Raw genomic sequence first — 72089 nt, forward strand, 5'->3', positions numbered from 1 at the left:
AGATTCTGGATGTTATTGACAATGGTAACACTTTTGCACAACGCATCGTGTTCAGTGATGAAGGGACTTTCCGTGTTAGTGGTCAGGTAAACAAACATTTTTTTTCGAATTTGGGGCCCACAGAACAAACATGCAGTCATTGAACATGTACGAGATTCGCCCAAAGTCAATGTGTTTTGTGCGATATCCCAATCATCTGTTTACGGCCCATTCTTCTTTAATGGAAACACGGTTAACAGTCAGCAGTATCTCGCTATGTTACTAAACTGATTGTTTCCGAGGCTGCACGAAGACAACTTCATTTTTTAACATAACGGGGCACTCCCTCACTGAAGTCGCCAAGTGCGTGAATATCTGAATGAAGCTCTACCGAACCGTTGGATTGGTCGTCAAGGAGCTGGCGACTTAGCATGTCTCAGCTGGCCTCCACGGTCACCGGATTTGCCACCCTGTGACTTCTTTCTGTGGGGTTTCATTAAAGACAACGTTTATGTACCACCACTCCCACAAAATCTGGAAGAGTTGAAGAACCGGATCCGTACTGCCATAACATCAGTGACTCAGGACATGCTTGCGCGAATATGGGAGGAATTTGAGTATCGATGTGATATTGATCTTGTCGCTGATGGAGGACATATTGAACATCTGTAATTTGAACTTTGAACTAAAATTTGAACTTGAGAGGTTCGTAAATATGTGTGTAAAATTTCATATTCGTATATCTTAAAGTTTAATAAATATATGTGTTGGAACTCTGGATTAATAAACAGGTACGAAACGGCCACTGGAGGCCTAAGTTTGGAGTAACTTATTTCTAAATCTTAAAGATATTTAAATGCCTTTTTAAGCCTTCTAGTTATTGCTTATAGCATAGTATATTGTCCTGTGAACGTAATCTAAAATATATGACATACGAAAAAAAAAAATATGAGCCGTCAAAACTTTGGCCGGAGACGTAAAAAATAAAAATATAGAACAGGACCTGTTATTCAAACAAACATACGAGAAGGTAATAAGACTAACACTAAATAACTATAAACTATTACAAATAGAACATGTGTTGGAACTCTGGATTGATAAATAGATCCTATTTACAGCTTCAGCACTATTGGCATACGCAACGGCCACTAGGTGCCTAAGTTGAATAAAATAGCTTAATAAGCACAATGCACTATGAAACAAAAGCGTAAGCCACAAAAGACAAAGATAGCAGAGCATTTAAATGAATTCTAAAAAAAAAAAAAAAAAAAAAAAGTTCACTTAAGGCATTCCACCCATTTATTCCAACATCATGCGCCCAATTACCCCCTGGGGGTAATTGGGAGATACAAATTTAACAAAATTTTAACTGCCTCACAGTGAGGATTCAAGATTGCTGCTCTTCACGGCACCATCCTTATGATGTTGTTAAGCAGTAGTAAAAAATCAGGATCAAAACATTAACAGATGTGCGATTTATTGTGACTCAAACCAAAACACAGACAATCAGTTTTTTTTTTGTTTTTTTTTTTTGGTTGTTATTACAACCTCTCAAAATTCATCAAAGCTTTCTCTCTGATCAACATCTACCCACCCAACATTTGGGTGTAATTAAATTCCATAAAAATATACTGAAATGCAAAATATACATTAAAAAAAAAAAATCCGTCCAATTACCCCCTCCACCCAATTCCCTTTTCTACTCTATAATAAGTACTAATAATTTATATGTAGGCCTGTAAAAACTAACTTCGTCATTCTACACGTTGCCTAAGATGGTAGCTAATTTTGAATGTGTCCATGCTGATTTTTTTTTTTTTTTTTTTTTTTTGAAACTGCTGAATTCATCAAGAAATGGAAAATTAGCATTACATAGCCCAGCAGTGAACCTTCATTTTAATGGCAAAAACACAACAACTTATTTTCACTCAAGTGTTAATTTCTTAACTTACATTGTAGCTAAATACTGCCCGGATCCAGTTCATTCTTCCATTTTTACTTTTATTTTTACTTTTTTTTTTTTTTTAAGTTGTAAACCGAAAACTACTTTCTTTCATTTTTTCGATGAAAAACAAGAGCACACAACTAAAGAATATTTCTGGGTTAATACTTATGAAATAACTATGTAAATGAATTTTACTAGATTTGTGAATTACTTACGTGAACTTCAAAGAACAGAACAGGGTGCTGCTAAAGTTATCTGTTTTCGTCAGTTATCTACAGTAGTTTCCAAAAGTAAACTGAGATTTAAATTTCGAAAGATCTTTGCCGCACTTTATTGCATATCTTATATGTACAATGGCGAGCTGAACATTGTCTTTTTGTCGTCAATTCTACAACTCGTCTCAAGTAGAAGTAATACAGTCTTTAGAACATAGTGAAAATGTCGGATTTTCGAGGGAAGAATTGCCACAACTATATGTGAGATCAAAAGAAAACCCCTTTCTCATGAAGAAAAGATAATGTTAATATTTGGGCTAACACTGCTGAAAAATAGTGACTCCGTTTTTCTTTCATGATTGTGCCATACGAGATTCTGCATATTTCGGTAACCATGAGGCGTACCGAGTTTCGATTTTTGGTGAACAGATATCTGTAACGTTCTTTACGACATTTTAGAGACGTATTTCAAAATATTTAAAAAGTGCAGAAATTAGGTATCGTACCCCCGACACCACCCACCTAACTTTTGCGTGGTGATGAATTTTGAATTGTTGTTAAGATCAGGGGTGTAACTACTATGGCGCGAATCCCCCGGTGCAAGCGGGCCCGACACTCCAAAGAGGCCCTTCACCCTAGATTCCTAATAGGTCGAATCAACATACTTTTCACTTTTGTATTAGTTGGCTATGTTTTCTTCACCCTCCCGTTTTTTTCGGCTATCTTTGGGAACGTGTAGTTCAAGCACTGCAAACAAAAAGGAGGGAAATTCGGTTCGCTTGGCTTTTATAGGCTCTTATATTTTTCTTCGGTGGGAAATATTGAATCAAACTTTAGAATTAACATCTATACTAAACTATTTGATATACTAAATTCACAGTTTCACTGTTGTTTTACATCTTTGCGTGGTACATTATCCAAATTTTCCTTTTAGTTTTCTGCCAATATAATTCATCTCGCTTATGATGAAATTCTAAGAAGGGCACAGATACTTCAAACAACTTACAGTTGTGATATTAGTTCTTCGTTTCCGATGGAAGTAATTTGCTTTGTGAAACAGCTGAAATCTGAAATAAGTGTTCAGAATTCTGTTTGACCTATAAGGGTTTTAATTGTGAAATATAGGTCATTGGCATCTAGCTTTTCAGAACTTATTGCCCCGTATTCAGTGGTCGAAATAAGACGGTATGCTGTGGTATGCCATACCGCCTCTGGTTTTTCAGTGATGAAGGCATACCGCCTCTGATTTTTCACTGATCAAGACATACGTCACTGAAGAGTAGATGATAATTATCTTTAATAACTCCATTTTTATACACAGTAATTAACGAATAGCTTGCTCGTAAAAATATTTTATTTTTTTACCCAGAAATAATTTCTAAGTTGACAACCCAGACATTTTTGTTATCATTTTCCTACCTTTTGTTTTTAGAATAAGGCGTCTTCAATGAAATTCATCTAGTTTATATTTTGATGTGCTATATGGAATTTTCCTTCTTATATATGTGTGTCGTCTTGCCTTAATGCATATAAATGTCGTGTTTTGAGCATGAGCGGATTTAGGGGTTGTTTGCTGGGGGGGGGGGAGGGCGGATCTTCCGGGCGTTTGGATTACCCCTCAATCGAGTGGTGATCTGGGAGTTTTCCCACAGGAAATTGTTAATATTAAACTCGGTTTTTGAGCATTATCGTGTATAATTCTCTATAATACAACATAAGGAGATTTTTAATTCTTTTTTCACAAAGTTGTTGGTGAGAGATCAAAGTCTTTCCATGTTCCCTCCCGTAACTACAGAGATCTCCAATAATTTTCACTCATTATGTAATAAATAAATACATTAAAAAAAACTAGGCAATATACCGTCACTATATGTCAACATTTAGATAACCAGTTGTAGAGTCAAAATCGTAATAAAACATACTGCCTCTGCTTTTTTTCCACTTAGAACACTACACGCATTTGTCGCCAACATTTCCGGTCGCTAGGTCGCCATTGGCGACCAGTGTTCAGTAGAAATGGTTTCTGCCTAAACTCACAGGGCTGCGTACTTTCTGTTTTGCACGTAAATAATTAAAAATAAAGCTGGATTTTAAGTACTTGCAACCAGATTTATACAGTGAAGAAATGGACCTTGTCGTAGCAGAGTGGGCAGAATATAAACTTCTCTTTTCTTCATTGACGTCGAATCAGACACTGAAAAAGATTTACAGTGTAAACTTTATTTCGAGATTCCCAAATTTGCTTCCAGTTGTCATATTTTGTGCAGTTTTATCTGTGAGTATTGTTTCATGTGAAAGAAGCTTTAGCAGTCTCAACAGAGTTAAGAGTTCCTACAGGAATTAACTGAAGACTGACACACTGGATGATTTGCTGACAATTTGCATCAATGGTCTTTCACTGAAGGACTTTGATCCAAAAACTGCAATAGACAACTATTACTTCAGTGCATAGAGAGAACGTTACACAAACGTGAAGTCTCAAGGTAATATTTTTTAACATGCATATGAATTGTCCAATTCAAAATTGATTATCCTGAATCTAATTGTCTAGTTTCGAAATTTTATGCCTCTTTGTCAAACCAAAGGCCGCGGGGTGGGGTCTGGGAAGTGACCTCTCATAATTTATACGTGAGAGATACTGACGATCATTTTGGGTTTGGCGAGTGCGTCTGACTGAAATTTTGCTCCTTGGTTACTGTATTGATGTTTTCAAAGTTATATAATGACAAACCATCTATAATACACTTTTGTAACTTATAGGCTACTTCAATTATCAGAATTCAGAAAATAAATCGTAGTGGAAGGGGTTAATATAAAACTATGTGAGAAGCATAATGGGCCAAAATAACTTAAGTAATCCAGCACTGCTCTCAATAAATGCGGACGAAACTGAAAAAATGGACGTGCGGGAGTTAGTAAAGGATTTTGCTGACAGGAAAACAAGAAGGGAACCATTCAATTAATTCCTGCTACTCTTCATGACAACTGACATCATTGAGTGCAAAGCGGAAAGTCCATCTTTCATTGTGAAACTTATTGAATAAATTATATGTATAGCAAAATGGTTTTTCATTTAAGAATATTTATGCCTAGTAGTTGCACGCATTTAACTCATTATTCACAAAAACAGGGAAGTATGGTTATTTATTATGTTATCTATCATTCCACAAAAAATGTTATTAAGGCGGGGGCCCTAGGTATTTTCTTGCGGGGAGAGGAATAAAACGTAGTTACGCCAGTGGTTAAGACTCAATACTTTTTTTTTTTTAAATTAATCTTTCTTCTACCCGAAACCCAAAAGTCCATACCCAACCGGAGGTAGTACTGCATATGCAAATTAGATTGAGTTATATATATTTTCAGCAAATTAATTGTATTTCAGGACGTATTATGAGTTTCATCTTATTGTGTATCCGTATGGATAAGGAAACATAAAATGAGAAATGTAAGAGTATATTCTAAGACGAGAAGTAGAGATAGAAAACAAATGCGCAAAAATAAAATACAAAATAATCCTCTAAAAAAATCAGGCATACAAAAAAGGTATGTCAGGAGTGGGATTCGAACCCACGCCCTCATTCGAGGACCAGAATTCCTCAGATACTTTTACAGTATAAGCTTGCGCTTGAGTCTGGCGCCTTAGACCACTCGGCCATCCTGACAACTTGGGCGAAGGTTGTGTTAGAGCAGTACACATGTCAGACAGTGTTATTGCTTTTTTTCCTATCATGCGCTGGTATTTTAAAACAATACAGTTAATATTAATTTAGTTCACGTATCTAAAACTATCGCATTATTCAATTATATCTGATAGTTTATATACTCTTGACTAACAAGTAATTTCATTTGTTAAATATAGTCTATGAAGCGCACAAGTTCAATTAGTATTTGCGAACATGTATATGTTACACTACAACTATATCGAAATTATTGCCTTAGAATTGATGTAATCATATTATTTTATCATTATTATTATTATATCGTGCTCTGAACGATTTTTTAAAGGGCAAACTGGCTTAGCTTTAAACGATAAACGTTACATAAACGTCGGAACGCAGAAACCAACGCAAACGACTGGAATCGTGGAAGAAAACTTGAACGTCATATGTTAACTACCAATCAGCTTCGAATTCTTGATGTATTTCGTACTTCGTTTGTTTACGAAAATTTCGTTCAGATGAGGCTTCGGTACAAGGGTGAGAGTTGTGGATATAATGTGTACACTTGGAGAGCGGACTTGTTTTGTGTTGCGGTTTCTATTTGAACTTTCAATGTTTTGTGGTGTAACGATAATTCATTCAGTCTCTGCTCGTAAATGATCTGTTTGTTTTTTCATAAAGTTCATATTGTGCAACGAACTAAATTCTCACTACTGTGCCTGTACACAACATTGACAAGTGCAAATTAATATATCCGATGAAATCAAGTTTTCGGTATTTACATAATTAAGTATTACAGTAAGTACGGTGGTATATGTATCTAATATGTAGAGAGTAAGAGTAGGAAATATCTCATAAAATACATCAGATGAAGTTGGAAAGAGGTAGTTGCTGATGGCATATACCAATTAATAAAAGGACATCTTTCATTTCTCTCATATGTTTTGATGTCTAATATTTATGGATTGTTAGCTGTGCTTCTGCTTTAGCAAGAAACGCCTTTATGATTAGTTCTTTACAAGCTATTAATATATTTAAACAGATCATGCTCATTGAACCCTTGTATATTAATTGACGCGGAATATGCACCTCTCGTTTCTATTTGCAAATTAAACGGAGTTTGTTTTTAGAACTGTATTTTTCACTCGTAATAGCCTGCTTCTTAAAATCAAATATGAAAATCCCTATTTGTGTAAAATATGAATTATACGCCTTAAAGGACTTGTTGAAGGTAAAGTGTGTGTTCATGGCTGTATTGTGAATGAAACCCTATTAATAAGAGTTCGTAACTGACTGGAATTGTTATAAAAGATCTTACCTGATGCGTTTCTGTTTTGCGTAATGTGGTAATTGCTTCATGATGCGAACTTTTTTTTTTTTTTTTTTTTTTTAATCGATGCTAATTCGTGCTTGTAGATATTACGTCCTTCTGCTACATATTTACTTGCTTCCATTCATTTTAGATTTTTAGTTCCCAACCTGTTTGAAACTTCTGTAGAACTCAAAGTGTTTGCTGCTCTATAGACACTATGTATTGGGATAGATAGAAATTAAAAATATTATTTAGTTTCTGCCTACAGGTTTCACTTGTTAAAACGACCTTTGTATCACAGAATAAGTCCAGAATTTTCAGGCTTAAAAACGTTAAAATTTTCTCATTTAACATGGATTTTTTTTCATTTGACTGTCACTACCTTAGAAAGTGTGTCTCAAGAATCCCTCAATGCACGTTCACTTTAAGAGGACTTCATCGTTTTGCGTGTAAATATTGCGTCCGGAAACATGCAATAAAAACTATAGAGTAAAACAACAAATCAGTCTGTGTTAGGTGGCCACTAAAAAGCACGAATCCTGTCTAACAGAGTCAGTGCAGGAGCGCAAAAGGGGGACATAAGCCGTAGGGAGTAGACGTGTCAGTGATGGTGGGTATACGCGTAAACGAGCGTATCGCTTAGAACAGTTCACCGCGATTGTTTGCCTTTATGGTTTGTAAAATTTCGACACTGCCTTCAGTAAACTGTGGGATTTGTTTCTAGTAGATAACTTGAATAAGTACTTTGATACGTAAACTTTTATATGCTAACTTTTTGTCACACCACCAACACGATTTTCACATTTAAAGATGTAACTGTTCCTTCATTTCTTTCTTTCCAATGCCTTTTTACATTGCTACACTTTCTGCTCAATTTCAATAATCCGTAACGCTCCTCAAAACGTAGTTAGTCTTTTTTTTTCCACTCATATACGTACCTTGTTACACCCTAATGTCTGAATGTCTGACGTCAGCATGCCTCTATTCAAAATAGTACCAATAACACGCAGCTTTTCACACTGTACAATACCACATTAATTGTTTAGTTAGCCTAAATTGCATGAACAATAACCAGTTCACCATTTTTTTTCTGTAAATTTTACGCATTTTTCATGTTTCTGGACGTACTCTCCGGCACTCAGCCCGTTAAAGTTAACACATGGAGTCATATTAGTCACTAAATAAGACAGTAACATAAACGAATAAAGTTTGAAAGCTGGTTTGGAACCAGTAAATGATTGCACTGTTGGGACACATAAATTAAGGTTTAAGTCACACAGATGAGAAAAAGAGAAAGTGGAGATATTGTGAAATAGTTAGTATTGAGATAAACACCGTTAACTCGCAGGGAATTACAAGAGAACAAATAGTTTTTTTTTTTTTTTTTTTCCATTTCATATTGAATCTGGCAATTTGAAATAAATGAAATTAAATTTGTAATTTTAGGTACCACTATTTATCTCCTGTAAGCTAAAGGAGATGGATGATTAATAATAGTGGGTATTTTGGAAATAAGTTGTGGACTGACACTGTGTGAGGAAACGGGAGCACCCTGTAAAAAACGCATTTACAATATCCACCACAAGCTCTCATGACTTTTGATTGATCAGGAACTCCTCGCATCAGAGGTTATTCTAATAATTTGGTCACCCTCTGTATAGGGTTTGCCAACTGGCCGGTTTATCACCAGCCTGGCCGGAAATGTTATTTTGATTAAAGCCGATGACCAGTTTTTTCAAATTTGTATCTGGTTCGAAGCAATTTCATCTAGTTCGAAATACAGATTTAAAAAGTAACTTTCATTGTGTAAATCCAAAACTGTCACCTTTCATCATCATCAACGATTAATATATTTTGCTCATGTGTTTAGATAACTTTAAAGAGATGACAGGGACTGTATCAGAGAAAATTTGAAATTTACTTGTAAGGAATTTTATACATTAATTGAGAGTAAAAAAAAAGGACTTCTTAAAACAATTTCCTGTGAATGAAGTATAAGTTTAAAGAATAAATTTCAGTTTTCAAATCCAAAATTGTCACGTAAAGACTAATATACTTTTGTTCATCTGTTTCGATAATTTTAAACAAATGGCAGTTACTGCTAAACATGATAAAATAGTTAGTATTGCTTTCAGTTTCTTATTTTTACCACGATGTATCTTTTAAGCTTATTAGTGAATGTACTGAGGATTGAGTTATAGAGGTGCTAATGCAGTTTTGTTCACAATAGTACATTTCCTCCCATGAATGGGTCGAACAGAGATTCTTCACACTTAGACCTATATCATAGGAAATTTTGATGGGGTGCCGGTTTTTTTGTTTTCCAGAGTTGGCAACCCTACCTCTGTAGCTTATACATAAGCGATGTCTTACCTCGCTAAATAAGGTTAGGAAGTTGGGTTTCGTTAGTCTTGGTAGCTCTTGTCACTTATTTCTACGCTCTGAGTAAAGATTAGTTGAAAATGAGAAGAAAACATACCTTACCTTTTCATTATTGAGAACTCTCCAAAATTCCAGTATGTACTTTTTTTTCTTCTTTTTAATATTTTGACTAAATCAGTCGTTTGAATTTGATTATCATATAAGTTAAAGAACGTATCTTCATTAGAAAAGAAACTAGCAAAATTAAATTTTTCAAATAAATTGTTAAACCCAACCAGACCTAAATGGGAACACAATTCTAACATCAATGCATTATATAAATAACATCAGAACTAGTACCTTGCGTTCTACCTTTATACAATGAAGTAAAATGAAATCTTAACATTTCACGATTAAGCCCTGTAATCTAATCGAAATGAGAATCCGAAATTAATGAAGAAATGGGAATAAGAGAAGAAAAGAGAAAACCTGTGGGGCGCTGAAACGGCATTTTGAATGGCACTTAAAAAAACACAGTTCTAGAATCGAAATGGAACCCTCTCACCAGGGAGAAGGGCTTTACTACTTAGCCATCGCGTTCCTTTCCATTGAACAATAATGAAGAACAGAACAATGGGTGTGAACCTCTTGTGGCATACCTTGGAAAGTTCTGTTTAATGTCTGAATTACTGACTTCTTGTACCCTTATGGCTAAATTCATTACGGATTTAGCATCCCCTAAGAAAATTTTAATTTTATTTGCGTTTTTTAACTAGACTCGCATTGGAAGTAAGCCTAATGTTAAAAAAAAAAAAAGTTAAAAGATAATGAGACTACTTTTGTTTCAGCTGTAAGCATAGGCAACCAAATGCGTTGCACATTTAGATAATATCTAGCACATGTTAAAGGCCAATCCAATAACCTCATTGGATTTCATGTGATAGCAGTATAATAATTCGAATCAGATTGTTCCTTTAGATAATTATGTCGCACTTACCAGATTCTACATTACTTGGATTTTGGAAGTGTTATATAAAAATCTGTAATTTATTTTTGTCTTTTTTAAAACGGTGAACTACAGTATTGAAAAGCACCACGATTTTTTAAAAATTTAAATCACATGTGCAGTTCGCAGCATAGAAAATATTACAAAAGTCCAAAAACTCGTGCGCCGTGTGCTTATGCATTCAGATAAACATGTCTCGATCGACTGCCTGCTCCTGGTATTCAGCCTAACCCCTCTCCATCCGCTCCTTGTCTAAAGCAGCCTGTATGACGTAATATGCTCTTTCCATTCAGACAGAAAAAAAAAAAAAAAAAAACAGGAACCATGTTTACAAGCTTTATAGCTCCAAGACCATCTTTTTCATTCATTTCTTCCGAAATGTCTGAATAAAAATAAATAAATAAATAAATAAATAAAAAATCAAAAATGTTCCTATAGCTTCATAAACGCCTTTATTTGCATTCTTTTCCGTCTTCAAAGAGTGCATATCACATCACGCTAGGAAGATGCTCTTTGTGAAATCTATGGAAATTGTCAATCACGGCTGTAGGTTTTGTGCTTCCAACAGTCTGTTATGTGGGTGCGGAGCTCTAGAAACTACTGACAGAGATGAGTGTTATTCAATGATTAATTTCATATTGTTTCCCAGTAATTGCAAGCAAATGTTCAAGGGACGTCATTTGGGCAGGACAGGAGGGTGTATTTCCTCCCCTCTCTTGAGTGTGATAAACAGCATTGTATCTATTGTGTGTATGTTGAATGTCCGCCATTGGTAGCCCTAATCTTGCCGTTTAGCAAACATTTTATGGACACGTTTGAAATCGCTATTTTCAATTCCAGATAGTTAAATAAAAATAGATTCATCCTTTTTTTCCTATATATAAACAGAAATATCAATTTAGTAATGTAAAATAAATTATTAAGAAAGAAAGATAAGAGAAAAGTGTTAAATTTTTTTTTGACTTAACCGTATTGGGAAGAATAATGAATTTACTACCAAAACTTTACAGAAATCCTCTAGCAGAGACTCAATATATCTATAGCAGATTTGTGCATTTTCGTACAATTAAGACAGATATTTGGAAAAAGTTTCATTGCTAAAACATACGAGTTAATATCTTTGGAGTATCCTCATAACTGAAGTAGAATTTGTCACTACGGCTTTTCGCTAAGCTGACTCCAACTTTTCTGAATTCTAGTGAATAACTTAAGAGTCTTCATCCCGTCGAAATTAAAATACCGCTAATTTTACAGTAATTATGTGATATCTTCAAATAGATAAAAGATAATTGAAATATGGAACAAGAGCGCCCTAGACAATATTATTTTGCATGAGGTACCATTACCACAAGTCACCTAGTAGCTTTCCGTTTTCAGCTGTTTAGAAACGCGAAAATAAATGCCGAATATCAAAATGGCTCGAAATCGAAAGCAGATAAGTGAGTCGTGATAACGGTTTCTCATGTAAAATAATATTGTTTAGGGCGCTCTTCCACATTTCGATTATCTTTTATCTATTTGAAGATATCACATAATTACTGTAAAATTAGCGGTATTTTAATTTCGCAGGGATGAAGACTCTTAAAGAAAGTGTAAAACATGAAAAAAAATTTTTAAAAATGGATGCAAAGTTCTGTGACATAATTGTTTTCAAGACCTTTCGTGCAGTGTATAAATTTGTTTTCCTAGAAACTTTGATATACTGCACACCAAAATTTCTGATCTGTAGAAAAAGTTTTAAGAAAACATTTGTTTAATAGCATTTCTAGAAAACACCTGGCTTATTTTAAACATTTTTTAATGTTCTTCATTGTCTACAATTTGTTTACTATAATTCAAAAAGGAGTTGGTGTGTGTTTAGCGAAGAGCATTAACTTCGGAAAGAAAATTGTGTATTAAGGATTTATCTAAATAAGTGTATTTTTTAACCCTCGTCTAATAAAAACCGGAATTAAATAAATCTGAGAAATGAACAGATATAATCTAATTCTTAATTTGATACTAAAATTCCTTTTGTTTGTCTTCGCTTTTAATATAATCATAAACTAAATTCCAAGAGTCTTATTAATAGGTTTAAGAGAAATAACTTTACGTACGTTTCTCCACTCCGAAAGGAAAATTAATTCCAACCGTTTTCGGTGACATTCTCTTTCTTCAGCAGGGTTGGCTGGTTTAAACCAAGGTGGTTTAAACCATGGTTTAAACCAAGGTTTAAACCAGCTGGTTTTTTCAAAAAAACCAACTGGTTTAAACCAAAAAACAAAAAAATGTTCGTAAAAATGTAAGTGTTTGTAAAATCTTGATGAACACACATTTGTAGGTTATCACGTTTCACTCCCGTATATTATTCGTATTATATTCAGACCTAAATTCCCCATTCATTACTCAAAAAGATTATACTACAAAAGCAACTTTTTTTTACAAGTTTATAAATGTTTATTTTGTGATTTTTTTGTAGTTGTTATTATTGTTATGTAATTGCAATCGAAGAAAAATTCTAAATATTATTTCGTTTCAATGTTTACTATTGATAAAATACATCAAAAATGCCATACTTTTTGTGGGGGGGGGGGAGTCATACAGACCCCACGAGAGGCATTTAGTGAAATAAGTATCATAGGTATCTATGTATAAATGAGTTTGAGCCAAAGTGGACTCAAATAATTCGTATCTTTATTCACTTTTCTTATTGATATGCAGATTAAGTCGGTGCATTTCTTTAATTTGGACCAATAAAAGTCGTTGTTAACTAACTTAAACTAAATTAGTTCTTCAGTACTCCGTAGTACTTTGATATTGTTCATATGTAATTCTGTGTAATGGTTTCACTTGTGCAACTGTTTATCTTTTTGTTCTTCTGAAATGACTTCACAGTTATATTAACAAGTAGGCCTACGTAAAGATCAGTACAACGTATTTTTTTTTTTTTTATCAGGATTCCTTCGTGAGTGAGTCGGCAGACGTATCGCATTTGTGGCCAAGTAGTCCTGGTTCTGAGTTCATATGGAGGACAATTTCTCTCGGATGTAACTCGAGAAGCGGTTTTTATTCCGCTTTAAGCTTATGGGACCCCTTCCAGCATAACCCGGTTGTTGAATAACAACATCAAGGCGAAACAAACTTATTTCTGTCCATATATGATATGAATATATGGAGCAAATCATTTAAACCATAAAAACCTGGTTTAAACCAAAAAAACCTGGTTTAAACCAAAAAAACCTGGTTTAAACCAAAAAAACCGGTTTTTTTGGTTTTTTTAATAAAAACCATCGTTTTTGCCAACCCTGTTCTTCAGTCAACAATTTGAAAGTTGGAAAATAGTGAAGAGAAAAAGGGATTATTATTTTTTAAAAAATCCTTATTATTAAGAGTTATCTTTACACTTGTTTTTGCATTTTAATCTTCCTCCCGATGAACAGAAACAATATTGCCATAAATTTTTAGTTGAAATAAATGAGAGTAAAATGTGATGGTTTAGGTAGTCCTGATTTGAAAATTGAACTTGTTGGTAAATATATGCAATTTTAATGGTGGCTCTTCTTTCAGAATATGGAAAACTGCGAAGTCCCTCTATTCTGTTCATGATTTTACGTTTGAAATACCGGCATTTTACCTGCTGCATGTTTTATTTTCCAGTGTCTTGATAATCAGAATTAAGCTCTAGTTATTAGTTACTAATACTGGCTACATTATGGATTGAAATTTGTCCCTTCCTAATATCTAATTGAAATAAGAATTGACTGACTCCAGTGGATTCCAATATTGGGTCTCCAATGGGTTCTTTTGCTCTTATGCAAATGTTCCTTCTGATCATTCTTATGTAAACATTTTATTAGAAACATAGAATTTACAAATTTTTGAAGTCAGGGTCATAGATAGGAAATTGGGTATTCGAATCATTTCATATAAGAATGAAATATCCATCTCTTAAAATAATTTTTTTTCTTTTATTTATTTATTTTTTGTATTATCTCCAGACGTCATCTAATTTAGGATGTGGTATCCGTGAGAAAATTTCGCCATTCACATTCATGAGTACAAGAAGAAAATATTAAAATATTTTGGATTTTCTGTTAGATATAAGTAGAGTTAATTACGTAATAAAAAAATAAAAAATAATAAAAAAAAAAAACGTAACCCCCTTGATGGATCAAAGTCCGAAGCTTCTTCATGATTTCAGGTCTTGAATAGAAATTTTCAGGTACGTGAAAAATGTGTTATTAATGAATTGGTGTAAAAGTAACAAGGTGAAAGTTGTCAGGCTCTATTCGCAGGTGCAAAGTTTAAAAGAATGGTTAAAAATTTTGATAAAATCATACAATATTTACCTTAATCTGTTATACTCTCCACTATTTCGTCCTATTCTTTTGCAGAGTTGCCATATCGTAGGTGTTTAATAGATCTGTCAGTATGTACCAATTGTTGCCCATATTTATTTTAGGGGTTTTGTCTTAGTAATACAGTGAAACCTCTATTAACGGACACCTCTATAAAGCGGACACCTCCCATAACGGACATATTTTGTAATCCCCAAACACTGTAATAGGAAAATGCACATTGGAAAACCTCTCTAAAGCGGACACTCTCTAGTACGGACACGGACAGTCTTTTGTCTTTTATAGGTATTATTTACCTCCGTATTACGGACACTTTCTCTAGAAACAAGTTGAAAAGTACAGTAAAAAATAATACATTTTTTGTGATTCATACGTGTGTCAGCAAGGAAGCACATGAGGGTGTGACAACATTTTGCCCCCTCAACTGTCTGCTCAAGAGGAAAGGTGTCCGTTTAACAACATCCTCATGTTCTTTGCTTGCATTCTACTCTCACCCAACCTGTTTTAGATACAAAAGTGATTGACAGTTGCCCGCCGTTTGGGATAAGTCATTTTACTATCCGCCGGAATCTCTAAGCAAAAGACAAGTTTGGTATTTTTTGCCCACGGGTACGCATATTGTCTCAAAAGTCATTACTGGACTGCAATTAACTCACAAATTAAAGCAATACACCGAAAACGTAGTAAGTGGCGATAAATGTAAAGTGCAGAGAACTATAACATCTTATTTCCATGTTGTGCCTCGAACATACAGTTAGCGGGATAGTAGTAGTAGTAACAAGATAATGCAAGTACAGTAACATTTTGGTAATATTTGTAAATACACGATTCATGCAAAATATTTTTCTAATTGCACAATACCTTCTACTAATTTACGTAAGAAGATATTGAAACCTCTCTAAGGCGGACACCTCTCTATAGCGGACAATTTTTGATTCCCCACGGCTGTCCGCTTTAGAGAGGTTTCACTGTAATAATAATAAATGCCTTTATAGCTTTTCTTTCTGTGTTGTTATCCTATTCCTGTAAAACTTAAATTCCTTCTATGATATATTGGATATATATATATATATATATATATATATATATATATATATACATATAAATTTGATATAGCTCTGATTTAGAAAATTAGTTACTACTCGCTCTAATTTTAGCTTAATTTACTCGCTCTAACAGTAGCTTAATTTTGAACACAGTTCCTGTATGGACTAATTAAATCCATATGTATATGAGTATATGATTTTTAAGGATGAGTAATATATGGTCTGTTAAAAAAAGAATGGGTATACACTTACATAAGCAGGGCTCATTCAGTATAAAATAAAGTAGAAAGAGGTGGCTTTTCAAGATAGTTTAATATAAGCTTTTTAATATGTTGAATTTATAACATATTTTTTCGTATTTCTAGTAGTGAATTATGAAATATAGTACAATACTCTCAAACCATATGAGACTTACAATATATTGTAAGATCATCAATATGATGTAGAGATTCTTGTTTGGAGTCGAAATTTCATCTTAATGTACCAAGTTTATAGTTCGTGCGTCCTCTTGTCCTTAGTTTTTTTGTGAGAAAGGTACGATTTCTTAATAATTAAGAATATGTTCTATCCATTGTATATTATGACGACGTAAGTCTCATACTGTTTGATTTCGTTATATTCTTGCGTTTTTTAATATGTGGACAGTACGCTCATTTATATTATTATTAACAATATGTAATAGTTAATGTTTGCCTTCCAAACTATACAGAATAATAATAAAAGGTTCTCGATTTTTTGTTACGGTATTCTTATTAACATTTTTTATTATGTTTTTTTTTCGTTGATCTAGAAACTGCTGTGGCTGGAGTTCATTTGACACATTAATTAAAAACTGATTTCGAGAATTTATGTGTTAAATTTCGAAATTAGATTCAAAATAAGTTTTAAGAAAAATATATAGTGTTCCCCTTGACAAACGATTCGAGTCAAAATTCCATTTTCAATGAATAGTCTTACCTTAGTTTATTAGCTGAGAGAGAGAGTCTGTGAGAGAGAGGCGCCCCAATGGATACCAAAAGAACGATGTCCTATTCAACGTATCAAACCAGGTATGCATATTTTCTACCATAAATACTTTTCACTTCTGTAGCTTGGAATACATATGCAAGATAAAGCATGCGTTTTGCTTGTAGTCCTTTGTTGGTTTGTAACGTGAAGATAATTAACTGAATCTAGATGATGTCTTTGTTCTTAGCTTATTGAGAGAGACTATATTTACCCGAATATAGCAGATGGCCTGTCCAATCTATTTTTCGAAGACCAGATTTAGTACACATTAATAATGAAGAAGTTAGACTTCTTGTCGTATTAGTAGTTAACTGATATTGATTTTTAAACATCCCGTGATTTTCAAGATTATAAGCTTTGTTGGAATGTCGGTATTTGAGTTTTATTTCATTTTAAAGCATCAGATACAAACTAGATAATTGGGAGATAGGTATAAAATGATTCAATCGAATTGGCGTAGTAAAAGGCTGCCTACTTTTAGTTTCAGTAACCTTTTGAACAAAGTCGGAGTCGGAGTTACGTGAAATGTGTCTTAAATTTTAGGGAGAAGAATTACTAAAACAAACTGACTGCTAGATAGAATAGTTTTTTTTTTTTTTAATTTCTGTGAGATAATTCGAATGGATGCACAAGCCAGAACCAAGAATTTTTCCGACTATATGGTTAATCACTTAATAGTGAACATCTTTCCGGTTGAAATAGGTTTAGGACCATTTTACTTACAGGTAACTATAATTTCTAAAAGTCTTGAGTCAGTTCCGTTTACTTTCTTGATGTTTTTATTATTTTTTTCTACCGTTTCTTTTTAACCTCCGTGATCAACGCTCCAGAAGAGAGCCGAAAGCTAGGTAGTGCAAAATGCTTTCTGGAATTATAGTTCCCCTCAATGAAATGATTGTAAGGATTCCTGAACACGTTAATATGTTGTCTATATTTTTAAGACATTTTCATCACATTTAGGCTGCGATTAACATTTCCAGGGTTTTCTTGTCTTAAACATTTTGGGGTACAATCTGCATTTTACTTCTGGAAGCTAGTCTGTATTTTTTTTTTTCTTTCTTTGTTTGGAGTTTTGAGTTTCTTCCAGCAACTAGGTTATATAAAACGTGAACGTAAAGCTTATGGTAGGATCTGAGCCACATAATGTTTACACACACACTTATTGACATTTGAAGAACACCAAGGTTTTGAGCAAAACACAGTGTTTTTATTGAAATATGATGTGTAACAGTTTCACCAACTAACTAAACCTTTGACTTCATTACACACATTATAATGATGTAATGTACCTGATTAAGCCAAAGATGTAGTTGACGAATTTGTTACACGAAAAAACAAAGTGTTTTGCTTTGCTCAGAGACTTAGTACTGTTTCTATTTCGAATTTAAAAAAGCTAAGATGAACCGGATTGACGTTTGAAAAATTATGAAGCACTCTGGAAAACTAGAGATTTTTCCGTCTGCAGGAAACACTATATCCAATAAGGTAATACATTTTGTTGTATCATTTCCGCCCGATGGAATCAAGAAAGATGGATTTCCGAAGTTAAGAAACAAGAAAATTGGGGTGATACACATGCGCCTAACTATTTCCAGTAATCTCAATTAATGAAGAAAATTATATAACGTTAGCACCGTTCTTAAATACAGAAAAAATATCTGTAGTTACAAAAGCTGAGCTCTCTTGTGGCTAAGCGGTTAGCATATGTGCTTTTGGCATGGGAGATCTGGCTTCGATTCTCGGTGGGAGCTCATGTGGTTCGGATCCCCGTTGAACTGTAGATCCAAGTCTCGCATAGTTTAGTTAAAAGGGACACTAAACTCAAAATCAAATCAAGTTACAAAAGGTACTCTGTGGATCCCGTGAAGGTCTTTGAAGCATAACGAGAATATAGAAAACACCGACGTCATAAAAAGAAATATAGCAAGAACGAAAAAATGTACTTCATATTGTTAGGAGCGAAATCTCTGTATAGAAAATAGGAAGGAAATGGATAATATTTTAACTGTTAATTTATAAAAGGTTAAATAAGGTACTTATATTTCTCTTTACACTCTTAAAGATTTATTAACCAATTATCAATAATTGGATCCAAGAATTGCTTCGAATCAGGAGAAGGAAGAGAGGATTTGAATGAAAAATCACTAATCACTAATCGAGAAGTGAGTCTAATAAGAGAGCTGCTATAATAATAATAATAATAATAAAATAAAATAAAAAAAAAAAAGCAAGGATGCTGCTACCCTATAACGCGACTTTATACGATCTAGAAGAACGTGTGGACAGAGTTTCTGAGTGTTGGCACGGATCTAAGAAGGAAAAAAGTAACTTCTAAATACGAGCTTCATTTCGATATTAGGTTTTCTTTCCTTTCATCTCTGTTTTGTATTGTACCCAAGTATTCTAGTTTAAAGAGGTAGAGTAGCTTTTAAGTAATAATAATAATTGAAGAGCAGAAATTTGATTTCTTTCGGCAGACTCGTATTAAAGGTGTTAGGCAGGCGTTGTAAACATATTTCTCAACCTTCGGCATATTTAAGCCTTTCTTCTAGGTCGCTAATGACGTATGTAGTGAAACATCAGTAAATATATAGATTTCGAAAAGGAAATCATTCAGTTTTATATGAGGAATGCAGAAAAGTAAGCGTTAATAAAAATAGAATTCAGTACGTTATAAAGTGCAGAAAAATTTACTGAAAATCTGCAAATCCAGCAACACATTGGAAAGGAAAAAAGCGAACTAAAACATTCACAATAATACACTGATCACCAGTTGAGACAGCAGGACAGTTGCAGAAATCGCCCTGTAGAGGCTACACCAGTGCATGTGAATGAAACACATTGTGCGTGTACTGCTGCCATGTGCTTCCTCTCTCGGTATCCGTGTCAGTGCAGTGTGTGCAAGACAAGGAACCTGAGTGAATTTTTGACTGTGGTCAAATCATAGGGTTCAGACGACTGAGTGGCTCGATTTCGGAAGCTGCTGCGGTACTCAGATTTTGAAAGGCAACTGTGTCAAGGGTGTATCGTGAGTACCTGCCTTCCAGTAAAACCGCACCCGCACGGGAAATCTGTCGCGGTCAGGAGCGTGTCGACGACAGGGGTAGGCGTCGACTGGTCCGCATTGTAACAGCCAATAGACGGTCTACAGTGCATCAAATCGCGGAGAGATTCAATGCAGGGCAACAACGCCGTGTTAGTAGTCATACAATCCACAACCACCTACTCGCCATGGGATACAGAAGCCATCGGCCCATGCGAGTACCCCTTCTAACCGCACAACACAGGAAATAACGTCTAGCAGGGCAAATGAACACCGCAGGAGGACATAGACCGTGGAAATGCGAAAAAGATTGCCTGGACATATGAGTCACGTTTTACATTGGTACATGCCGATGGATGGATACGGGTGCGTTGCCGACCGCAGAGGCAATGGATTCATCGTGCCAGCAGGGAACTATGCAAGCCGGTGGTGGTGCTATTCTCATCTGGAGCATGTTTATGTGGACTGCAATGGGTCCCCTAACACGTGTAACACGGTTCCTCCCAGGTGAACGGTACCGCGATCTTGCGGACTACCATGTCCTGTCATTTGCTCGGCTGCGACATCTGGACAATGCGCTGGCCCACCGCGCGAGGATGGCAGCAGACTGGTTTGATGAACACTCCTCTGATCTGGCAACGTTTCCCTGGCCATCATGGTCACCGGACCTCAATCTCATCGAACATATCTGGGACGCCATGGAACGACTGGACCCTCTTCGGAATAACCTTCGGGCTCTGTGGGAGACTTTGCAACAGATATAGATTGAGATGCCATAATAACACTTCAGGTGCCTCGTGGAGTCCATGACGCGGCGAGTAGCCGCCGTTATCAGAGCGAAAGGTGGTGCTACACGGTATTAGGTAGGTGTGTCTAATTCAGCTGGTGATCAGTGTATATATGCACTGCAAAGCTTTCTTTAATAAGCTCTCAAACCTTTATGTTATTATCTTCATCGTGGAGGGTGGTAAAATGGATATCGTTATCTTAGCAAATTTTCTCAACTCCTCGGTAAACTTAACAACATATTCTTATCTCCATCTAAATGCCTTGTATCTAAATTCAGTTGCGATAAAAATCATTTTGTTTTATCACTGCCTATATTTCGAAATCATATTGATAACATCGTCTGTGCATTTGAGAATACGAAACTTAACAGTTGATTTCTTATTTACATTCTTGAAGTACTTGATCACTATTAGAAAATTAATAAGTTATGAAAATAAATTATTAAATGGTGATAACTCCATATGTAATTTACTTTTATAGTTTTCAAAAATAGCTTTTAGCAAGAACAGCTGTCAAAGTTTCTAGAAGACACGAGTAGTGGTAATTATATTAGTATTGAAATTCCTTTCGACGTACAAATATTGGCAATGAATTAAATACACCTGTGTAACAAAAATAAATTAGTATGGAAGATTACCAAGTGAACTGTCGGATGCATATTTAAGAATGAAATACCAACTTTGAATTTCATTAAAGTACTCGTTTTATTAACGTTTCAGTGTCTCCTTATTGTCATCATCGGTGCGTGACTGTTAAAGAATTTTTACTGTGGTTCTTGGACTTGCGTAATGATTAATTATTACTCTAATAAAGCATTACTCCTGTTTACGTCTTTGGTACGTGTTATGCGCTGAAAAATGATATAATATTCCACTTATTACTATTCACGACCCTTATGACTGCACTCCACGTCTCATGAGAGATTGTGTTCTGGGCGAAAGGTGGTCCAGCGGCATAATAATCTGGTTAAGTTGCATATTTAGGTGTTTCCATTGAGTTGATTTTTAGTATATATGTACAGTGCGTTCAAAAAGTCTCTTGGCAGTCGATGTAGATCTTGTTATCGTAAGCAAAATATTAAAACAATCATTTTTATCTTTGTGTATGTGTACAATATCTTATGGTAATGATATAACACGCACATGGATGAGGCTAAATCTTAACGTTTAACTCAAAAGAGACATATACTGTGCAATAAATATGGTGCATGTCACCACGGGGGGGGGGGGGGGGGGTGCATTCAGATGCAGAAGGCATATATGCGGATTTTAAGACAAATTGCACTCAAAGAATGCAAAATATTGTATATTTATAAATACAATGCGGAGGGCCCACATGAGCTTGGGGAAGTAGGCCCCCTAGGATCAACGCCCTTGTATGTCACATGGTAGTCAGTTGCTGTACTATAAATCCATTGCAGAGAGACTTTATGAACGCACTATATTTACCGTATATATGTACAAGGTGGACTATTTATCTTGATACGCAATTGTAATTTCTAAATTAATTGACAAAAAAGTTCAAATTTTGTATCATGCAAATATCGACATGGGGACATTGTTTGAAATTGTAGTACTACTAGATTAACAGTGTTACCAACCCAGCATAAAGTTACTTTTTTTTTTAATGGTACCACGTCAGATTATTTCAAATCTATATGTCAAACAAAAACTGACCATACCGGATTTTTTATTCAGTGTTCCATAGGTCATAGAGTTAGTTAGTAAGTGTAAAACTTATTGTTATGGGCCATATGTCCCTTTACTTGACTCCAAATCAGTTCAGGTAAATAATATATGATAGGAGCCCGATTTACCTTCACATTACGTTAAAGGACCTTTTCCTTGACTATTATGCAGTTCAGTTGAAGATATGGAAGTATGTTTCCAAGTTTCAAATTTTGAACTATCCATTTCTTCGTGTAGTCCTCAGTGGGTTTTGATTCGAAGATGCACTTCCGATGTGTGCAATAATTAACCTCTTACCTTTGCCAGTGAGTCCAGAAAGAAAGACTCTACTGGAATTCAGTTTCGTCTACTTTTACTCTTAACACTGTATGAGAACATTTACCCATGTCTCGTTAAGGTAATAGATTTTCTACCTTCTGCTCAGAACTTCCTAATTAAACGGAGATATTTTCTCCTCCATAATACTTCTTCCCTATCAACTACAACAAGCTTGTTGTTGTGCTTTACATACTTGAATTTCATTATTTTCAGTAGCATATAAAGAGTTGTGTGAGGAAAGAAGGAAAGTTCGTAATCAGTGTTTATAGCCACAAGAATTCGGTTTAATGTTAGAGATTCATTTCTCGGGAACTGGTGCACCTTCTGTCCAATTGCCGATTCATTTTGTCATACTTTTTCGAGAGGAAAGTACTTGTACGCGTGTGTTTAGGATTTCTTAACTGATTTGCATTAAATTTAGGCTCCTACCTAATTCTATAGACAATTTGCCTTTGCTACGGCAGTCTGTTTCCCAATCACGTTGGCTAATTCTTCAAGAGTTAAATTAGGGTGTTTTCCCAACGTCATTAAATGCAAGTGAGTTGGGAGGTAGAAAGTTAGATTTTACACGATACTGTTTATTAGAAAAGTTTTCCTCTCTGCCAAGATCAATTACTTGTTTCCTCCTTCTGAGATAGCAAAGGAGTGGGAAGAAGGGGAGTTTGTTTTGATTGCCTATCAGCTTATCTGAAAGGAATCATAAATATATTTTCTTTAATTTCTTCCACAATTACGTTATGAGAAATAAAGTTTGTAAACAACTAAAAATCAAGTGACGTAGAAAACTGAGGGTCCTCTGTTTTTCAATACAGTGGCAGAAGCCCAACCTAAAATCAAGTTAAGATTTTTATCACATACATTTACTGGACTAAATGCAATGCTTTGTTTCTTTTCGTGTAATTTAAGTTTTATTTTGTTCTTCCATTAATTTCTTTCCTTTAAAGAAGACTTGCCTAACTACTCGAAGTAGAGAAGATTTGAACATTTGTTCAGGAACAAAGTGCTTTTGTTCATTCGAAATTACAGCTTTATTTATTTTTCTTGGGGATAAGAGAAAGTTTAGGGAAATCAGCTTTCCGAAACAAATCAAGGATTACCTCAAAACTCATACGAGAAATTATATATATATATATATATATATATATATATATATAACGAACGAAAGATCTATTTTGAGCATTTAATGAACTCCAGCAATTATTTCAATTACTTATAGCTTTTTTCACCGAGTTTGTCTTGAATTTAAGATATTAGGAATATAAATTGCTTATTTGTTTATTTAAAATTGGAAATTTCGTACAATAGATTTTTTAAAAATAAAAAGTATTATTGGAAGAATATATCGTATTTAATATAATACCATAAAAGTAATATAGATAAATGTATATTGTTTGATAAGAATGAAATTAGTATTGTGTAAAGAACATCTCATATTTTGATAGTTCTAGAGTCGTACAGTGAAGAATGAGTAAAACAGAGTTCTGGGGACACCTGATATTAATTTGTTGTAGTGAAATTTTGTTATACTGAAATAAGACAACTCTGAAGAACTTATCTGCTATACCCACCGCAGAATTTACGTACATAATTTCAACATGAATTTGCAGCAGAAAAAAAATGTGAAATGTATAAACAATGAAAGCGTGTAAGTGTAGCAGAATAAAGCGTATTTTCTCATTGTTTATTCTTCCACTGATTGTGAGCTGCTTGTTTTAAGTAAAGGTACATATTAAGTGATTTAGTAAGAAAATATGTTACGTTATAATAATCGTATAAATTAAACGGATCCTTAATAATTACAGTTAATTTTTAATTTATGGTAAGAGAAAATCTATTTTGGCTACGACTTACTTATTTCTTAAAGATACGCATAGCTTATTTAATGGAATAACGCTCAGAAAAATATTAAATATTACTAAACGAAATAAATTTCAGGTATATTTAAAATATAAATGTAGGCAGAAAGGTATTAAATTTTCATTCGTTATACGGAAATTTCGACATTCTTAAAATGGACTGTTTCAACACACATTTTTAAGGGAAGGGGCTTAAAAGTAATTTCGCAATTCTAAACATTTCGTTACACTGGCTTCGCAAAACACTTTAGTGTATTTCTTTGTTCAATAAAGATTCTGATAAATATTGATATACTTGGTAATGCATGTGGAGGCCATATCCGTGTTAGATTGAAGAAAGCATGAAAGTTCTACATGCTTCGGCCATTTCAGTCAAAATCTATTAGAATATCACATTACTTGTGCAGCTTTTGAATTGAACAAAAAAGATAGATGTAGTCTTCAAATTTTAGATGTCATTGTTCATGTTTATCGACTATATTCAACTTTGCATGTCTTGTTTTGTAGTTTTTAAAAAATAAAGAAATTAAAGTCAAGAAATATTTCACTCTAGTAGTGAGAGGTTTTCAGTGTAGCTGTAGCTTATTGGTTATTCATGTTTTGAGTTGCTTGGTAGAAATAGATCGTATTTTATAATACTAAATCCATAGTATAATACGTAATTTGTATAGTAATTACAATGCTAACATTGCTATGGCTCTTGAAATTGATTAATGCATTTTTCACAGTTGTTTTGTTATGTACTGCACCTATGACTTTCTAGAAGTTTAAGCTGTGGTTGATTGAGAAATGACAGTATACTTGATGCGCTGAACACACTATATGGATTGTTATACAGTTACTAATTTGCATTTGAATGTTATGAGGAACATAAATATATGTGAATAGAAACCAGTTAGTTGTCGGTTATAGAGTAAACATAAGTTTTGAGTAGCAGAGTACTGTTTTATGTTAAAAATAAGTGGCTTTGAATCCAATAATCTTCATTCTTTTAAAATTTCAGTAACCTTAAAATGAAGAAAACGTCCGTTATCTGTGACGTGCATGAGAAGTGTCGATGAATTATTAATATATTCTACATTCTGTGTAACAAATATGACAAAAAAATCCCTTTGCATACGTAGTAAAAAAAATTATGGTACTTTTTTCCTTACGAAGTTTCCTTTTGTAAAGTTTATACTTTCCTAACAGAAATATTGGAGACACATCAGCCAATTGAAATCATAAATAATAAAATTGTGAAATTACATAGAGGGCAGATCGGAAAGTAACGTACATTTTTTTTCTAAAAAGTTTAATATGTACTAAAACCAAACAAAGCACAAATGAACTTACATCTTTGACCTACTTTACTACATAGTCACCAAGTTTCTCAACATATTTCTCCCAGCGTAGTACCAGATTTCTAGATTCCTTGTTCGTAGAACTCCATTTGGTTGTAGTATAGCCTTCTGCGGACTTCTCATTTCACTTCCGCATCTGTCGCAAAGTGTTGGCCGGTCAGGAATTTCTTCATGGAATCAAAGAGATGAAAGTCCGATGGTGCCAGGTCCGGATTATGCGGAGGATGCTCAAGCACCTCGATGGCGTGGATATTCTGCGGTGTTGAGGATGTTACCGGCTTCCGAAGCGTGACCCATCACTAAGGTTCTCACAGCCCTCTTCAAAGAATGCACACCATTTGGAGACAGTGCTACGGCCATACACTCGTCCCCATACAAGCCGCGCATGTCCCTGTGAATTTCACTCGGTGTTTGCTCTTTGGCCCACAAAATCTAACCACACTTCGCTGCTCTTCACATGTGGACGACAGTAACATGCGCGCCATGTTTGCTTCGTAGTTCAGGCTTGTGTCGCTAGAGCTGCAAAGGATAACAAAATACCCTCTGTAGCGCAAACTTCAAACTCTCTCGTCGCGCAGTTTTACCATTCAAGCTGCAGTACTGGGGAGAAAAAAATATTGTGCGTTACTTTCCGATCTGCCCTCGTATAATAAAAAGAATATTATAAAGGTAATATGTTTATTCAGCGAAAAACAGTCTTGTTTATGTCTGTTATTATGATTATACCAATGTATTTTAAAAGATTACTTTTTAAATTGAGTAGAATATATTGTGCTGCAACATTTATTTATAATAATCTACATTTATTTAATGGTATCAATAGTATGATGAATTTACATATTCCCAGTAACTGAAGTATCATGATAATTGTTCATTGTGTAAGGTATCATGTGATTACAAGAGGCAAGAGTTTTGGGTCTTTATTAGTAACTGGAATGCACCTCAATGTTGCTCACACCATAATATTTATCTTTTCCACATAAATATACACACCAGGCACATTCTTATAAACAAATGACTATAGTAAATTTCTAGTTACATTGGGAATACAAAGATAAAATATTCGGTTGCAGAATTAAAGCAGGGTTTTGAATCGGAAATTCGGACTACGTTAACTTAATTCAATAGTCTTCATAAAATAATAATAAAAATTAAAAAGTTGAAAAGAAAACTGAGCGAAATTAAAATAAAACAATGAACATAGTTGTAATGCTACGGAAATTGTATTTTGGAAAACGCTTGGCAATATTCTGTTTTTGTGTTGTCTCCTTTTTTTTTTATTTATAAACGTACTAGCCCAGACATAAAATACTACTTATATTTTTAGCATGGGTCGCCACTTCTTATAAAAAAGGGAAAAAACTTTATCAAAGAACTAATTTTTACTTCACGTATTTAGGTTCGTTGCTTCAAGACTTGTGCTATTATAATTTCGTTGCCACATGACACTTTATATTAAATCTCAACCATAGTCATTAAAAAAAATACTAGCGGTCATTCCTGAAGGACAATAAAATATCAGTTATTTAACACTTACTGTACAGGTTATACTGTACGCCGAAAATCTTACCGTAGTAAGTTTACACCTGTAATACTTTGCAGCTGTGCTGTAATACTTAAAGAATGCAGATGAGTCTTTAGTATTTTTTTTATTTATTTTTTTTAAATAATACTATTATTTATAAGTGCAAAAACCACATGCTAGCAGCACTATAATGATATCAATACCCGTTTGCTATTTTCACTTTGATTTTCCGTTAGTTTTTATTCATAACTTTGAAGATTAAAATTTACAGGGAATGTTCTATTTTAAATGTTCTATTTCCTTAAAAGATATACTTATCCTGTTAATGCATTATGAGTTTTAAGGCTAATTATTAGATAAGTAACACGCTCCAATCTCTCTGTCTTACTTGCCGCACAATTCTGGACGGTGAACAGTTCAACTTACCCTCTTTCTTTACGGAAATTCTTTTCAAAAGCACAGTATACAAATTATAAAAACTAATTTTGACAATTGTAAAGACACTAGTTAAACAATCTCAAAAACACACCAAACCAAAAGAGTGAACAATAATAATTACATAAACAAATGAAAACATACAAAAACATTATGAACAGAATACTCAAAATATTGTAGGGGAAAACCTGAACGCTACATCCTCCCCTGCCACACAAAAAAATAATATGAGTAAAAAAAATTAAGTTTTTAAATCGTCCTTTCTTTGCTTATATTATTTATCCTCACTTAAATATTTCGCTAAAATTACTTAGTTTTCAATATGTAAAAGTTTATGTTCAATAATGTAAAGTTAATTCACTATTTCAGTGTCCAGTAGATACACAAATGCTATCAAAGAATGTCTATATCTCGAAGACGAAAACAAACTATAAATTTACTAAATATTGATATATATAAAAAGTGCACAAAACAAACTTCACGTAACTACAACATAGTCCTTTAACAGTTCTTCTCGTTTCTCTCGGGAACAATCAAATATTTTTAAATTTGAAAAATTCTGAATGCCAGCAGCATTTCCTTTAAGATCCTGCAACATAGCACTATTCTTCATAAGTTTAGCCACTACATACGGTCCTGTGTAAGTACTCATGTATTTGTGTATTCTCTTCTTACAGAATGCGGAAAGCGCATGTGTTTTCACCAAAACCAAATCCCTTTCTTTGATTATCACTTCCCTTCCTGATGACTTCACCGTGTTTTTGTCCTTTTTAGAATTTATTTCTGACACAACTTCTAGGAAACGATCTTTGATATCCACATTCTTCATTTCCTTAGGCCAGGGATAGTTAGATTTGAAACGTTCTGATGCTGAATACGAAAGAAATAGTTCAGATGGACCCCGTGCTGCTACAAAGTGAATTATTTATTAGATCCTGTGCTCTTTTCAATACTTTACTCCAGTGTGTGTGATTATCATGACAATACACTCTGATGATAGTATTTAAGTCTCTATGTTTCCTTTCCACTAAACCATTACACTTTGGATTATAAGGGGATGTCATGATATGCCGCATTTTATATTTTATACAAAATTCCTTCCACACTTTCGAATTGAACTGAGCTCCTTGATCAGTAATACAACATGCTGGAATAGGATAATGATGGAAATATCTCTTTTCTAATATTGCAACAATTTCTTTCGTTTTCGCTAATTTTAGTGGGTAAAAACAAATGAACCTTGAAAAAACATCCAAAACGGAAAGTATAAAATAGTATCCGGAACTGCCTGGAAGTTTACCAACAATATCAACACAAATCTTCTCGTGTGGTTTCTCACCAGTAATGTGATAGGTTTCTCTAGCTATTTTTCTATTAGCGAACTTAGACGTAGCACAATCAAGGCAGTCCTTTATGCATTTCGCGAAGGCAGACTTCATACCTTTACAATAAAACACTGATTTAGCGAACACTAAACATTTTCTTAATCCCAAATGTCCGTTAACATGTATCTTTTGTACCAAATCGGAAATCATCTTACTGGGGATCACTAACAACCAATTTTGAGTTTTAGGATTTCTTTGATAAATTACGCCATCCAAAACTTTAACTTTATCTTGAAACTTAAAATCTGCTGCCAAAGATCTTAGCTTTACACAATAATCATCTGAAGCTTGACCTTCTTTTATTTCATCAAAATTTAGAAGTGAGTCATCTTCTTGAGACATGAAGTTTACTCGGTATATTTGAGGTTCCTTTTCTTTGTCATCAGTTGGGTACCTGCTCAAAATGTCCGCAAATCTGTTTTGTACTCCTGGGAAATGTACAAACTCCAAGTCAAACCTCTGTAGTTTTAGAATGATGCGGGTCGTGCGCGGATCCAAGTTCTTAAGAGTCAACGCATGTTTTACTCCGGCATTATCACAATGTATGATAGCTTTTCTTCCTAATAGATAATATGAAAACTGCTCGCACAAAAATAACACTGCCAGTAGTTCTAACTGAAATATTGATAATGACATCTCATGGGCTTTAACACGTCTGCTAGCGTAACCAATTACATTCATTTCTTCTTGTTCTTCAGGATGTTGTGCTATATAACCAGCGAGATTTTGTGCAGTTGCATCTGTATAGATATGGAATGTTAGATTAAAATCTGGCTGAGATAACGCAGGAGGTGAACTCAATATGACTCTCAATTTATCGAAAGATTCTAAAGCTTCAGGTGTCCATTCAAATTTATTCACTTTCTTTAATAGGTCGTACAAAGGTGATGTTAACTCAGAAAAATTACTGACGAAACGTCTTCTCCATCCAACAAGCCCTAAAAATGCCTTCAAGTGCTTCTTGTTTTTGGGAATTGGAAAATTTCGAATTGCCTCGTTACGTTTAGGATTCACCTGTATGGAATTTCCACTTATTACATGTCCTAAGAACAAAATTTCGGATTTCAAAAATTGACATTTCTTAAAGTTCAATGAAAAGTTTCCTGTTCGAAAAATTTCTAATACTCTTTCCAAGTGAGAAAAATGATCCTCGTACGAAGGTGAGAAGCACATCACATCATCTAAATAACATATGACAAAATCCTTAGTACTAATATCAAAATAATGATTCATAACACTTTGAAAAACTGATCCTGAAGATTTTAATCCCATTGGCATTCGTAAAAAGATGAACTGTCTTCCTAAATAAAGGAAACTAGTACAAAGAGATGACTCTGGGTGAAGTGCAATACCATAGTATGAATCCGTAGAATCCAATGAAGAAAAAATAGTAGACCCTGACATACGATTTAAAATGTCTGTTATTGGTTCCACCTGTACCCTTGGTGATATAACTTTAGTATTCAATTGTCTCAAATCTAATACAGGCCTCACGCTTCCTGATGACTTGCGAACGCAATGTATTGGATTTTTATAAGGACTAACACATTCTTTCACTACACCAATACGTATCCATTTACTCAAGGTTTTCTCGAACTCGCCCTGCATGTGTTGAGGAATTGGGTAAGATTTACCTACTACGGGCTCGTTATCCTTTAACTGAATTTTATACGGCTCTGTCTTAATTTTTCTCGGATACTCACAAAACAACGTACGATATTTCAGCAACAGTGTTAATAATTTTGACTTCGTCTCGTTATCCAAGTCATTTTTTTCACGAACGTAATTCTCGATTTCTTCTTTGGATATTACACTCTCTTCTTCTTCTTCTTCTTGGATCGGATCATGCACTTCTAACTTTGCCAAAAAGATATTATATTCATCTAAGTTTACAGTAACTTTTGTTTCATTAGAATCCTCGAAGGACAGGATTTTGTTTTTCCAATCTAACACAGCATTATAACTTTTAATGAATGGGACACCTAGTATCATATCAGTCTTCAGGTTTTTCACCACATACACTGGCGTCTCGAATATCTTGCCCTGGATATCTAGATTCAAAAGTTGGTAACCTTTCACTAAGTATTTCTCGTTTCCAGCAAAGCCACACAAAACAATATTAGGATCTGGGCGTAATTTGGCGGAAGGATATTTATTCTTTATTTCATTCCAAACAGGTAAACTGAGTAAATTTAACTCTGAGCCACTATCAATTATGCACTTTATAGGCAGTCCAGCTACTTCGCAATCCACAGTAGGAGGATGACACTTTGTTATTTCTACCCTAGAATTACTTAACTCACTCTCTTCATCGATAACAAAACGTATTTGCAATGGCACGTTTCGGCTTCGCGGTACAAGTGGATAATTATCCTGCCAAGGTTTGAAAACCAATTCTGAGGACGATTCTGAAACTTTACTTGATGCACAACCGCTATCCACTGAAATTTTATTAACTCGAACTTCTTCACCCTCTTCTTGGATATTGTTAACACAAACAATAGATTTATCACCATGCAAAGTGTTCGTTAAATCGAAACATTTATTACCAAAAGTATTTTCGAAATTTGAGTACTGCCGGGGACTCAAACTGCAGTCAAAATCGCCCCCTTCTAATGTCGACTGCACGGGAAGTTTTCCTCACGCGAGTGATGAACAACAGCATCTGTCACTACCATATTTCTGTTAGGATTTCTCTGAGTGGAATCAGCTCCCATACAATAATTTACATTCCTTTCGCCTTCGTTATTCTCTGATGAATATTGTACTCTTGGCGACTCATTAGGATACGAATTAAACTCGGGGTCGTCACGTCTCCAATTTGAATTATAATCCCTATTATTATCATTATTATACATCCTTTTCCTACCACGACCATTTCTTCTGAACTTATTATTCCGTTGGTAGCGGTATGGCTTGTAAGAATACTGATAACCTTCACGGTCAGAAGTTTCACTGTTTCCATTACCAAAAAACTGCTCTGTTTGCACCGAAGAATCAATTTTCGTCTTTTTACTCTCTTGAACATTAACATTTCTAACAAAAGCTCTTTTTGTTTGCTTCACACTAGAGGATTGACACTCTGCAACGTCCGTCTGTGCTTCTAATTCCATCAAATGAGCAATTAGGGATTCCGTATCCTGACAACCTACTAGTCTTAACAATTTTGACTCCCCTTCTGGTAAACACTCGAGTATCAGATCTACTAGTTCTGTTTCATTTACCGTATCGCAAATACTGTAATACTGATTTACAATGTACCATACAAAATCTACCATTCGCGGGAACTTCACTTTGTCGTAACGAAGAACTTGTAACTGTCTTTTCTGTGCACGTTCCAGGCGCGCTGAGAAATACTGCTTTCTAAACTGATATACAAAATCATTGAATGAATTTATTTCTCCTGAAACTGACTTTAGCCACGCTGACGCCGAATGTGTCAACAATCTTTGGATTACTAACAATTTCTCCCTTTCTGACATATTATACAATTCCATGCACTGAACTAACTCTCTTAAAAAGTTTCGAGCGGCACCTTGCGTTGGATTACCATCATATTTTGGAAACGCATTTAAATCTCTTAAGGAAAAGCTTGTATTGTTACCATTTTCTCGTTTACTAGACTCTTGAGTTGAATATGGGAACATACTTACGTTTCGACTCAAACCAGTATCACTTTGATTCATTGGTCGAAAGTAGAAAGGATTGTTAACACTATTAGCACTAAAAGTGTTAGTATTTGGTTGAAAAGAACTTAAACCAGACCATGCAACAGCAGTTGAACAACCTAACTGGTTCTTAGTAGTGTTAAACGGATAAAAACTATTAGCATTACTATGAACGTTTGTCGCTTCAGTACCATATACTGTATTTGCCCTAAATGGTTCAAAAGGCAAACAAAAAGGCGATGTAACATTAATTCGTTCATTGCACGGAGTAGTACTAGCTATTGTAGTAACAATACTTGTAGTAGTACAATCTCTGTAAGTACTTGCGATTGGAATTTCTCGCACCTCAACTTCAGAATTTCTAGAACCTACAGTATATTGCAGTTGTTTTCGATTATCAATGCAATTACTTTCTGATGTAGCTTTATTTTCACCTGAACTAAAGATTTCCACCTGCTTTTCTAATTCTTTCAAACGTTGGTCTAGGTGTTGACTCTTTTGGCTACACAAATGGACATTTCTTTCAATGCTTTGCTCTATTTCGTTATTGTTAACCATATTTCCTTCTTCTAATGAATTTACACGTGCATTTAACTGACAAATACTAGATTCGTGTCTCTTCTTATCATTTTCTAAAGTCACTAAACGGTCATTCAGTTCTTCTACTTGTGAATCTACTTCTTCACACTTGTTCTTCAAAGTTTCAACATCGTCCTGTACAAGTTCTAAGTCCCTACGAATTTCAATGCAAGTCTCTAACTGAAAAGCCTTTAATTCACCCTGTAACTCAATTATCTTTCTATCAAAATTATCACTTATTGCTTTAACCTGGGTTTCTAACCTTTCACTAAATTCCCTTGCCTGACAGTCTAATCTTTCAGTTAACACTTTTGACTGATTATCCTGTTTTATCGACATTTCGTTTAATTTCTCTAACAGCATTACAAACTCGACGTTTGAACTGGTTTGATTACTAGCGTTAACAAGATCTTCCGTTTCATTTACTAAATCACTGCTTACTTTTTGTATGGTAACGTTTGAAGCACCATCTATCTCAATTTCCTTACCGGTAACTTTAATTTCCTCGACACTGTTCCCTACAACGTTACCATTATCTGTGATTTCGGCATTACGGCGATCTATATTCTTTTCTCTATCTGTACCGTTTTTTAACATACACTCTGAGCAACTCCATTTTACACTTTTCATTTTTAGTATTTCATATTCCGTATTTGGTATCCCCTGACACCTTAAATGATACCAGCGTTTACAGGTACTACAAGCTACACTGTACCTATATTTTCGATTGCAACAACTATGTCCAACACTTTCGTCGTAAGAATCTTCTCCACTACTGCTGTCGCTCGACATTTTGATATTTACTATTAAATTTCCTTCAGAAGCTCACTTAAAAGTTCAGTAAACACAAATTGTTTATAACCGTACTATTAAAAATACCTTCTATCTTGGCTTGGTTGAAACAAAACCTAGCAGTCAACGTCTAGAAGCAAATATCCTAAAGCTGGGTCGCCATTTATTATGTAATGCTACGGAAATTGTATTTTGGAAAACGCTTGGCAATATTCTGTTTTTGTGTTGTCTCCTTTTTTTTTTTATTTATAAACGTACTAGCCCAGACATAAAATACTACTTATATTTTTAGCATGGGTCGCCACTTCTTATAAAAAAGGGAAAAAACTTTATCAAAGAACTAATTTTTACTTCACGTATTTAGGTTCGTTGCTTCAAGACTTGTGCTATTATAATTTCGTTGCCACATGACACTTTATATTAAATCTCAACCATAGTCATTAAAAAAAATACTAGCGGTCATTCCTGAAGGACAATAAAATATCAGTTATTTAACACTTACTGTACAGGTTATACTGTACGCCGAAAATCTTACCGTAGTAAGTTTACACCTGTAATACTTTGCAGCTGTGCTGTAATACTTAAAGAATGCAGATGAGTCTTTAGTATTTTATTTATTTTTTTTTTTAAATAATACTATTATTTATAAGTGCAAAAACCACATGCTAGCAGCACTATAATGATATCAATACCCGTTTGCTATTTTCACTTTGATTTTCCGTTAGTTTTTATTCATAACTTTGAAGATTAAAATTTACAGGGAATGTTCTATTTTAAATGTTCTATTTCCTTAAAAGATATACTTATCCTGTTAATGCATTATGAGTTTTAAGGCTAATTATTAGATAAGTAACACGCTCCAATCTCTCTGTCTTGTGCGGGTAATTCAAAAGGTGGAAGTCAGCGGACGAGAGATCAGGGGAGCATGGTGGATGATAGAGATTTCATGTGTCAGTGCGTGTCACTTGGTTATGTACCATGATTATAGACGTTTACTAAAAACTGATGAAATACATATTTATTGATAAAATATTAATCTTGGTGAAGTTCAACAGTAGTGTTCCATTGTTATTATAGGCCTTGTTGATCAATGCCAGAGATCAATGTTGCAGTTTTAGATGCATTTTCTCAATTTCTTGACAGTACGTTTTGGTCGTAGTCGATTTTCCTGGACTGAGTAAATTGTAATGGGCCACTGTGGCTACGAATCACTAAACTGTCACCATGTGCCTCTTTGAAGTGCAACGTAAAAGCGGAAGCTCAATCCAGACGTTGTCATATAAGATCGACTGCTCGTCGTACGTTGCAATGATATATAGAAATATATCGTTTTTGTTATGTAGGAATCATGTATATCTATTTCTTTGATTCTCGATCAGTTCGTGTAATGCCCGTATATTCATTCACTTTCCTAGTTTAACCAAATGCCATACGAATGAGTGATGTTGAGTCCCTTCGCAACCTTTTGTGTTGTTTTCTACTGATCTGCTTTCATTGATCACGTACACTTTATCATTATCAATATCATAAGGGCGCCCACAACTTTATTGTATAGGCTGAAGTATCCACAGTGAAAGTATGGGAACGAACTGTGTATTCGTTCACACTGCCGTCATTCTACATTTTGTTAATATGTTGTGCTCTTCGTATGGCTGTTCGTTCGAATTTAAATTCGTGGGTTAGATTTGGCAACTTTCTCAAGTATGAGATATTCCTGTGGCATATATGAATAAGAGGAGCATAGCATAAATTTCAAATTATATATAACAAAAATATTTAGACAACATGTTTTATGACCACAGTCATGTGTCATAATGTAGGTATTTGAAATCCTCCATTAATTTTACAGAATCTAACATTTAAAGGCAAACGTCTAGAGCGTAATGGTAACAACTTCGCTATTTAGAATCTGCACTTTTGTGGGCGTGTGTGGTAAACTTTAAGAATGTGTAAAGTTACTTGTACTGCCAAGCCTACATGTCACAGAAACAATTACATTCTTAGTTTCATCCTTAAGCTTCGAAATTGTTCTTTCCTCCTTAAATGTTATATAATGTGTGTTGATGTCGACTGCTTAAGTTCGTATTCAATTTGGCACTTCTTTACAATAAGAAGAAGCAGAAATACTAAGAAAATTACAAATTTTGTAACTTTTTTTTTTGGTAAAAAACGTAAATATCTTAAATCAAATACAGGAAGTGTTATTTTCATATGCACGTAGATATATAAAATATGAAAATAAGGCCATTGCATCGACATATTGCCTTAGTTTTATATAAACGTTGAATATGTGTAAATATAATATAATAGTACTAAACATACGTTTGAAAATATAATATTAGGATAAACATTTTACAGATATTATTATTTAAAGTTTTGTAAGTTATTTATTTACTCATATGAGAAGATTAATCCTAACATCAAACATACATACAATGCTTATTACAAGTACAATTGCCAGTTCAAAGTCTATAGTCTCTTCATATACGAAGCTGTCATATATTTCATTTGTAAGCATAGCAGGAAACCATAAATATGTGTATTCGTATAACATCTCATTGGTCTGATGCGTTTCAAAAACTGAAAGAGAAGATCTAATGTTGCATATTGTCTTTGTACAGTTGTCTTGTTTAATTGTAAATGTCATTGTGTTAAATTACAATCAAGGTATTTATGGTGGGTTTGATGAGTTAAATTATTGTAGCTTTGTGTCCCACTTCCTCAGAAAGACATTTTAGGAGGAAAATTAATATGTTCAAGGAAGGAATTCATAAAAAAACTCGAATCATCTCAAAATAAACGCTGTATAAATTTTCTTGCTTTCCTAACATCATAACGGTAAGGAATGTAGTAAAAATAAATGTGGTACATAGTAGCATATAACATTATTATCTTGATATTCTGGGAGCAAGAAAATTTATATGTTTGTTTGTGATTATTCTTATTTTTCCATGAACTTCTTGCAGTTTAATTTTTCTTATAACCTTTGTTTCCATGGGGAAATGACAATTTGAAGTGTGAACATCAGTACAAAATAGAGAACTTTAGTGTCGCAGCTCATTGCTAATATATAGCAAGGATTCGAGGCGAGTTGCGACATGAAGTTAGAAATTTATGCTACGTAGTATTTTCTGAATTTTCGTTTATATAGAGAACCTTTGTAGGTATATGTGTAATATTAGCGATATTTCATGTAAGGAAGTCCTATGAGTGGTATTTCTTCCAGGAAAAAGCAGTGCACAATGGCTCCTCTGAAAGATGACCGGGATGAGAGTGACGGAGAAGAGATGGAGCATGAGTCACCTGAAACTGAAAAATCCAGCTCCAGCTCGGATAGTAGTGAAGGCTCTGACTCCGATGATAGTTCAGGTAATGAAATCAAATCCTATATTATGTGTAATGATTATAACCATTATTAACGTTTTTCATGGTTGTTAGAGCATAAACTGATGATGGTGTTCTACTAAATGTAGAAAACTAAAGTTAGCATAATTCGTATTTTTAGGATATTTATATGAAATACATATCCTTTATGAACAAAAATAAATTTGAGATGTTACGCTTATTAGATGGTTTTGTGGTAACACAATTGTTTCTTGTCAGCGGAAATTGTTTACTAGAAATTCCTTCTTGTGACTTGTAGATTTGTACAATATTTTTATGGAATATGTAAAAAAGGAAGTTTAATTCTGTCAAGACTGTTAAGAACTTACCTTATTTATTCCTGTGAAGGCGCCACGTTTCATGTTTTAGCACCAATCAGGAAACAAGTTCCAATTCCTTGTAATATTCAATTTCAGAATAATTTGCAATAACTTCTTGATTTCTTGCTGTTTCATACATCGGTGCATTACATAAAACGTGTTTAACGATGGAACTGTAGTTACAATGTTTAGTAAAATAGTCGGTCTTTTTCATTGTATCAAGTCACAGAAGTTGAAATATCACAGCAAAAATATTGGCTATGAAAATGATTTATCATGATTTAGTTGGTGATATTAGTTGTTTTATAAGTATATCATCTCCTCTAGAAATGGATGAAGAAGAATGCGAAAGGAGACGGACAGAGTGTATGGAAAATTTAGCAGATCTGGAAAGGCAGTTTACTCTTTTGAGAGAACAGTAAGTTAAACGTAATATACAATTTTTCGATTTCATATTTTTATTTTATTTTTTATTTTTATTTATTTGTTTATTTACTTATTTTTTTAATAAAATCGAGTTAGTAAGTTAAACGGACGAATCTGCTGTTGAAATACTTCTTTCTCACTAAAAAAATCTTCAAGTTTTTTTTTTTTTTATTTTATTTTTCCGTAATCATCTCTGTCTTGCAGATAATAACGACGTTAATAATAATGAGATATGATAGTGCTTTTCATTTTTAATATCGTAGGTGGTAAATAGCGCCAAGAATGGGTTACTTTAAAACTTATATATAAAAGTAATGGAGAATCAAATGAAATAAAATCTTAAGTTTCACACCCCACGGTTGTCCCCTTTAGCCTAAAAAATGACGAATGATTAAAGATACTGAATAATTATGGAAGATTTGGCGAGATGAGAATTTGGGAGGAAGTGGAACAATTCCTAGGAAAAAAAAAAAAAAAAACGGGCAAGATCTCCTACAAACTCACATGGTGTTAATAAATAATTTCAAGTCAGATTAGCAGTTTTAACAGTAGATTTCTCTACCATTGTTACTTTAGTATTGCAAGAAACGAAGGATATTATTTCAATATTTGTGCATCATATTCCACTAGCAATAATATTTTGTAAAATAATTGGTGTTTTGATATTATTTTCATTGAATAAAAGAGAGCTTTGTGTATTCTTTGTTGTGAGTATTTCTTATATCCAAATGCCTAAAGCCATGAAACATGGACCGTATATGTTGCTAAAAAGGTTGGCCCTTTGTATGAAAGTGATAGGTAGTTAAGAAAATTTTAATTTGGACAATGACTAGGGTAACATATTACGTTATATTAAATAAAGCCGGGACATGTGACAAGCTGAAGCCCAAATATGTATGATAATGTGACAGAAACTAAGCTTACTAACTGAATAAAAACTATAAATTGTGTACCTAGATGCAGTCAGTTTAATTGTCACATGTGGGGAAGTAATTTATAATACTATTGAAAATTTTAAATAATTATCTAAACATGCAAGCTTTAAACACTGCAAACGTTTCAGCGATAAATTCGTGTCATCATCAGTGGATTATTATTATTACTTTTATTAAAACCTATGTTTCTTGAAGAACTACATTTTTGGTGGATCACCTTTGTGTAATTACTGGTAGAAAGTCGTTCTTGGAGTCTCCTTGCGTTATAACCTATATCTTAATAATTCGTTTCATTTAAGTAAAGAAACGTTAAACAAGTTATCAATCTGTATAAATCAGTCCACATCATCTTAAAAATATCGGTAAAGAATTGTTCTTTCGTCTCTGTGTTATAACTTATGGTCTTTTTCCATAAGTAGTATTAATATTTTAAGCAAAGAAATGTCGGCAATTAATCATCCTGTGCAGGAAAACATTAAATCATTCCTCAGCATTATCTTCCTATGTGGCGTGTATGTGCCTTTTCCATAGCTTAAAATAATTGATGGGTCGATAAATCATCCATTGAAAGAAATACAAATATTTCCCTTATTATATCATACCATAGGTTTTTCCCTTGTTATAAGTCGTTCAATTTTTATTCTGTGTACAACACACTGCTTTATTCCACACAACTTATTTATTAAAATGTGACACTAGTTCCTCAGTGCAGATATTGGTTCAGAAGAGGTTGCCAATTTTAATTTAATGTGTTTACTAAAATTATTAGTCATAAGTGTGAACTAGTTAAACGAATTTTAACGATATAATTATTTCAGATTGTATCGTGAACGAATAACTCAAGTAGAAGCGAAGTTGGAGGAGGTAAAATCAGGTCATGCTCAAGAATATCTTCAGCCTCTCGAAGAATTACAAGAAAATATGAAAATAAGGACAGAGGTCGCTGGGATATTGCGAGAACTTAGGTTGGCTAACATAAAAAATAAGTTTGATGCGGAAGAATTAGCGAACCATCAAAACCATGAAGTAAGTATCAATCTTCGTAGAAAATAATTCCAATGTATCAATTTCGTTCTTTAATCTCGTAACAGAGCAAACATTCTGTTTCTCACTATATATATATTTTTAAAAATTTAATTTAAATAATTTATTTATTTATTTGCTCAGAATTGTGTAAGGAAGAAAATAAAGAAATCGTAAGTTGTGTTTATATTTGTAAAATGTAAAATTATTAAAAACTGCAACCGCTTGAAACGGTTTCACAAGTTATTTTTTTCCAGACTATACAATTCGACTTAAATCAGTACATATTTTCTGATGTATTCTTTTGACATAAAAAAGCAGAGCAACCTAAAACTATATAGACACTGTTTTTTTTTTTCGCTTTAAACAGAAAACGTTTTCTTCTTCTAAACTTTGCGTTTTTATTTAAGATAAAGTAACTCGTGAGAAATCAAAATTACTTCGCAGAAATCAAGAGAATAAACCTATATTTCTTCATTGTACCTGGTGGGCAAAACTTACCGTGTCACCAGATATCGATGTTGCCAATTAGTGTTATTTGAAGTAATCCATTTCTGTGTTAATCATCTACGGATATTTAGTAATCTAATCTATTAATATTTTCCAAGAATATGAGTTGGAATGAGAAACAACTAAGAACCCAGGTCACAACAAAATTCAGTCCAATGATAAGCAACTCAAGATTGCTAGAACTATATCATTATTTCTGTTACACTTATGATACACGAGTATGCGGATTTTCGGTGATTCATAGTGAACAATTTATAAAACTACTGGCAACAACCGGGATTTTCCCGAGTATAGAACAACGCACTTAAACTGTCAGAAATAACAGAAGCGAGCTTCTCGATTGTACCTTCTGGCAGCAGCAACGTGTTGACTGCTGTCTACGTATTATATTGTAATATAATGGATTTGTAAGTGCGTAGCTTAAACTTTTTTAAAGTTTTATTGATTTTTTTTTTTTTTTTTTTTTTTTTACAATCAATCTCACTTATCTTTTCTTTACTCAAAATATTAGCCAATACGCCCATGCAGTTGTCTAAAATATAACGTTTGAGATCCATATTTTTTAGTTACGATGGAGAGCATCGTTAAGCATTAGAAGATATTCGCACCTGATTGGTAACTGAACTATATACATAAATAATTCGTTGCAAGCTGAAGTTAAAACAGCTACTTGTGTCAAACATTGAAGTGCTTATTAGCCTTTTAAGGTTATTCCAGAGATACAAATCATTTATTGGATAACATTTAGGACCATTTTCTGCCAACAGGGAATTAACATGTTTTCCCCCTACTTCCTCAAATGTGTGAGTCAAATCTTCAATGAAGCAAGCTATTTAATAGTTTCTGAAAATCTATAATACAGGCCGTAGTGATAATGTGATCATAGTGTATTATGTGTTTCATTCCACGTTATGAAAGTATTTTGTGAACGTAATATTTTTTTTTTCCTTTCTTTTTAATCGGAAGTCTCAATAAACATCTGCTGTTACAGATGAAATACATTCCTTTTTATTGAGGGCAAAGTTTCCGGCCTCACACAAATATTTTTGGTAAATATTTAGTCTGAAGGAGAGAAAATGTCTTAAGCCTCTCTGCATCAGATGACTTCTTAAATTTTCAGGTTGTAATAAGAGTTACATTTTGAGTTGTCAATTAATGCCCGAGCAAATTTCGAATTACTTAAATACTTCCGAACCAGAGACAAGAACTTAGACCGTCGATGTTATTTTCATGTTCGTTTGTGATCATTAATCACTATTTTCTAAGACTAAAAGCTTAAATCTATTATAATTTGGCACTAGCAAATATTGAAGGTCACAAAATCGTTGCGAAATTGCTTAAACGTCAAACAACAATGACTCAGATTCAGCAAGAACAAGATTGTAGTTGCCAGATCATATTATATGAAGAATTAACTACTGCTTATTAAGATTTGTTCGTATCTTCGTGAGTAATAATTGATTAAAGGACGATAACCACTTTTATTCGTTATTCATCTATTTTTCTTTTTACAGAGCGAGCTGTGAAGTAGTCATCGTTGTTCATTCAATTTTGCGACGATATCTAATAAACTTTCCTTGTATCCGAGGAACAAAAAACATCTCTAGATAGTTTCGAAGCTCTCTGACTTTCAATATCTTCAACAGTGATGGAACCTGAAAAGGCAAATTTATGTCCAGTTTTTAAGGAGTTTGGAGTCCTGTCCGTCCGTCCGAAAAAAAAAAAAATAAAATAAAATAAAATAAAATAAAAAGTTAAAAAAAAATAATAATAAAAAAAAAATGATTACCATGAATTTTGGCTAGGATGTAACTTAATCCCAAAAGTTAGAAATCAAGTTCCTTGATGGGAGATGGTCTGTCCACTTAATCCTGAGATGTGGAGAATCAAAAATTGATTCCATATATAGTACCGGTCAAAAGTTTGCACTCACTTTTAGATTTGTTAGAAATTAATAAATATCACGAGTTTTATGTTACAAATAATAACGAAACAGTTTTATAATGAGAAAGAAAAGTGCACTTATACGTAATATAAAGAAGTTTAATGTTATTTACAAATTATGATTTTATATTAATTTTCGATTCTTCGAAATATCCCTCATTTACCTAAATGACATCATTACATATTTTTGACATTCTTTCTGTTAATTTTTGTAATGTTCTAGATGAAATTTAGTTCCAGCAACTATTGTGGAAATTCCCGAAGTTGGTCGTGACTTATGCATTGTATTTTTCAAACATTTCTGTCCATTTTATCCCACAACAGTTCAGTTAGATTGAGAACAAGAGATTGAAGGGGCTGCCTCACGTACTTTTGCTTTCTTTTTGTTGCAATATAGTTTTTACACAATTGCAAAGAATGCTTTGGATTATTTTCCTGCTTGAAAACAAACCCTTGACCCACAATTCTCTGCTCACATCGAGAATTGTGACGCTGCAAAATGCTATGATAACTTTTTTTTTTTTTTTTTAATCATCCATAATTTTCTCTTCGTATGAAATCTCCGATGTTGTCGTCGGCAAAACAACCTCAAACCATAACTGACCCTTCACCATGCTTCACACTTAGTATTATGCATTGGTTTGTTGTGCGTTCACCAACTAAACGACAAACATATTGCCTAGTTTATTCCCACAATATTCAAATTTTGATTCATAAGTGAACAACAGTTTTTATGGTGTTTGTTTTGCAATGTTTCAGTTTGTTGTTGTTGCAAATGTTCAGTTGTTCAGTTTGTTGCATATGTTTCAGTTTGTTTTGTTTCCTTAATTGGTGTTTTCTAGTAGCTACACAACTTTTCAACCTGAATTACGAAGTCGGTATTACACAGTACTCACAGACATAGATTTCCATCTAATAGTATTGAGTCCTCGCGGCTGTCCGAGTCTGCTGGCGTTACTTTGAACACAGATGAACTTGTCCTAACATTTTGACGCTACTCTAGATGGTTGACTGCTCTTGTTTTGCCCAGTTGCGCAGTTTCTTCCTTTCTCTTCAAAGTTCTTTTGACACTTGTCTAGAAAACTTTAGTTTTGGATGCGATTTGTCCAGTTGAATTGCCTTCCCCATATAATGCAATAATAACTGCACGTCTTTCAACACCCAGTTCTGATTTTCGGTCCATTTCTGTATTAAGTAAACAAGGGTTAATATTTTTTGTTATATATATTAATATATATTATATATATTTATCGGCTATTCTTGCAAAATAATGCGTTTTGTATCAATTTTGCAAATGTGTTACGTATATAAACTTATCTCATACTGAACTTTAACAAACACAAGACACAGTAAATTGTAAATATAGTACAAATTACCGAAAGTTTGTTACTTAGTTGCACCTTCCTTAAAGTAGGCATTCGCCGATATTTTCGTTCCTTACATGATTAGTCACAAAACAAACAGATAACGATGAACTTGCTTTACGTATGTATAATCGCGCCCTTGCATCCCAACTGTACCTACACACCAGGTTAGTTGCATATCGTTCAAACAATTCCCCAGCGTGTTGCACGTGTGACATTGTTACTTGTTCCAAATATATTCTCTTACGTTACAACATTCATTCCTGCCTTAACAAGAAGATAAGTGAATCAAGTTAATTCCCTAATTGAAATACGTGAACAAATACAACTTTACCTTCAACAGTAGTGAAAAGTCCTTCCACAACATAATTTATTTTTTCAGGAAGTTACAATTTGCTTATTGTTTTGGAAGTCAGAATTAAATTTAACTGTTTATTTTAAAATAAAGGTTCTCCACAGAAGAAAGGAACCTATCTAAACGTTACCAGTTTAACAGTGGAGTTGAAGATATTGAAAAAGAAGCTAGAAAGCTTCGAAACTATCTAGAGAACTTTGTTCTCTCCGCATACAAGGTAAGGTCTTTTTATCTCGGAAGTTATTCAATATTTATCCTATAGCTTCAATTAGAGATATTTAAGTAATACAATCCACTGACAAAAAAAGAAAAAAAAAATCTTACATTCCTTACTCCTTTTTGAGCAAGAAGATTGTAGTATGCACCTGGATTCTTTCTTCACAATAAAAAAAATATTTCATATTAATCAAACTCTCTCAGTAAAAGCTTAAATAATAGAATTGTAAGTGAGAATTGTGTAATTTATTCCGTTCCGTGTAACAAGTTTGTTGGGAAGTAAATAATAAGAGCTAGGGATTACGATTGCTCTGAAAATGTTCGAATATAGCAACATATAAAATACGTGTGTAAGAAAAAACAGAAACTCGGTTAGTATTGATTTTTTGGTTATTTATTCGTTCTGAATGTTAAGTATGTATGGCTTGTTCTATATTGTTATTTAGTTAATCATTAGCATTTAGACGTGCTACTATAATATCATATGTTTGTTAATTACAGAGCTGGAAGGTAATATAGTTGTTATTACTAGAGTAAGAGCAGTATATCGTGTGAAAAGACTACCGGTATGAATTCACTTACTTCTTAATAGACATTGTAAAAGCAACATTAAAAAAAAAAAAAAAAAATAAAAAAAAAAAATAAAAAAAAATACCTTTAGATGTTTGCTCATAAGTGGTGATTTGTAGCGGCTCTATGAGGAGAAAAGCGTTTCACATTCACTTTGCCGCACATCATGTGTTTGTAAAGATCTGTATCACACGAACGAAAAGAGCTATCTACAATCGGTCTTCAAGTTCGAAATCCACAATCTATGGTTACCAGGTCGGGTTTGTTATCATGACTTATCTATCAATGGCATTTTCAAAAGTATATTTTGGGGACTTTATTGTGATCTATTTCAGACAAAGTAAGTGGCATTATAATAACAATATGGAAAAGAAGAGATTTGCTAATTATACAGTAAATCTTGGAGTAACGCAGACATTATAGGTACAAATAATAATCTGTCTATTTGCCTATTTCATAGGAACGAAACTCACAACTTCAGATACAATTTGTTGAACACTAGAACATCGCTTTTTAAAACTCAACTAGGTATTTTCTTTTATAATTACAAAATAGATGTGTTCCAATCACAAATTATAATTGTTATCTGATTATGATGTAATTCTATTTAATATGTGTTATAAAATAGTCTTGTACTGTAAGTCAGTTTTGTGTGTTCGCAAATGGAACTAACGCAAATATGTCATGCACGCTTACTATATTTATGTGTGTGTGGGTGTGCATCTCTTAATTAAGATTTAAAATGTTTCGATGAAGGTTCACTCAAATTTTACAACTAACGAAAAAAAAGACTTTTGCTTCGTAACAGTTCAGTGAAATCGGAAAAGTAATGGTTTGTAAAATGTTGTATGAAACAAAATGTCGATGTCTTCGCAGGATTGTGTATTGCCGTAGGATTTCATTGTTCGTTGAATGATTATATAAGATTATTGAATGATTATATATCGCTTATATAATAAACGATTGGCAGTTAAGACACGTAAATAAGTGTACTCTATTATGTGAGTAATTCTTCGTGGCTTGAAAGAATTTGTACCAAGATTTATTCACATTAACAGATACATTTTTAATCAATATCCTTTTCTTTTTCCTTATTAGCAACTTGCTTCCTGTTTAATTATTGAGGAGATAAGTATTTGTGTCGTTGATTGCGTCTGTAAACGTTTTCGTGCATGATTTAAACCACTTATTATATGGCCTCTTTCACTAGGTTAAGTCACGCACTTGAAAATCAAGAAGTCACTTTGTAAACACATTTTGGACTTCTGTCAGGAGTTCCAAAATCGAAAAAGATCTTTTAATAAGCTGATTGAGGGCTCAGTGTACTAGTTCATGTATTATATATTCGACTAAGCGTGAAAGGAATTATAAAAGCTCGTAATAGTCATTCACCATTAAACAGATAGATCGAAATTATTGTTTCCTATTTTGATATCTGGAATTAGGAAGACTCTTTCGATCTCCGTCTGCGTACGTATGCGCTTGTATCACCACTCCAATGTCTTACTATATATGCAGTAGAACCTGTTACTTTGACTACCTATCTGAATTGGTCACATGCCGAACTTGACCTCATGGTTATGGAACCTGCATTTCCCCGATAAGATATGCATTACTTCTTACTTTGTAAATAGGCTAGTGTCTGTCTTGGAACTTAGCTGCATTGAAGTAATGTTATTCGCATGCTCTTAATGTTAAATTTAACTCTTTATGTAGGGCATCTGAACATATGTTAGTATACGCGATCATTTTTATTTCTTACAAACCTTGGAAACAGTCAATGTTATTGTTGTTTTTGGTAGGCCAACCAACCGAAAGGAGAACGAGAGAAAACTTGTTCATTACAAGTGACTTATAAAAAAAATACACGAGGCGACGATACAGTTCATTGCTAATGACTAGTGTCTGCGCGTGCATGAACAGAAAATCACCATTCATATTTTATATTTGTCCAGTCCACACGACTTATTGAGCTGTGGGCATGATCCTTTGTTTTCGTCACGCGCTTGAAACCTTTTCCTCCTGGAAAATTTGCAAGAAATTTATTACAAATAATGATCGGATTCGTGTTGTAGAGAAAAAGAAGAAGAAAAAAGGAAAAGAAAAAACCTCAATCCTGCTGTTCGGTGATCCTCCGGCCCAGCAGCAGTGCGAATTCAGAACTAAGGGCCGATAGAGGTGAGACCTCATAAATGATTTTCTGATGATCTTATCTGCAGCTGTTGTCACTGGGAAAGAAAAGAGAATGAAGAATTTTCTCTGGTGTTTTGAAGATAATTAGCATGTTGTAAAGTGCAAATGGCAAACTAGCTAGGTATTTATTACGTGTAATGATTTTATATTGCATAAAGAAATTTTACTTCGTTTTGTTTGTTTGGTTGATTCGGAGCTTAATGTTCCTTTCAGTACTGGAACTAGCTTAAAGTGAAATCGAAACCACACAAGCTTCCACCCGAAGTCAAACCCGGGTATTAGCTACGTACGCTAACCATATAGCAAAGAGGAAGTCGTAAAATTATTATTCCTAAATATCCAAATTAGAATTTTAAAAAAGTATATTTTAAAATTTTATATCTTGTAAAATTTTATGTTTTACATTACAGAACAGGACATTTTAGTACGTTTGATTATATTTTTACACTTTGTTAGTTATTGTACACGTCAAAACTTATCTTTTAACATTATTTTAGTAAACTTTAATCTAGTCTTGTATGGCAAAGAAATAGTAATAAAACTTCCCTTATCTGGAATAGTTACTGATAGTTGAAATCTGGTACAGCATAAGCATAGTTTATTTAAAACTATAATGAACCCCCAGCTAGTACAAATTACAAAGGAACATACCGCGTAGAGGGGGTCTTGTTATCGCATTGTTAAAAACTGATTGACAGTTAAAAGCTACAGTTGATATTTCGTTAGATTTTTTTTTTAAATTTCAAACGAACTGAAAGTACTCGTCGTTGTCGGGCTCTAACTGAGAAACTGCTTAAAGAGACTTAGGACCCGTTTCGCCGACAATTAATTCAGAATATTGATTAAAAGAGAGGACTGCGAGAAACGTACATATTTTTCGCATACATTTTCACCTTCCGAATCGAAAATCGAAGAAACACTTTGTACGGATCTGATGATCTATCTGCGTATAAGATTTGGTGGTTGTCGGTTACTCCTTTCTATGCGAGAAGCCGATGACAGATACACACACATTATTTTATAACAGTATCGAAGAGAATTTTAAAAGTAAATATGAAAGACATTTTAGAACCTTATAGGTTCAAAAAGCTAATTTAGGATATTTGCGGTCCTAACCCTCAAAATAAGACATTATCCTATAAAATTATTATATTTTTGTTGATAGCAATTTGAAATGTAAAGAAAACACGAAATTCCTTCACTAACTATACAGAAATAAAATAGGAGCAAACCTAAGAATCGGAATCCTATTTATAAGATACTCACTGATAAAGCAGTTTACAAATTCGTATATTACGATTTATAATAGTTATTGCATCAAAGTATAGTTATTTTCTGTAAGTTAGCCAATTTTTAATCTAATTGATAATGGCTAACATAGTCAGATTCACGGGCGTCTCTGGCGGGGTGGGGAACACGTCCCCCCAATATTTTGAAGTACAAAATATTCAATATTTTATTCTAATTTAATTATTTACTAACGATAGAATAACATATAAATAATAATAATTTTTTATTTGGAATATAATATTCAGGCTGAGAAACGATTATAACAGTTCTTGATATACCTCAGGGGATCCGTGAAGGTAAGCAGAAGGATAAAAATGGAATCGAAGATAATAAACTGGTTGGACTAGGAAGTACCATTTAAATCAATTTCTTTGATGTCACCCCCAAATTTTACATGCCAGAGACGCCAGTGGTCAGATTTCAATGTATATAGTGTGATCAACTGAAACTTGTTTGCAGACAATAACTGCAAAATTACCAAAAGTACTACTACCTTTTATACACAATATAAAGGCATCCATGACAAGTGTGTCATAGCATTTGTGCTTCAAAAGAAGTCACTATAAGTTCAAACATTTGTCCCAATATTTGGCGAATTTATGAATTCCGTCCATACAAAATTTGGAACCATTGACCATTGAGGTTGGAGCTAATGACGGAGGGCTGCCCTCACCTCATCATTTGAATGAAATTTCTGACCTTCCAAAGCGTTCTTTAGTGGACCAAATATGTGGAAGTCACAATGTAAAAGATTAGAGCTGAAGAGAGGGTGGGTGATGCAATATTTCACAATTGAATCTTTGATAGTCCTGAACCTCGCGTGCAACGGGCATTATCGTGCAACACAATTACTGTCAAAAGTCAATAAACCAATGGATGTGCGAAGACGGGTCAAAGTCGCATAGTAGGATTCAGCATTAATGTTTTTTTCTGGTCTCTTGAAGTCAAGTATATGATTGGTCCACGGCAATCAAAGGGGAGTGTAACTATGGATTTCCCTGTAGTCGCTTGTGATTTGAATTTCGTGAGGCGTAAGGATGATGAGTTTTTCCATTGCATACTGGAAGATTTTGAATTTGGTTCAAAACGGTTGCACCTGAATTCGTCCACAGCAACAATAAACAACAAAAAGTCACCTCCTGCAACTTTAGCGCGACAAATGTTGAAGAAAACACGCATATGTACCTCCAGCTTTTCTCGTCTGACAATATCCTAGAAACCTACAGCGTCCATACTGTATGATACCTTAGGTGTTACATAGTAGTAGTAGTATCAGTAGCGTAACTCATGTTGATTTGCTCCGCTCTGAACCCAATACTCAGGCGTCTCTTCACACGATTAGCTTTCGACATCTTTGCACACTCATCCTCAGTAGCAATGACATGTGCTTGCATGTCCTTCATTCGACGGAGCACTTCAACTGGTTGACATCCATCAGCTGTGAGGAACTATATGACATCATGTTGATCGTGTTGGCGTTGTGGATGCAGAACGCCATTTTTCAGTGGTTATTCCTTGAACGACAAAAAGCATGATTCCATATTGTGTAAGTCATGGTTATAGTTATGGCCAATGAAAGGTTTTAGTTGATCAACGCTCATATGTTAACATATTGATGTTGAACTAATATATTGAGTCCTCAACCAGTTTTTGAAGAGTTCAACCCTTGCATAAAAGTGTAAAATGTATTATAGTTATAAATATTAATCAATTATGTTTAAAAAGTGTCTCCAATGTGGTTTATGTACGCGTATATTCATTTAGTAATATTTGTAATATTTCAATATAAATATTTATAAGTGTATTAGAAGATGTACGTAATGAGCCTTATTTTTGTTTATTTCAGAGTGAGAAAAGTTTGTTGTGGGATTCTATTGAATGTGATTTATTAGAAAAGATACGCAGGTTAGAAGAAGATAGAAACAATGTTGATATTACTTCGGACTTGTGGATAGAACAGACATTTAACAAAAAGAATAGGAAAAAATCAGATCCTTTGAATCCTGATAGAAGAAGAAAACCAGTGACAGTTTCTGGACCTTATATAGTGTATATGTTAAGTGATGCTGACATTTTAGAGGATTGGACGGCGATTAAAAAAGCATTAACAGCGTCTAAAAGAAAATCCGAGATTAAACTATTGTTCTAGTGTCTGATAACTTTTATTTTATTCCACAAAGAAACTGAATTGTACATAATAGTGGAAAACGTACTTAGAGGATATATATACGCATTCATGCGTATCAAATCAAAACCAAATTGATTCTTATTCACACATTTATAAATACAGCGATTGGCAAAAGTTAGCGAAACTAAATTTCGGCTAACTCTTCAGTTAATTGAAATAAAATTGTGCCTGTAAATACAGTATATCAACTGGTTATTCGTTAGTGTTATTTAGTTTGCTCACAGTCAGATAGTGGTAGCGCTCTGGCACATCACCACTTCATCAGGTCATTATTGTCTATTCTTAATTGAGCGTACTTAATGATTTTTATGTAGTCATTATGTCACTCCTGTGTTGTAAAGTATCGTAAGATGATCTATTATGCTGCATATCTGAAATATACTTCCCGTAACAGAAAAATTTACCAGTGTAAAGAAGTTACCGTTGTAAGCGGAGCAGCAACCTGAAATATTAAAAGCCTTCATCAAGAGTTCTAATAAGATTAACTGAACTTATCTTTATGTAAGCTAAATGCATAGTAGCTTCTAAATATTTCAAAAAGCAACACAACTTTCCTTAATCGACAAATCAAAATTTCTAATCAAACATATGATGGAAAAGTTTCATATATTTTTTACTGTATTACCTTTTTGTAGGATTACATATGAAGCTAAATATTAATGAAATATAATTTCTATGCTTTATTATTATTATTATTATTATTATTATTATTATTATTATTATTATTATTATTATTGTAGAAAAAATACCTTTTATATACTGAAGAAGCTAGTAGCATAAATAAACAATACTGTTATCGATTATCCTGTGTTATTCTATACTCTCAAACTAATTAATTATTTAGTTGTAAATCTTCAAGGAATTTTAGTTTCTTATATATATCGTAGACAAATTTAAGAGATTCGGAAGTGTTCGCTTCTTTTATGAAGTTTATCCAGGACTTTATATTATTATTTATTTACGTACCTATTATATTCTGTACTTACGAACTAATTATTTGTTTTGTTGTAAATCTTCAAGGGATTTCAGTGTCTTATCTATATCTGAAGATGATTTTTTTCCATGACACTATAAAAAAAATCGTACACATAAAAAATCCTATTTCGTTAATATTTATCTTCTTATGTAATTCCATAAAAACTTGATGAAGCATGAAAAATACCGTAGGTGAGACTTTTCGATACATATTTGATTAGATACTTTGATTTGTAGATGAAAAAAGAATGCTTTTCGAAATATTTAGAAACCACAAAGAACATGAAGGTAAGTAAAATTAACTTAAATACATGCCCCTTACGATCTATAATTAGTTTTATTTTTATTTTATTTTATTTTTATTTATTTTATTTTTTTATTTTTATTTTTATTTTTTGGTCGATAGTAGACTGAAGTGATACACAATTAGTTAACGATAGTAGACTGAAGTGATATACACAATTAGTTAACAAAAACTCTTTTGAAAATCCATCGTAGATGGTGTGCGGCACCTTTATTGTTGAATTATGTTAATTATTTTAATTAACATATCTTTTCGTTTCTTTCTCTTTGAAGTTACCATCAGACGCGCCATATGATTTGAAAGAAATGTTTAGTATTGATTTTTGTTAATGAATATTAAGGGATTGTGAGTTTAAATAGTGAATTAATTGAGTACCTTAACGAAACTGACAACCTGAAAATTTATGGTAGTATATGATCGGGAAAGTATTTTTAATCATATTAAGGTTTAAGTACAAGAACACATAGTATCAGTTTGAATACTCATCATTCTGGACAAATAAACCTTCAGATTAATTGACAGAATCTCATAACTACGTTTTCACAGGTAATTAACATTCTTAAGAATCAATATTCCAAGTATCTATCCGTACTTAGGGTCTATAAACCTGTCATTAACTTTGACGGTATCTAAGGGTGAATATAACTACAACTTATGCAGGCAAGATTGTTACAAGATTATAACAATATAATCTGCCTCAAGATGGAAGACACTGATAGTGTTCAGCATTTAGAGTTTCTTTGGACATAAAATAAGTATTCAATTTCCTTTCCTTAGAAATGATCTCCTCAAAGAAATCTTCCTTTCTCCTTTTTTGTATTTATTCTGTTACTGACGAAAGCAAACACATGTATACCGAATACATTTAATATTTTAAGCTTGTTTTCGCTGAGTGGTGAGTATTCATTTCATTGATTTCAATGTACTAAAATTTACTAACAAGTACAGTTTAAAACATGGAAGTGTTATTAATTGTTTAAGTTATAGTTTCTAGAAATTTTTTAGGAATCAATTATTAAAAAGCAAACTAGACTTCAAGGGGACTATGCTGTTAGTCAGCTGTATAATATGTTTTTTCAAGTTACACATACTTGCCATTATTAAAAGTCAGTACAGATATAATTGGAAGAACATAGTTGAGAATCTCATTAAGAAATAATTGGCGATAACCAATTGACATGATTAATATAAAAGCCAATAAGTGAAAGTTGTAATATAGTTTTAGTTTATATGTATTTTAATTGAACCGGGAAAGTTGTTGTTGCATATTGTGCTTACCACTGTTAGTAACTCGTGTTCAACAGAAAAGAAGATTCAAACTTGAGTATGTTTCGACCTTCGACATAAAATTTGCAGTTTACCAAATGATTTGTGGTGCTATTATTTGTAGGTAGAATATAGGGGAACTCATTGTTCAGGTCAGGTGACAGTGGAACTTGATGAAATTACAGAAATATAACTACTCTTCAGTAGATTATATTCAAATGAAAACCTGATAGAATTATGAAACGTTATATTTGATATTTTTTCTTGTTAATTTTAGAGCCCACAGTTCGAATCACAAAAATTGGTAAACACGATTAATTGTTACCTGACATTGCAATATTTATTAAATATATTGAAAATCAAGCACATTAAATGTGTGACACAACTGACTTTCATTCTTCTTATTTTTATGAATAATTATTCTGTTGCCATAGCAACAACAGACAAATACCTATTTTCTTTTATCAACTGACATTACATGATTATCTATATAAAATCAACATATATATTCTACATTTCTTCTTCTTCTTCTTATCAACAAATTGTGCACTTTTAAGCGCTGTTGCCCAAAATAACTACAAGAAAATGGAAGTAATTTATAGATTAGATATACAATCTCGTTGTATATATGGCTCCCGACTAGGACTTCTTGAATTGATTGCAATTTAAGAAAGAATCCTGGACCGTTACATATATCATATACATGGTTACCTTACTTTCCGAATAGCCCTCGTATATATATATATAATACATATATTAATTCCATTCTATCTTCACAATAATATTATATTTATTTAATAATCAATTATATTTTAATTCCATAAAATATCGTCGAAGAGGACTTATTCAAAAATACGATTAACTTGTTAATTATTTTGGTCCAAAAATAGATTCTTTAATTCAATATCTTAGGAGTTTATTAACACATTAAACGAAAATACATTGACATATTACATAACTTATTTCTTTCACTTGGGCATCATTAAGATGATTACAAAAGAATTGAAAAGCACAATATTGATAAGTGAAGCGAATTACAAAGAAATCATAACCTTACTCAAAATAAAACAAGATTTGATCAGTATAACGGACTAATACAAATAAAGAAATTATCATATTAAGGATTAGCAAGGTTTATATTTGTTAGAATATAACATGTTTTATTTATTAAGGCATAGTTAGCATAACTTTGATAGGCAATATTCGTATTCATTTACATTAAGAACATTATTTATATTATCTGTATAGAATTTAAACAAAGTACGAATGACAAATGAAATCATAATTGTATTCAAAGTGAAAATAAACAAGAATTAATTAAATATGCATTGACGGACGCCACAACTTTAGCTTAAGTTACGTTGCCAAAGGGTTCGGTTAAGTTGCATTGTACGCCACAATCTTGTGTACTGTTCTGCATATTATGAATTCCTCCAAATCTTTGATTTCTATTTTGATAACTTCTGCTAATTATAAAATTGTTACGAAACCTATTTCGAGAAAAATTAGGTGCAATTTGCCTGATTGCTAAACGCTGTATAGTTACTATTCCTGTTTTCTCTGTAATTAGGTTCGGCTCTATTACCGGTATAATTGGATCTATCATTACTTCTTACATTAGGTTTACATTCTTCACGCACATTGATATTCCGGACGGGAATATAATTACCTTGACTTCGGTTATTATTAGTTTGATTTCGACTATTATTACTGTGCACCATGGATTGATTTTCAACATTTTGCACTATCATAATCAAATGATTGAAATTAATGCACTGTGCAGAAATCAGTATTTGTTGCAACCTAAAAGGTAATAGTATCCGGATAGATACTATAATTCGTGATTCTTGTTGGTACGAATTAATTAATTTCAACTCATTGTATACAGAAATCACAAAATCAGTTAGGTTCTTATTAATTTTGGGATCAAACCGTCTGTTTCGAACCAAGGAGTCACGGTTTGCCAACATGAAATCATTCTCAAAATTGGAAAGCAAAGCGTTCTTAAAATCTAGATAATTGCTTAAATTCTCCCTGATTGCTTTGAACCAAACAGAGCAGGGTGGTAGTAAAACATGCGGTAAAATTTTGAGAAATTTAGATTTGTCTATACCGATTAAGTCATATTCCTCTTCGAATTTTTCTAAAAATACGCTGGCAGGTATGTCTTCCGACCTTCCACTAAATTTCGTTAAGATCGAATTTCACTGAATTTAAAATGATAATGTTACTATGAGACGGTTTCGTATGATTAGATCTTACGCATCTGACTTTCCTGCGATGTACTGAATGGGGTCTCCTTTCTTCCTTCCCGATGCTACAGGCACTTTCATCCCTCTCCGAAGAGCTTTCCTTTATGGCACTTTGTTCTATTGCTAAGCTGGGTTCATTGGATAAATGGTCCCTATTGATGATCGAATTAGGGTTAATATTTATGGTGATCATCTTTTCCTTTATAGTGTCTATTTCTTCCCGTAACACTTTAATTTGGTTACTATGTTCATTAACCTGAGTTTCAACAACATCCACTGCACTTTGCACAATTGTAAATCTGTGCAATATTTGTTCCATTATGCCGTCGGTTCTTTCTAATTTAGTATTTATTTGCTGTGTTATTTGCTCTAATTTGTTATCCATTCGCTGAGTCATAGCCTGTGTAATTTGTTGAAATTGAGTATCTATTTGCTGAAATTGAGTATCTATTTGCTGAAAACGTGTCCATTTGCTGAAACTTCTGTTCAAATTTAGTGTCCATTTGCTGAAACTTCCGTTCAAAGTTAGTGTCCATTTGTTGAAACTTCTGTTCAAATTTAGTGTCCATTTGTTGCATTTGCTGCGACAAAGATTGACCTAACTGTTTTATAAGGTCAGCTACATTTGTTGATGTCTCCATACCTGATGTTCCACCACCACAAACACCATGTGCGTGGGTTTCCTCGGGGTTCTCCCGTTTCCTCCCACTTTCTTCATTCCACCATTTCATTCATTTCTCATAATCACCGTCTCCTTTAGCCTAACCGGCATAACCGTGGGACGTAAAACTCAAAAATTTCATTTCATTTCTGATGTTCCACCAGCTTTATTTATATTTTCATTCCCAGAAACACTCATTTTAATGTGTCTATAAATTCTTTTCTTACTCCTGAGTAAAGTATATTCCGTGTTGAATGCTGTGATAAGACTGCTTTACTTCAAACTAATCTCAAGGTGTTCCTCGTCGGTAAACCACCATCTAAAATGTAACGTTATGTTTTTATATTTTAACTTGTTACATTTATTGTCCCACAGTTCTAATCACAGGAAAATACGTTTAATCCATAACTGCCCGAATTATTTTTTTTCCTGATTTTATATTATTTTCAGTTACGTTTGTTCCATATGATCGTAGTAAATGTGAAAATAACGAAATTTTTGTTGTTATTGTTGTAATGTGTTCACTGTGAGCCGTGTCACAACATTCCACACACAAAATCTCGCAGGCATAAAAAGTTATCCCTATTTGCGTATCCATATCGACACGCTGGAAAGTTATGGGTTAAACACCTTATTGTTACTTGTAATTGCAATATTTATTAAATATCTTGAGAATCAAGCACATTAAATATCTGACACAACTGACTTATTCTTCTTATTTTATGTATATTTATTCTGTTGCCATTGCAACAGCAGATAAATACCTATCTTCTTTTTTTAACTACTGACATTACATGATTATCTATATAAAATCAACATATATATTCTACATTGTTTTTTTCTTCTTCTTATCAACAAATTGTGCACTTAAGCGCCGTTGCCCAAAATAGCTACAAGAAAATGGAAGTAATTTATAGATTAAATATACAATATCGTTGTAATTAAATGTGATGAAAGGTAATGGAATAAAGAGATTCGTTCATTTTATCGTACAACATACCGAATGATACAGATACGTACAGAAGTATATTTTGCCAAATAGTATTGATTCAGTAAACTATGAAATACTACGTCTTCCTCTACCATTATTATGTATTTGATATGTCATAAGAAAACAGAATAATCATTAAATGCGCCACTGCTTTTTTTAAACAGTATTTGAGTTTTAAACGAATATTTTATGTTATTTTTTCTTGTGTCTTACTTTCTTATTAATTTAAACAAGTAAAAATATCACTGCATATTTGTTTAACGAGATCAATGGACGTATAATTCAATAATAATGTGAGAATTACCTTGTAAGCATAACTTGTGTTTCTTAGTATAAAATTAAAAAAAAAAAAAAAATGAATGAATGAATGGAACTATTGATGAGGTATTGAGGTTCTTGACTTTAAGGGGAAAGAAAACGACTGTTTGAATCTGGTCCACCTTATTTTAATTTACTAACAATAGTTTGATTTGTTGCAAATGTACATATTCATCATAGATATTTTGTCATTATTGGCAGATTAGTTGGTGCAAACTGCAAAGCTTTCATGCTCCACGTTCTTCAGCTAATTTTTTCGCTATCATGTAGGAAGTTAAGTTTGACCCAGCTAATTCTCCAGTCTTCTCCAGGGATCACGGTGGCTCAGTGGTAGAGCTCTCGTCTCTGATGCTAGGGAACACTGATTTGATCCCAAGCTAAGTGAGTTTATGATGGACAATATCGTGTCCGTGCGTGTTCTTCCATTTCCTCCTAGGGGGGGGGGAGGGGCACGGTGGCTCAGTGGTAGAGCGTTCACCTCCGGTGCTTGGGGTCCCTGGTTCGATCCCAGCTCGCGCTGTGTGGACTTTGTGGTGGACAAACACCGTGCTCGTGGGTTTTCTCGGAGTTCTCTCGTTTCCTCCCACTTTCTTCATTCCACCATTTCACTCATCTCTCATCATCACCGTCTACTTTAGCCTAACCGGCATAACCGCGGTACGTAAAACTTAAAGATTTCATTTCATTTCCTCCTACATTTTCATTTCCCAATTATGACATTATCATTTATCTTTATTAATCATCAATTCTCTTTACTATAAGGGGTATAATCATAGGATGTAAAACTAGAAATGTCATTTCATTCTTCTTCGCACCCACGTTTTAAAGTCTCATTCGCGTAATGTCCATGGTTCTGCCCCATAGAGTAACACTACTCCACACGAATCATACTTGAATTGATGATTAGCTGATACTGTAAGATTTGATGTTTCTTGTAATTCATTATTTTTTAATGTTTCCAAACCACCTCATTTTCCTTAAACAAATAGTTTCACCCGTGTAAAGCGCAATCCAGGCATACAAGGGGGCTGTTTCAAAATACTGTCAGTGGATAAGCCATTATAGTGCTTTCGTAGGATCTTCAAATATTGTCTTACGGATCAGGACTAAATAGTAGTTGTATGACACAAATTTTACTGGAGCTTAAAAATATTTACAAAATAAAACTTTTCAGCACTCCGTACCTTATTTGTACTCTATATTTCCATTTCGAGATTCTTATTGTGAAGTTTAAAAGTGAGAAATAAACTTTAAAAAATAAATTAATTCCTGGCGCAACAGCTCTTAGGGGGGCAGGACATCAGGGTTTGCCCAAGTGGACCCACCTGAAAAACTCCACCTGGGTTTTTGAGCTTTTTGTTAGCATATTATTAGTACAATTAAGGTGATCACATTGAAAGTGATTTTTATCAGATTTTGGACTTTCCTTGGGCAAATTAGATGCTTTCACGTTAAGGTATACAAACAACATTCAACATAAAAACTTTTATAAAGTTAAGAATGCAGTGAATGAATAAAAAGAAACTTACCTTAACTTGAGATAATTGTAAACTTTACAATTGAAAATTTTATATAAAATTATAGGACAAATTAATGTATGGATTATGCGTATAGCCTATTTGAAGTAAAATATGCAATTTTATGTTTTAGAAAATACTTTTCGTGAATGGTGTGCTCACCGACTCGGCAACGCCGAAGAAATTTATCCTTCATACATTGATAGGTTTAAGATCATAGGTGCCGGTACTACCAATAAATATGTAACGCATTTGTAAAACTATTAATATTATTTCTTACTTTTGATGGTAACACTAGTATTCGTCAGTGCTGTTCCAACAACAACAGTTTAGTTCAGTTATTTCTTGCTTCTCTTCAAATAAGCACTCTGTAGAATCAACACCAGCAATAGCGTAAAAATTCTTGTCAAATTTAAGAAGCTTAATGCTCGGAGTTCGAAGACTACATAACGCTTACTATTTCAAGCGCTGAATTCAAACTTCCATAGTAATGGAAGTTTCAATGTACAGTAAAGAAAGCTGCGTTTTCGGGAAAAACCCGTCGTGAAAGAAGTGCTCGGGAAATTCCCGCAATTGAACGCACAAAGCATCGAAAGTGAGTACTTCAACAATAAAACTATTTATTTTATGGTGGAAGATATTTAATTTCATTTAACAGGGTGTTTATCGGTCACGAAAGTCATGATAAAGTCACGAAATCAGTGAACGGTCATAAAAGTCAAGAAAAAGTCACGAAATTTAGCTTTTGAGTCACGATTTTTTTTTTAATCTGTACGAATATAAGTACAGACTGGAAAATTTTGGCCTATAAAACATCAAAATTCACCACCAGAAATGTCTATGGTCAACTTTAGGCGCTACCAAATCGCAAGCAAAGCACGCTTCTATCGCATGCATGAAAATTCGACCTAATTCGCTCGTGATAATGTTACGAAATTTTATGATTTGATAAAGAAAAGGTCACGAAAAAGTCACAAAATTTCATTTTGGAATTTTAGTAGACACCCTGTTTAAGACATTTTTAAACATTTACTTGATAAAATATGAATTTTATCTTTGTTAATTGTTTTAAATTAATGCTTGGGAAAGAACCGTCTTGCAACAAGTGCTTGGAAAATTCCCGTAATTTAACGCACAAAGTATTGAAACTGAACTTCAACGATAAAACCATTTATTTTACTTTGGAAAATATTTATTTCATATAAGACATTTTGAAACATTTATTTTATAAAACGAATTATATCTTTGTTTTAAATTAATATATTTGGTATTCATTTTTGGCGAACATCACTGAGGCTCCTGGGATGACTCGATTTACATTTGTTCGTTTGTCTGGCTGTACCACACACTACAACTTTCGGTCTTTGAAGTTTAAATTTTCAGGGTACAAGCATGAGATACTCTAAATTTCCTGTACAGATTGTGGCAGCATACCAACATAAAATTTCAAAATAGCGGGTATCAACGCTACGAAGCGCAATTTTCGGTCTTTTAAGTTGAAATTTTCAGAGTAGAAGCACGAGGCACTCTAAATTAGCTGGTATACAGGGTGTTCCAAAAGTGATGGTGAAAAATGAAACTACAGATTCCTGGCACCAAAACAAGAAGAAAGGTTTATGTGGCATATAGTCTGGAAGTGAACAGGAGCGGAGCTAGACAGTTTCGAATGTAAGGGGAAAGGAACTTCACACCTGCCGGCGGAATAATGATAGGAGCTAGGAAGATGGTTCATAAATACATAAAAATCATATTGGCTTGACATGTTATACGCATACGCACATGTACAATGGGAGTCAAAGCAAAGACCACTTAGTATGGTTGCATAATCTCAAGGGGCAGTGGAAAGTGTTATACGAGATAGAAACTTGCAGAGAAAATATAGAAATAAAAACAAGTGTAACTAGTCGTGTAATGTAATGAAATAACAGGTAGAATACACAATGACATCCTGTATATGTAACGTAATATCTTACACACAGTTGTACTACAAACTACTAGGTTATACGTGCTAACAATAAATGAACCTCCAGATGATGTTCAAAGTGCTGTCCTCCTACATCTATACAACGTGCTAATCGTGAGTTTCGAATGCATTCCCCTTTGGCGTGGGAGACCCGGGTTCGATTCCCGGCGGGAGCTCATGTGGTTCGGATTCCACGTTAATCAGTAGGTCCACGTCTCATGTAGCCTCGCTGCTGAAAGGGACGCTAAAATAAAATCAACTCAACTCAACTCGAATGCATTCCATCCTTCCCGGTGTGTTGCGTAACTGTTCATACGTATTTTCAAATGCGGTTTTGTAAGTCAACAAGTTCCTTTCCCTAAGTATAAAGTTCCTTCCCCCCCCCCCCACATTCAAAGCTGTCTAGCTCCGCCCCTGTCCACTTCCGGACTATATGTTATATAAACTGTTTTTTTCTTGTTTTGGTGCCAGGAATCTGTGGTTTAATTTTTTGCTATTACTTTTGGGACACCGTATATATTTTGGCGGCGATCCAACGTAAAATTTCAAAATAGCGGGTATCCACGCTACAGGGTGCAATTTTTGGACTTTTAAGTTGAAATTTTGAGGGTAGAAGCACGAGACGTTCTAAATTTGTTTATAGATTTTCTCGGCAATCCAATGTAAAATTTCAAAATGGCGGGCATTTTTTTCAAAACAGGAGTTAATTGAAAATTGTTGCAAGTTGTGACAATGACAATCTTGACATGTAAATCACATTTTAACACTTGCACCCCAAAGACATTGAAATATTTCGAAAAAACCCAATTAAACCCGAAAATACCCAAAAAACCCATATGGGCCCAGGTGGGTTGGGTTTTTCAAAAATATATGTTTTTTTTTCAAACCCTGCAGGGCATGCCCCTTGTCTTATGGTACTCATTCCCTTGGGATGATGTGTGGTCAATACATCGGCTCTCCTCGCCGTTAGTGCTGATTTTCGTGATCAAATTTTGTTACTGCTTTCTTTGAAATGGCTCCCCAGTTATCCTGACAACGCTGGGTAAATGTCGCAATACTAACGCGACACCCATCTTTCCTCTGACCAGAGCTGGCTGCTTGATCTCGTGCAACTACGGAGTTGGCATAAGTAAACTCTTTAAGGGCATTCAGTCTGTTCTCGAACAAGAAGTGCTTAAAAGAAGAAGTAGCTTTTCTTGTTGACATGGGTAAGAAGAATGTGTGCACGGAGAAAACACTCAAGATTCCCGACGGAAGCTCATGTGGTTATGTTCCTACGTTAAGCTGTAGATCAACGTGTAATATAGCATTGCTGCTGAAAGGAACGCTAAACCTCAATGCAATCAACCAAGAAACACTGAAGTTATGGTTGAGCAATCATTTGTGAATTAATGATGTAAAACCACAGGATAGAAAGGCCACACCATAATAAAATTAAAATGAAGAACTAAAGCTAATTCTTCTTCTAAACCTTTTACCCAGTTAGATGGGGTCAGCTTTCCGGATCGTTGTCCTCCACCTGTTTCTATTTTTGTCATATCCAATGTAACGCTACACTGCACCTTATTGTTCTTCACACAATCTCCCCACTTCTTTGGTTGACCTTGCTTTTCGTTTCCCATTCAGTACTGTAGCATTCATTCGGTGAGCTACACATTTCGAAAGTCTCCTTACATGTCCATACTATTTAAGTCTACTTTCTATCAGTTTTTTCTACTATTAGTCTCACCTTTACTGTTCCTCAGATTCACTTCATTCTTAATTATGTACAGCCAACACAGCATCTTCATCTCCATAACATGAAACTTCTGTTCCCCTCTCTTCTTCGTCGTCCAATATTCCGCTTCGTTTAATATGGCAGGTCCCGCTACTGTTTTGTACTTTTCATTTAAGCCATAATGGTACCCAGTGGCGTATTTGGGGGGGGGGGACTTCCGGGCTTAACTCCCCTGAAATCTTACTATAGTAAAGTATATGAAATATCTTGCAGAATTTTCACATTTTCAGGCAAGGCCCCCCCGAAAGTTAGCAAAGCCCCCCGAAACAAAATCGTAAATACGCCACTGTTGGTACCTTACGGTCACACAATAGTCCTGCCGGTTCTCTCTATTTTGTCCACCTGCTGTTTATTCTTTTGTTTTCATCTTCGTCTGTAACTGCATTTTCCTGTAGTATTGATCCCAAGTACATGAATTTCTTCGTCCAATTGTATTATTATGTTTTCGATTACATTTTTGCCAAATGGGCAATGTAAATATTCTGTCTTGATCTGACTAATTCTAAGCTCGTTTTCCTCCAGTTCTTCTCCTTCATTAGCACGATATCGTCCTGAAATAGCGTATTCTAAGGTACTAGTTCTTGGATATCTTTTGTAAGCTCGTAAATCAAAAAAGATCCCTGATGAAGTCCCAGTTTAATTGTAAACTCTTCTGTTATTCCATACGTACTTCTCATTCTTGCCGTACTTTCATCATACTTCTCTTGAATTTTTACAGAGGTATATGTTTGGAATATACTTTCTTTTCAGTGTCCACTAAATAAGATCCCATAGCAGTACCATAACCTTTCTCTAGACCAATGAGAACCATATGAAGGTTCTGCAGGTATTCTCTGTACTTTTCCATTAGCATCCTAAATGTAAATATTGTACCTGTTGTCGATCGTCCAGGCATGAAACCAAATTGGTTCTCTATTGTTTCATTCTCTTCCCTCAGTCTTGCGCTCTCCCAGAGCTTCATTGCATTTCTCATGAATTTTATTCCCGGTAGCTGCTACATTCCTGATCATCTTCGTTTCCAAAAATCAGCACAACTAGCTGCTTCTCCATTCTCTTGGCGTATTTCCTGTTTCCATTATCCTATTAAAAAGTCGAGTAAACCACTGCACTCCTTTTTTGCCTAAGCTTTTTCATGGCATTTTGCACCTCTGCCATAATCACACGCTAAACAAGTCCCTGATTTATGATCTGATAGTCGCTAGTTTCTATCAGGTTTTCTTTATTGAGAAGTTTCTGGAACTACTCATGTCGCCGCTTCTAAATTTTCTTCCCACTTGACATAAGCTTGTTATTTTCATCCTTGATGCAGCGCACATGCGAAATATCTCTCCCCCCCCCCTCCTTCTTGTTTCCAAGTTGTACAACTCATCAAAAGCCTTTTCTTTTGCTACACTGACTGTCTTCATGCTTTTCTTAGTTTCCTTGTAATACTTTTAAGTCTTGTTGTTTGCCAGTGTTCCGGCACTTTTTGCATCGTTCCTTTTTCTTATTCACAGCTGCTTGGACTTCTTCATTCCACCAGTGACGAGGCTTGAGGGTAGACAGGGTAGACAGCGTCTACTCTTTAGAATTTAATATGTATTAAGCCTAAATTATTAACTTAAAATTTTGTAATTTAAAAATTCTGAACTTAAAATTTCCTATAATTTATTCTCAGCTGTTTTTTTTTCTTTTTCTTTTTTAATGCTTCCATATGAAAGACAGAAAGCAAAGTGTCTCGCGAAACCTTAAACATTATTCCTCTGCTGCATCCATTTAACTTGCATCAACCTATAGAAGCTAAAGTCCAAAGACTCGCGCTGTGTAGTAGTACCTGCGAAAAGACATTTGCTGTTTTGTCTATTTTTAGAGGGCTGCCTATCTGGTTTATTTTAAGCTGGATTTGTAAGTGACAAAAGCAGACCGCTATTTCTTCTTATTTGCTTTTATTTTAAACTATATTTCGATCTCCCCCTATAAAATGTTAAATTGTTGTAACGTACCTTGAAAAACATTAGTATATACAGGGTGTTTCAGATAAAACGTCCAGTGCTTATAAATCCGAAACGGCTGAGAATAAAAAGATGAAACAAAAACTGAGATAGGAAAATGTCATAGGGCGCATCACATGGTGGTGTTGTGGTGACTCCCAGGGCCCTCCTTCAAGGGGGCCTAGGGGCCAACTTCTAATTTTCAAATAGGAACACGTATTGAATCATACCTCATTCAATAGTACTTGAAAAACGAAACAACTTTTGTAGGAAACAATTTTCGATTTCGGCCACCGTTTTTAAATGGCCGCAAAAAGTGGGCCCTATATCAGATAAAACGTCCAGTGTTTATAAATCCGAAATGGCTGAGAATAAAAAGATGAAACAAAAACTGATATAGGAAAATGTCATAGGGCACATCACATGGTATTGTTGTGGAGACCCCCAGGGCCCTCTTTCAAGGGGGCCCAGGGGCCAACTTCAAATTTTCAAATGGGAACACGTATTGAATCATACTTCATTCAATAGTACTTGAAAAACGAAACAACTTTTGTAGGAAACCATTTTCGATTTGGGCCACCGTTTTCAAAATGGCCGCAAAAAGTGGGTTCTGTATCAGATAAAACGTCCAGTGCTTATAGGCCTAAATCAGAAACGGCTGATAGAGAGATGAGACAAAAACTGAGATAGAAACGATGATAAAGCATATCAAGTGGTGTTGTTGTGGTGACCCTCAGGAAACTCAGTGAAGGGGGCCTAGGTGCCAACTTCAAACTGATACAGGACTTTTTGCGGCCTTTTTGAAAACGGTGCCCCAAATCGAAAATTGTTTCCTACAAAAGTTGTTTCGTTTTTCAAGTACTATTGAATGAGGTATGAATCAATACATGTTTCTATTTGAAAATTTGAAGTTGGCCCCTGGGCCCCCTTGAAGGAGGGCCCTGGGAGTCACCACAACAACACCATGTGATGCGCCCTATGACATTTTCCTATCTCAGTTTTTGTTTCATCTTTTTATTCTCAGCCGTTTCGGATTTATAAGCACTGGACGTTTTATCTGAAACACCCTGTATATATATATTGTTCCTATGTGTCTCCAACATCAGAATAAAAAAAAAGCCCCCCCCCCCTAACAAAAGGTTGAGATATATTGGCAATTCTATCACTTTTATGTTTTTCGCGAGAGTGACAAGTACTTTTACATGTCCCGGTAAACGCCCCCCCCCCCTTTAGATCCCCTGGTTTGAATTAAAAAAAAGAAAAACTCTTCGTCTTGGTCTGGGGCCTAGACCAAGGTACTCGTGACCAAATTTTGGTAACTCGGTCCACTCGTCTGATCTCCAGGCCGTACACATACACAAAGACAGACAAATACACAAACTCAATTTTATTTATATTAGATTCTTCGCTCAATAATTGTGCAGATGAAAGATTTGAAAAATACAAAAATCTGGTCATTGTAGAACTAATAAATTATAGAAAATTTAGTATATATCAACAAATTCTTCTATACGGCAAACTGAATGACGTGATATCCATCTTTCCTAACACTTTTTGCTCAGATCAGCTTAAGAATGAACTTATCAACTTATGTTCCGATAGTAACCTACATATTTCTCTTCCCGAATACTTGAAATATATTCTCAGTAATGAACTTCAAAGCGTATATCAGGGAGACAACAAAGCTGCTAAATATGACATTGAGCATTCCATCAACTTCAGTTTTTTGAAAACATTCATTGAGTGCCCTGAAAAGAGTGAAAACTTACTTAACGAACAGCATGACAAATTATGAACACTTCCTGAATTACGGATACTTACAATAACGAACTTGGTGTGGAAGCTTTGTAGCCTGAATGCAACGAAAGAGCTATTAATATTTTCGCCGAAATGAACAACAGGGTATGGATCTCACGTGTGTTTGTTTGTGTCTGTCCACCACTTTCTTTAGTAATGATGCCTGTTCCTTTCAAAATATTTCTTGCTGTTTCTCTGAGAGCTATTGAAATTCTGTACCACTTCTTCTCTATGCGCACCTCTTCTTCCTTTATTTGCAGTGCTTGCAATGTAGTAATTTCCTTTCAAATCTTTTCATCATTTGTCCCATCTAGTTTCCACTGCTTCATTCGAACAGGAACATTTTGACGTCTTCTTCCTACTTTCTCCTTGATCCACATATCGGTTACTACGAGGTTATATTGCTCAATTAGAGTCTCATCTGGTATTATTTTGCAACACAGGTTCTTCCTACGTATATATGTATATGTACAGTATATGCAATAATGTCTACTTCCTTCTTATAGAAGGCAAGATCGATGCTTCCTCCATTTGTAGTGTATTCTCACATCCCTATATGAATATGTAATAACATGTTCTTTCATCTTATAAAAGCTATTCAAGATAGTAAGATCGTATGCTTCCGCCACTTATAGTATGTTCTCGCCTTCCTTATTTTTGTCTTCCAATCCATATCCTCCATGTATTCTTTCATATGCTGATCATCCTATATGCCCATTTAGATCTCCTCTTAAAATAAGCTTCTCATGTAACGAACAATTCTGCAGAGTACTATCGAGCTCCATCCGGATTTCTCGCTTTGTCTTTTCATCACACTCAGCTTGTGGGACATAGGCGCTGACTATATTCAAGTTTGTATTTCTCCTAGCACAAGCTGGACTATCATAAGTATGCCGCTTGTTTCACGTCCACCAATTTCTGCTTCATATTCTTATCCAAGACAATTTCAACACCATTCCCTCTGTATATTGTAATTCCTTTGATCTTGAACTCTTCCATTTCTGGATGCATGTTATGCTTGTGTCAATTTTCTTTGATTTTGAACCCTTCCATTTAGTCTACTAGATACATGTTATGCTCACTCTTCTTATTTCTCCTGATCTACTGTTTCTGGACTCGCTTTTGTAATCCATTCCAGCCATTTTTAAGGAGTAGTCCTTGCTTACTTCTGACGGCCTTAAGGCGATCGTTCCGCTTGTCGCTTCTGAGTTACGTTATAACCTTTTTCTTGTTTTCACTCATTCCTTTTCCGACATATACGGCATTTGACGTAACAAGAATTATTTTTATAACAGGCTGCCAACCTGATGTCAGCTCCCAACCTGGAGGACCAGGATTTTCTGTTGGGGTTTTCTCCTCTAGCCGTGATTGTCCATGACTGTTTATCCGTCTGCTGCGTGCTTATTTCACAATTAACCACCATATCTATCTGCAACCTGTGGACGCGCCCGGTCGCACTCGATACATGTATCGTCCTTGCTCGGACCCGGGATTTACTAGAGCTAATTAGTAATTGTTAATGCACCATGGAAAAAAAAAAGATTATAATTTGTAAGTATGATTTGAAAAATGAACACGCATGACATTAAGGAAAGTAAGGTTTTACATAAAACGGAAAATAATATATAGAGAGACAGATTAATGAAGCATGGCAATCAGAATTAAAACTCCTCAGTTGAATCTTGGTGTAGATCAGATGAAAAAGAAGTGGAAAAAACTTTCTTGAAATTCGGCGCAACCTGGTCGAAATGTATCAGGATGAATAAAATGTACTTTGGCATGTGACGGAGTCACTGACAACAACGTGCACACGAAGGGAACAGCACGGTAGGGTCAACGAGATGTTTTCTACTTAACATTATTTAACGAACTCTGTGAATTCTTGTTTTACTTGTTTATTATTTATCTATTCTTCTCTTAAACCTCTCATATTTCTCATTTTTATACTTCGGAAGAATTTCGAAATAGCTTAAAATGTAAAGAGAAAATTACCAATATGATGCGAATGAATTGAACTAGAGAGCACTTATGTCTAATGCGAGGAAAGGGTTTGTCTGATTCCCCCATTTTCACCAATATTCTTATTCCACGAATTCTTCCATAGTCATTCATTAAATTTTAAATATCCTCTTCCTTAGTCTTAAGGACATAATCACTGGACGTTAAACTACAGATTTCAAATCATTTAAGTTTTAGCATAGAACTGTTTACTGTTATTTACCTCCTGTTCTTACGTTTTTATTGTCTGGTATATAATAACCACCTACGTATTTATGTAGGATATCATTTTGGAACATATATACTGACTAAATGTTGCACAAGAGCACTTATCTATACAAGTCTGTGGATAAGTAATCAAGTTTTAATGAACGTGAGTTGAAATACGCATTGCTACAAGTACAACGAAGGAACAGTAGGTATATCTAATCCATTTCCCACAATGAAAATTACAGGTTCTTCAATTTTTCACACCGGAGGAACTCGTGGAGCCGCGTACGGGATATCGTACAAATTGCTTGAGGGAAAAGGTGGAAAATAACATTAAGGGCGATGAAAGAACGTGTGAAGTCATCTCGAAAATACACTGCATGTTACGCACTAACAACAAGAACCAGTTTATGCATAGTATTCCCGAAGTTTAACCTGAACCAATCAATTTGCCAACAGTAAAGTCTAGAGATAGTTGTGGGTAAAAATCACCAACATGTGCGAGGGAAAGATAGGCAATTTTCCAGTCGCCACCTCAAATCCTTATCACTAAAGAGTCATAGTCACTGTCAAAGTGAATTCTAATCCCTACTGGAATCCAACTAAAAATTAAGTAAAGATCGATTCCCTTTTCGGAAGGCCCACGAGTTGTGTGTAAAGCTAGACTCCACGCGTTATTGACCGGCATTCATGGAAGCGATGGAGTCAATATCACGCACCGATCTTCTATACTTCCGCAGGTTGTCCCAGGTTGCTCATTTTAAAGAAGCTACTGGTATTGATCTTCTCCAGATATTATGCATATTATTGAACACTTCTTAAAACTATTTTTCGTAAATAAAATTCAATTTTAATCTTCAAACTAATTGAATGGATCCTAAAATAACAAGCTGATTTATACAGTTGATTCCTTGTTAATCATTTTAACGTATTAATATATTATCTTCGTATATTAGCCTATTAATGTGAGTTAACTAATAATTTACAGCCGCTCCCACTGTCTAGTGGCTAGCGCGTGCATCTTTGTTTATCGCACCTCCAGCTAATTTCAAGTAGCTGTCTCAGTGTTAATCTTCAGTTTTGTTGATCTTCATTTCTTAAAACCGTGGTACTCTTCGCACACACACACACACACACATTATATATATATATATATATATATATATATATATAGAGTGTATCAAAGTCCCTTACCACCCTTTCTCAAATTCACACGGATGTACATTCATTAAATGTGAGATAGGCGATACACGTTAGTTCCAGGGGAACACTTTTGGGAGTATGTCACCAAATTAAGCTGTATGAAATCTGATTGAATGTTTATCATGAGAAAATTCTAGTCCAAGGTCATATATGACACTAACCACCTATCGTTCATAAGAAAAATTTCGAATCCTAGATGGTGCCCGTTCGTGTGACATACTTCCAAAAGTATCTCCCCAGTACCCGTCTCACATTTAGTGAAAATACATCCATATGGATTTAAAAACGGTGGTAAGAGACTTGTGTTATCTTCAAGAATTTATATATACGATTTATCAATTCTCAACATTTCGATATCTGTTTTAGTCTCATGACACAGCCTTTCACTTTATAGAGCTAGTGTATATTCGCTGTACCTGCCGCTTATATAATTTCTATCGCTATTTTTTATAAGTCTTGCCTAGTTTCGTCTTTTAGTGCTGTCTCTACTTGTTTCATAGTAGGTATCCTTGTTTGTACTGGTTACTTGTTCTTTCTTCTCGTTGTGTTTGTATTGAATTACACTCAGAAATGCGTTTAACTATTTATTGATGCCGACATTTTCAATGGTAACGTCTGTCTTCATCAGCGTCGTGTTTATTCACGTAAACACTGTTGTTGCAGTCGCATCTCATGGCTTCCATTATATAATTAATCATTTTAGGTATGATCAAGGTTATCTTTAACATACTGAAAACAAAATACAAAAACCAAACCATAGTAAATATAATATATTCAAATACACTAATGTTCCTGCTCCAATGATGAAGTTGGCGGTTACAGTGAAAATTTTGTCATTAATAAATATTTAGACGGATTCCTGAGATAGTAGCAGTCATGCGTCAGATTTATAAAGTATTATTTCCTTTCTTTATAATTACATGGGCGCATGGGGGAATATTCAAAATTAACAAAAAATTAGCTACTTACCAATGAATCCTCCCTTGAAAAATTTAAAGATTTTGACGTTTCGAAACTCTCAGCTGGTTCCTTCCTCAGTGGCAAGGTAAAAAGGATTAAAACGGAAAGGAGATAAAAGAAGTAAAACCAGGAATACATACCACTATGTAAAAGTAACGTACAAAAAAGATCCTAAGATGAACACAGCAGAGTGAAAAAGGAACGTGGTCTCTATGTTAGGCCACTATTGCCAGATCCAAAGTATGCATCAAAGGTAGGTACTCAAGCTCGATCAATGTTGCCAGTATCAAGGTTCAATGCAGGTTTGTATTTATGAATATAGAACGATTCTTTAATTTCCCGTTGTTTTTTTGATTTTGCTGAACCTATTACCCTAACCTGTTTTATATTATGTGAATGCTTATTTTCCACAACTTTCAACAAAAATTCAACGTATTCTTGCAAAGCATAACATATCTGCTTCAAGTATTCCCCCAAAAGTTTACAAAAACATCTCACTGGATTTTAAAGCTATTTTGTCGATCCATTAAATAAGGCAGGTATTAGCCGCGTCCATTGCGAATGTGATTCCTCATACATTGGCCAAACTAAACGTAATATTAACACGCGTGTGAAGGAACATGTTAGACAATCAAAAAAGTCACAAGAAGAAGGTATGTCGGGTTTGGCGCTTCATCTAAAACAACATTCACATAATATAAAACAGGTTAGGGTAATAGGTTCAGCAAAATAAATTAAAAAAAAAAAAAAACGGAAAAGTAAAGAATTGTTCTTTATTCATAAATACAAACCTGCATTGAACCTTGATACTGGCAACATTGATCGAGCTTGGGTACCTACCTTTGATGCATACTTTGGATCTGGCAATAGTGGCCTAACATATAGACACCACGTTCTTTTTTATTGAGTTCATTCTTTTT

The 72089-nt window shown here is 34.1% G+C and overlaps 1 protein-coding gene and 1 non-coding gene across 4 annotated transcripts; one reads left to right on the forward strand and one right to left on the reverse strand.

Annotated features, from left to right (window-relative positions):
- Window positions 1-5685: 5685 nt before the first annotated feature.
- Window positions 5686-5801, reverse strand: TRNAL-CAA (transfer RNA leucine (anticodon CAA)). The gene is made up of 2 exons: window positions 5764-5801; window positions 5686-5731 (listed from the first exon to the last, which is right to left on the reverse strand). It is a non-coding gene; the product is annotated as a tRNA-Leu (tRNA).
- A 481-nt stretch (window positions 5802-6282) lies between these two features.
- On the forward strand, window positions 6283-51189 carry Brms1 (breast cancer metastasis-suppressor 1-like protein). Of its 3 annotated transcripts, none has more exons than XM_081771816.1 (6): window positions 6283-6596; window positions 16823-16909; window positions 37516-37658; window positions 38321-38411; window positions 40173-40380; window positions 50666-51189. In XM_081771816.1, the coding sequence occupies exons 2-6, from the start codon at window positions 16866-16868 to the stop codon at window positions 50966-50968; spliced, it is 789 nt and encodes a 262-aa protein (XP_081627942.1). In that variant the 5' UTR covers window positions 6283-6596; window positions 16823-16865; the 3' UTR covers window positions 50969-51189. The 3 variants fall into 3 exon arrangements, with proteins under 3 accessions (XP_081627942.1, XP_081627941.1, XP_081627943.1); XM_081771815.1 differs by having other exon boundaries at window positions 6284-6596; window positions 16651-16909; XM_081771817.1 differs by lacking the exon at window positions 16823-16909 and having other exon boundaries at window positions 6284-6596.
- The last annotated feature ends 20900 nt before the right edge of the window (window positions 51190-72089 follow it).

This window comes from Thermobia domestica, chromosome 9 (assembly GCF_964235325.1).
Source record: "Thermobia domestica chromosome 9, izTheDome1.hap1.1, whole genome shotgun sequence".
Classification (NCBI taxonomy): Eukaryota; Metazoa; Arthropoda; class Insecta; order Zygentoma; family Lepismatidae; genus Thermobia; species Thermobia domestica.

What these genes read in the sequence shown, in the direction of transcription:
- Brms1 (XM_081771816.1), top strand. Translation starts at nt 16,866, where the DNA reads ATGGATACCAAAAGAACGATGTCCTATTCAACGTATCAAACCAG. An exon ending in TGACTCCGATGATAGTTCAG is followed by an intron (nt 37,659 to 38,320) that starts GTAATGAAATCA and finishes CATCTCCTCTAG; the next exon opens with AAATGGATGAAGAAGAATGC. An exon ending in CGAACCATCAAAACCATGAA is followed by an intron (nt 40,381 to 50,665) that starts GTAAGTATCAAT and finishes TGTTTATTTCAG; the next exon opens with AGTGAGAAAAGTTTGTTGTG.